At 35.2% G+C, this 72,089-nt stretch overlaps 4 protein-coding genes across 5 annotated transcripts; 3 read left to right on the forward strand and 1 right to left on the reverse strand.

The window, feature by feature from the left end:
* The first annotated feature begins 16,703 nt into the window (after positions 1-16,703).
* LOC114262069 (uncharacterized) lies at positions 16,704-18,031 on the forward strand. Its single transcript, XM_028202408.2, has 2 exons — positions 16,704-17,090; positions 17,196-18,031. The coding sequence occupies exons 1-2, from the start codon at positions 17,031-17,033 to the stop codon at positions 17,784-17,786; spliced, it is 651 nt and encodes a 216-aa protein (XP_028058209.2). The 5' UTR covers positions 16,704-17,030; the 3' UTR covers positions 17,787-18,031.
* Positions 18,032-18,670: 639 nt separating this feature from the next.
* On the reverse strand, positions 18,671-25,043 carry LOC114262043 (uncharacterized). 2 transcript variants are annotated; one of them, XM_028202382.2, is made up of 7 exons: positions 24,575-25,043; positions 21,338-21,397; positions 21,125-21,207; positions 19,707-19,771; positions 19,590-19,623; positions 19,217-19,287; positions 18,671-19,086 (listed from the first exon to the last, which is right to left on the reverse strand). In XM_028202382.2, the coding sequence occupies exons 1-7, from the start codon at positions 24,879-24,881 to the stop codon at positions 18,996-18,998; spliced, it is 711 nt and encodes a 236-aa protein (XP_028058183.1). In that variant the 5' UTR covers positions 24,882-25,043; the 3' UTR covers positions 18,671-18,995. The 2 variants fall into 2 exon arrangements, with proteins under 2 accessions (XP_028058183.1, XP_028058182.1); XM_028202381.2 differs by having other exon boundaries at positions 19,569-19,623.
* A 1,665-nt stretch (positions 25,044-26,708) lies between these two features.
* LOC114262054 (uncharacterized) lies at positions 26,709-28,628 on the forward strand. The gene is made up of 4 exons (XM_028202395.2): positions 26,709-26,903; positions 27,052-27,541; positions 27,628-28,024; positions 28,163-28,628. Exons 1-4 carry the CDS (start codon positions 26,709-26,711, stop codon positions 28,476-28,478), a joined length of 1,398 nt encoding a protein of 465 aa, XP_028058196.2. The 3' UTR covers positions 28,479-28,628.
* A 33,129-nt stretch (positions 28,629-61,757) lies between these two features.
* Positions 61,758-63,549, forward strand: LOC114262042 (IRK-interacting protein). Its single transcript, XM_028202380.2, has 2 exons — positions 61,758-61,903; positions 61,991-63,549. The coding sequence occupies exons 1-2, from the start codon at positions 61,829-61,831 to the stop codon at positions 63,290-63,292; spliced, it is 1,377 nt and encodes a 458-aa protein (XP_028058181.2). The 5' UTR covers positions 61,758-61,828; the 3' UTR covers positions 63,293-63,549.
* Positions 63,550-72,089: the final 8,540 nt, after the last annotated feature.

The following is a 72,089-nucleotide window of genomic DNA, read 5'->3' on the forward strand; positions in this document are numbered from 1 at the left end:
GATTTTAATATACTTTCATTTGTAACTAGAGGAATGTGCAACATAGATTTTCTTTAAACTATTAAATTATAAGCAAGTGATGGCTCTTGACAATGAGTTCATTTTTTTAAGTCTCAAATTGACATGTTAATTTAATCCTCAACTAATCATGATCAATGACCACATTAGATAAAAGAATGATCCAAATTTTCATTTTCATTTTTTAATCCAAACTCAGCATCTCGAGAAATGAGGGCTTACGTGTAATGGAAGCAATGAATCGAAGTGAGACAATCATAATTACAAGTGTAATTATTCTGAGTCAGATTTGGTGGGTGCAACCTTTTTTCCAGTGGTAGAATATTTTAAATCAACAATGATTCATCCTTCTTTTCTCCACTCCCTTTGGCCCCCTCTTTCTCTCATTGGTTACTTTTTTTTTCTTTTTTTTTTTTTTGCTCTCCCAATCACCACCTGCCACGTAACAAAGGGGGGTGAGGAATGACCTCAAAAGGGGTCCCAAACATTATTCATTTTAAATTAATAGCAAGGAATTTGTACTGTAATGAACGTAATGAATGACACCGACTAACCAAAGAACCAAATCAAAGACAGTGATTGACAAGATGAGTGGTTGTTTGACGCCAACGTTGGCGGTGAATGGCTCTCTCTCTCTCTCTCTCTCAAAATATGGCAAAAAACGTATATGACCTCTCAGCCTCTCGTCTTTACTGTTAACTTTGATATTGACCTCAATGGAGCCTCCTCGGCCTCACAAAACGGATGCTTTTCTTTATATATCACCTTTCATATTAAAATACATTATTAATTAGTTTATTTTTTATTATAATATTAATTTAATATAAAATAATTACAAAAAATAAAAAGTTATGATGTACATCTTACATAAGATTACCATAAAAGATAATAGTGAATATAATACACACCTCTTTTAAAGCGTTACTTAAGTATCTTCTCTCTTAAAAACTCAAAAATTTTGAAACAAAAACGAAAAACCTTTTAAGAAATAACAAAAATATACGTATTATTGAAGATTTTAATTAAACTGAATGATGGATGCATTTGACAATATTGGTTTGGAATAATGGAGTAAGGAAAAGGTTTTTCATTTTATTTTTTTTTTTCCGTTTTTGTGTACTTGTTGAGTGGTAAACCGTTTGTATTTATTCGGATACCCAGATTCAAACAATGTACTCTTGTTCGACTATCTACAACAGAACAAGTTATAATTGTTCAATTATCTATTGTCGAACATAGTCCACATGTTCGGTTAATAAGTTCTGAACTTATAGCATTTGTTCGATTTTCAACAATTGAACTTTTGAATTTAGTTCGACTATGTATTTCCAAACACCTATAACAAAAAAAAAAAAAAAAAAAAAGGTTTTTCCAAAACTATGCATCCATGAAATGCAGTAATGTTGTATTTGTTAGAAATGGGGGCCCATGTGGCATGACCATTTCAATGCTTTGAATTTATAACTGTAACTCCTGCATTAATGGGGTTTGTAACTCTTGCCTTTATTGCAGAAGTTAATGGTGCATTAATGACCAGCCATAAAAGCTGGAGGCTTTTCCTCTCTCCCCTATACATGTATAAATTGAGACTCTCCTGTCAAGTCTAAAACACACAGAAATTTCTCATATTCTGACTCTCTCCCAAAAACAACGATCAAAGCCGTTTGCACTGTGATTTGTGTGGATGATATTCACTGTTGTAATATCACCCCACTGCTGGGTTGACTGATCAGATTCAAGAAGCACGCGATTTACCCACGAGATCTTTTCTATTCAGACTCTGCAGGAAAGGTATGACCATAATTTTTATTCCGCTGCGTTATATTGCTGATTTACATTGGTATCAGAACCTAGTTGGGTATTTTCGTGTTTTCTTAATCATGTATATATATGTACACATTATATAGCATGAATTGTTTGTAAATTTACATAAAGATGCTATTGTATGGAATTTATCATGCTTTGTATATGCCTTAAGTAGTGGGAGATTGATTGATTGTTTTTTGCGCATGAAATTAAATTAAATTTTGATAATTATCACTAGAGGCACAAGAGATGATTACGAGCATAGCAAATTTTCGATCTTGAGACATGTGTAAAATTATCATTATTTAATTTAGATTCTTTTTTGCTGCAAAATAATTTTTTTTTGTGTTGCTATCATTAATATCCCCTGCGCATTTGTTTACTCTATATGTAGAAATGGCTACTAAGATAGTGGTGGCAGACTTAACTAAGGGAGAGAAATTGGATGGCGACAATTATGACATATAGCGCCGTAAGATCCAATACCTCCTCAATGAGCAAGAAGTGTTGACCACACTTGAACAAGTGATAGTTGAGCCAGAGCAGGGCAATACAGCTCAACATCGTTGTGATCTTGAAGCCTTTCAGACTTGGCGTAACAAAGATCGGTGTGCGCGCTTTACTATGTTGAGCAGCATGCACAACGACTTGATTAGTGAGTTTGAGCATTGCCCGACTATATTTGAGATGTGAGAAGCTCTCAAGCAAAAGTTTGGTATTACCTCTTTGGCAAAGCTACGTGGGCTGACTATGAAGTTTGACTCATATCATAAAAAGGCGCATCACTCGATGAAGCAGCATTTGAGGGTCATGTCAGCCATGATACGTGAGCTTGCGGCTGCTGGGCACAATTTGACTCAAGAGCAGTAAGTACAAGCTGTGATTCGCTCTCTGCCAAATTCTTAGGAGCAGATGAAGCAGAATATGATGCATAATGAGAGTGTGAAAACATTCGAAGACATATCGCGTCATTTGGAGCTAGAGGCTGAATGCCTTGAGGCGGCTAAGTCTGATGGTTCTGCTATGGTGGTTGAGTCAAGCTCACGTAGGACTTCTCAGTTCAAATGTAGAAAAGCAAAAGGTGCCCCTAAGGAGCAAGCAGCAGCTGTGCTTAAGCCCAATGGCGCTAGAAATTTCAAGCGTAGGGGCACGAGAGGTGGTAAGAAGGCAAAGGCTAAATTGACATGCTTTAACTGTAACAAAGAAGGACACTTCGCTCGGGATTGCCCTGAGCAGAAAAAGGTACTCCCTTACTTAATTTCTCACATTCAATGCTTTGTGTCTAGTCAAGCATTAATTGCTCATTCTCCTCATTTTTGGGTTGTAGACTCCGGAGCAACAGACCACATCGCGAGGGACAAAGTAGGGTTCGTTGAGTATCGCCGAGTACCTGCTAGGAGTAGAAAAGTTTACATAGGGAACTAGTCCAGTGTGGAGGTGCTTGGCATTGGCACATTCAAGCTGGAAATGCGACGAGGGCACACCTTGTATCTTCATGATGTTCTTTATGCTCCGGATATTCGGAGAAACTTAGTTTCAGTTATTTGTGGCATAAGGGCATTGGCACATTCAAACTTAGTTTCAGCCATAAGGGCATCAGTCCCATTGCAACTTATTCATTCTGATATATGTGGACCAATGAATGTGAGGGCAACACATGGAGCCCCTTATTTCATCACATTTATAGATGATTGCATAAGTTGCAATAGGACTGATGCCCTTATGGCTTTCCCAAATGGTTTCCTTGTTGCCTTACCAGCAAGACAGTGCTCACAAGTGGGCAAAGTGACTCTAGCGAGTGGGCCTAAAAGACCTTCTCTAGCCAATCTAGTCATCCTGTCTTGCCCTATGTGGCCTAATCTGGCATGCCATCTCATAGAATCATTATCACAAAAAAATGCAATATTAGAAACAGAGCCATTGGCATTTTTATTAAGACTAGAATCATCCACATCCAAAACTAAAAAACCATCTGAAAGATAACCAAAACTATAAAAAATTGTTCCCAAATAAATGCTAACACCATTATTCTCAAAACAAAAACTAAAACCAAGGCTCATCATGCTAATAACTGAAACTAAGTTTCGCCGAATATCCGGAGCATAAAGAACATCATGAAGATACAAGGTGCGCCCTCGTCGCATTTCCAATACCAAGCACCTCCACACTGGACTCGTTCCCCATGTAAACTTTTCTGCTCCCAGCAGGTACTCGGCAATACTCAACGAACCCTACTCTGTCCCTCGCGATGTGGTTTGTTGCTCCGGAGTCTACAACCCAAAAATGAGGAGAATGAGCAATTAATGCTTGACTAGACACAAAGCATTGAATGCGAGAAATTAAGTAAAGGAGTACCTTCTTCTGCTCAGGGCAATCTCGAGCGAAGTGTCATTCTTTGTTACAGTTAAAGCATGTCAATTTAGCCTTTGCCTTCTTACCACCTCTCGTGCCCCTACGCTTGAAATTTTTGGTCATGTTTATTTGATTTCTCACAAGTCAGAAGCATTGGATTGCTTTAGACGGTATGTTCATGAGGTTGAGAATCAATTAGACAGGAGCATTAAGGCTCCAAAGACTGACCGAGGACGTGAGTACCTATCTGAGCAATTTAAAGTGCTCTGTGAGGAAAAAGAAGTCATCAGGCAATTGACAATTCCTAAGACTCCGCAGCAAAATGGTGTAGCGAAGAGAAGGAATCGCACATTGCTTGACATGGTTAGATCAATGATGGCGCAAGCTAATCTTCCCATTTCTTATTGGGGAGATGCTTTATTGACTGTTGCCTACGTCCTTAACCGTGTGCCCTCCAAATCAGTTCCTTCCACCCCATATGAGATGTGGACTGGCAAAAAGCCTGATTTGGGCAATTTGCGGCCTTGGGGTTCGGCAGCTTACATACACAACGCTTCTCATAAGTTTGGGAAGTTGGGCCCTAGAGGAAAGAAGTGTATCTTCATTCGCTATAGTGAGCATTCTAAGGGCTATGTGTTTATTGGGGAGCATCCGGATGAAAGTGTGACTGAAATTGAGTCACGAGATGTGGATTTCCTAGAGGAGGATTTCCCTAGCAGATGTGAGGTAACTAGAGAAGTAGAACTCTATGAGATGAAGGATCTACTTGAAGGCGCACCTAGTAGCCTAGTAGAGAATGAGGAGATAATTCCTCAAGCTCCTAGGGACAGTGGAAGCGATCTACCTGCCCATGGATTAGATCCAATGGATGAGGATTCTCAGGATTCTCAACTACGTAGAAGCAAACGTGGAGCTATACCCCGTCATTGTTTTGAGATTGAAGGGGAAGCATTCATGATTGCTCCGAGTGATGAGATGGAGCCTAAGAATTTCAAAGAGGCTCTCTTATCCCCTGCTAGTAAAGAATGGAGTACTGCAATGGATGAACAAATAGAGTCTATGAAGAAAAATCATGTCTGGGACTTGGTTGATTTGCCGCCAGGGCGTAAGACTATTGGGAACAAATGGGTTCTCAAAATCAAGCGCAAGGCGGATGGTTCCATAGAAAGGTATAAGGCTCGCCTAGTGACGAAAGGTTACACCCAACGAGAGGGTGTGGACTTTGAGAAAACTTTTTCACCAGTTGTAAGGTTTGCCTCTATTCGCCTAATCCTGGCCATAGTAGCTTAGTTGGACTTAGAGCTATATCAGATGGACGTTAAGACTGCATTTCTCAATGGAGAATTGGATGAAGAGATCTATATGGATCAACCAGAAGACTTTGTGGCAGTAGGTCAGGAGCGCAAAGTTTGCAAGCTTCAATGATCTATTTATGGCTTAAAACAATCATCCAGACAGTGGAATCTGAGATTTCATCGAGCCATTGTTTCTAATGGGTTTACGATGATTGATGGAGATCACTGTGTATACGTTAAGCGGTCCAAGGACATTTTTGTGATATTATCATTATATGTAGATGACATATTAATGGCTGGAAATGACAAGGAGATGATTGTCGCCACTAAAAGGTGGTTGTTCTCTACATTTGAGATGAAGGACATGGGTGAGGCAAGCTATGTGCTCGGTGTTAAGATCCTTAGGGATCGCACTAGGAGACTTCTTGGTTTGTCTCAAGAGACTTACATTAAGACTATCCTAGAGCGATTCCAGATGCAGAGTTGCAAACCCATTGACACTCCTGTTGCAAAAGGCGAGAGCCTAAGCCTTGATGTGGGTCCTAAGACTCAAGAAGAGAGTGAAAAGATGGCCCATGTTCCCTATGCAAATGCTGTTGGAAGCTTGATGTATGCTATGATGTGTACGCGTCCTGATATTTGTTATGCAGTCGGATTGGTGAGTCGTTACCAATCCAACCCAGGACCAGCTTATTGGAAAGTAGTTAAGAGGATATTACAATATCTTAGAGGGACTGCAGATTACACACTTTGCTACCAGAGTTCAGATCTACATCTAGTTGGCTATTGTGATGTTGACTGAGGATGAGACTTAGATGAGTGTAAGTCTACTTCAGGATATGCTTTCATGCTTAGCGATTGTGCTATTTCTTGGAGCAGTAAGAAGCAATCCTGTATTGCCTTATCGACAATGGAGGCTGAGTTTGTGGCTTGTTCATCTGCCGTTCAAGAAGCCGTGTGGTTGAGGAGATTCCTTCAGCATTTGGATGTTGTCACACACACTTCAGACCCTGTGACTATCCATTGTGACAGCATGGCTGCACTAGCTTACGCTAAGGATCCTAAATACCACGGCAGAACCAAACACATTGATGTGAGGTTCAACTTTATCAAAGACATTTTGGCACAGAAAGAAGTGCTCCTAGAGCACGTCCCTACGAGTCGTATGGTTGCGGACCCTCTGACTAAGCCCATTGCTAGAGATGTTTATCTTACTCATGTTAGGGCTTTAGGACTATGTAGGTGGTGATATGTTTTTTTTTTATGTGTATCCAGTTGAACTCATATTTTTTGGAGATATTTATGCCATTAGTATTCATATTTGTTTCTATTACACATTTATGTTTACTACCTTTTGCAATAGCTTGTGAAATAGCATACACAAAATAATTAAATTGATGTTAGCAGGCAAGATTGGCTCTGTGACGCCCCAAATTTTTCGAACATCAAGGGAAATTAAATAAACAAAATGACTTAATAAACTAAAAATTTGACATCTTAATAGGGTAATCCAACTCTCGTACATAACCAAACGTCCAAATAACAATAGATAAAAGCTTAAAATTATCCAAATACAACATCAAATGAAATTACAAAGTCCTTAATATCTATTATATAACATAATATAATTTACTCGGCTCTACTCGGGGTTTCAGGTCAGCCAAGGCTCTACGTTAGCGTCGACTCCATTTTAGCTTCAATTATTTTCTCGCCAAGACCTGGCATAAAACGCCAGGGCAACAAAAATATATGCCATGAGTTTTGCAACACAGTAAGAAAACATAACCAACCTACCATTCCTTTTAAGAGAAAAATTAATGAGATTATAAAGATGAGATGACAATATAATTGTAAGCATAAATTACAACCATTAAAATAATTTCAATAATTTTAATAAATTAAGTGACACTCGAAATCTCACCAAAGAGATTTAACTTACCAACCACTAAGTATGGCAACGGTTAATTTGAAACCTTCCCTTGGTCAAATATTCAAGTGTTACCAACCGTAACTACCAGGGATGCCCACGTCCGGAGTTATATACCCAAGTAGTGGCATCCGTGGTCTGCCCCAAGGAAACGGTCTGCCAGGGGTACGTAACCTCCCTGTGTGCCACCAGCACATCCACCCTTATTCCAAAACCAAATACCGAAAAGGGTTCAAATAAGTCCCGTGCCATCTTAGAGTTTCGCAACACAATTTACGTGAGAATTCTCAAAACCAGGGCTCACCCTGAACAACCGGTGTTAACCGTCAACCCTTAATTCCGTACAGTCTTTAAACCAAGACTCACTCCGAACAACTGGTATTAACCGTCAATTGTTAACTTTGTATATGCCGTTAATCATTTCAGTTAATTTTGATATTACTCACAAATAATTCCAAATTTTAATCACAATTGATGTTATATCAACTCATTAAAATTCCCAACATAAAATATTGCACATGTCACACAATAATAAATAAATGTACAGCATTTAAATAAACAATTTATTTAAACCATGGTATGAAATAATAGTTTAGATACAGAGAAAATAAACCAAAGTCACACACGTGCATGGATCTTTAATTTACAAGATTAGACTACCACAATATTAAATAAACCACAATACACCCATACATGGATTACTAATTTACTATATTTGATGAATTGGACCAACACAATAACTGATTTTTATCCGAATAAATAATTAAAGTCATGATCTTAAACCTGTCTAGAAATTTTCAGGTTATACCTTAGGTAATAAAAATTATAAATAAATTATTTATACAGTTCTAAAATTCGTGAAAATGTACAGAATATTCAATAAATATGTTTGGGTCATTTTTCAGAAATAAATTCCCAAAAATAAGTTGTAAATAATTCTGTAAAATTCCCAGAAATTTTTATGACACCGATTTATCACATTTTCTTAAATTAATTCCATACTTAAATTTATAAATCAGATCCACAATCTAAAAATTTAGTATGAAATTAGACTTCTCAAATTTCATATTTTAGTTAGAAATTACCAGATTTGGCTTAATATAGAATTTTTAATAAGCTTTTAAACATATACTAAAATCTGTCTTACAGTAGCAGATTTAATTATAAATTTGTATAAATTCGTACCAGGCTCAATAATTGTTAAGAAAATTCCTGGATGAACTAGACATCATTCTCAACAACTTTGTAGAAGAAATTATTTCAAAATTTTGAGCATAAAATTGTCTAAAAATTCGTACAAGTTTCTAGCAGATTGAAGAGTTATATAATCAAACCAAATAAAATCTTTAATCATCTTTTTAATGGCACAAATTACACATGCAAGTCTAAATCCAAGATTATATCATGATTTTAAGGCTACTAATAAAGAAATGACCTTCAAATATTTAACATACCAATCACAAATTCACATACAACTATAAACAAAATTTTATCTAAAGTTTTAGCTATGTTAACATATGAACACAAATCTAAATATTTAACAATTAAAAAGAATGAGACGGTTATGAGAGTTTTCTTACTATGTTAGGTTGTTAACGATTTATCGTCCGAATTTGATTTATGATTCTGATCGTAAGATATGATTGTTCTGGCTCCATGATCGTCTTGCTAAAATTTCACATCAATCGGACGCGATCTCACCGTTGATCTGCCATTGGATTCTCTTAGAACTTTTAGTTGTTGATCATCATCTTAGACTCAGAATTTGCAAGATCTAACCCCAAAAATGGATTCTACACGTCGAAAAACCTAAGGGTGGTCATCCCCAAAGTCATAGGACCACTCGATTAACCTAAAGGTACTAGGGTGCACCGTAGCAGTATGGGCCGAGAAACACAGGATAAAATTTAAGCTCATCTTCTCCAAAGCCGTAGCATGCACGAACAGAAGAGACCCAGAAATTTGGTTTCAATGTCCCCAGTTCAAATACTTGTATCTTCTTCATCGTAACTCCGTTTTATCTTATTTTTCTGTCATTGGATTCACCTCACGGCCTAGTTTTTGGTTCACTACTCACACGCCTCGTTCCGTCTCTTTTTGCTTGCCGTCGGATCTCCAAAAGTTGATGGAAAATAAGATTATTTTCCTACCGTCTTGGACATTTTTTTCGAACCATCTTTCGGACTCCATAACTTTCTTAATTCTTAACGGTTTTACTTTATTCTTTCGCCAATCTCTTCAACTTACTCCGTACTTCATCTTACATGATCCATTTTTCTCAATTCTTCCCGGAATGGATGGTTTTGGCATGCCGAAAGTAAGCCGAAAACCAACTTTTTGAAATTCAAAGTAAACTTCTCTAACTTTGTTTCTTTCTCCTCCATCTTCCTTCTTTTTCTCTTTCTTCACCTGCAACACTTTGTGAATGGTGGTTCTAGATGATAATGGAAATAGGTGATGGTGGTGGTGGCGGTCCGACGGTGCGCCAATGGTGGTGAAGTTTGCGGGTTGGTGTTTCGGATGATGATAGTATGGGTTGAGGCCATGGCTATGGAGGTTGGGGGAGGAGGAAAAACATAGATAAAGGAGAAAGAGAGTTTTGAGAATGAGAGATGGAGGGAGAGAGAGAACCGAGAGAGAGAGATATATGAAATGGATAGACAGAGATATCAAATTAGAAGGGAAGCAAAGTGAGGAAGATGAAAAAAAATAAAATAAAAAAATGAGAAATTGAACACCTGGAGGTATGGAATGGCATGTTCACTACGTTCTCTTTTGATGTAGGAAGTGATTGCACGTGGAAGGCGGGATGTGAGAAAACATGGGGAGCAAGCCCATGGTTTTTGATTGGATTTTAGTGCAGAAAATATTAGGTTTCAGTGTAATTTGATTACAAAAAAAATATAGAGAAAAATATAATAAAAATATCATACGGTTCAGAAATTTATATTGAGTAATAATATAAAGTCAAAAATATTTTATTTTATTTTGTTTTGAATAAATTTTCAGTATAAAAATATACAGACTATTAAATTCAAAATATTGTGAATAATTATTTAAGAAAATTAAAAATATACATATTATTTTTATTATATAAAAATACGGGGTTTCACAGGCTCACTCACACGAGCAATCGCCCTTAGCGCTAGGTAGCGAGTAAGGATGAGACTAGTGGCTTATTGTATTTGGAGCAATTAGAAAAGTCAAAATTATCCACTAGCTATGTCGCCTTGGTTGGAGCCAAGATGAGGTTTTGTTAGAGACCGACCATGGATATGAGAGTACCGACTTTTCCATGATGTGCCTGTTATGGATAGCCAAATGCGAGATCTCATTTGATGCCTGAGAGGCGAGCAAATAGAGAATTCGAATTAGACGCTAGGAAGCGACTTGTGCGCTTAAAAGCGACTAGACTAAGATCTGTATAGTGTGTGAGTTTAACATCACTCTTTGGAAGAGTAACTCCACTATAACATGCATTCATACTGCATGTGCTTATCGACCCGTTAGCGAGGTGAAAGATGGATCCCTGCTTCTTCACCGTGTGAGTCCTAAAAGTCATTTTTCCCTAAATGACTTCACTTTGTGCCTTTTGTGACCTTTGACTATGTCATAAGATGAGGAGTTGATGTTCAGCTACTTTGGTATGTTGCCTGCGGTCATGTATGATTCGGCTTTAAGGGACATTACTGGGAAAACGGTCAATTGCAAATTGAATGATATAAGGGTGAAGGAAAGATCATCTAGTTCTACATCTCTGTTCTATATTCACTGTCGACAACTCACATCGCTCTTTATAGGATGCTAATTGGGTGTGAATATAATGCAGGACCTAGTAGAGTCAAACATGCTCTTTGAGGGATTAGAGATGTTTTTGGACTGATGTAGCTAGATGGGTCTGGGTACATGAGACACTATTTCTGTTTTTTTTTGGTTGATGTCTCTATGCTGACTCATATTGAGTTTCTAGTATAGAACTCCCACATGCAGGTGTTCTCAGCGGTCGCACGGTGCATTGGCTAGTATGAGACTGTTCATTTTTTGGGGAGATTGAGATAGAGATGTGGCAGTGTCATGCCAACTCATGTGCGAGTGGGAGATGTTAGAAATAGGCGCCCATGTGGCATGACCATTTCAATGCTTTGAATTTATAACTGTAACTCCTGCATTAATGGGGTTTGTAACTCCTGCATTAATGGGGTTTGTAACTCCTGCCTTTATTGCAGAAGTTAATGGTGCATTAATGACCAACCATAAAGGCTAGAGGCTTTTCCTCTCTCCCCTATACATGTATAAATTGAGACCCTCCTGTCAAGTCTAAAACATACAGAAATTTTCCATATTCTGACTCTCTCCCAAAAACAACGATCAAAGCCGTTTGCACTGTGATTTGTGTGGGTGATATTCACTGTTGTAGTATCACCCCACTACTGGGTTGACTGATCAGATTCAGGAAGTACGTGATTTACCCACGAGATCTTTTTTATTCAGACTCTGCAGGAAAGGTATGACCATAATTTTTATTCCGCTGCATTATACTGCTGATTTACAGTATTTGAGTGTCTTGTTAACTACACAAGTCAATTGGTTCCTAAACCTCTAGAATGACAATGAAACAGAGAATGGAGGGGACGTTGTGTGTTTTTGAAGTCGAGGTGTAGAATATGGAAGATTGAAGATTGTGGGTAAAGTGTATGAGTAAGTAAGGGTAAAGATAGAAGATTGTGGGTGGAATGTGTGAGTGAGGATAAAGATGGAAGATCGTGGTGTGTAATAAGTAAATTTCTTATTTATCAAATTACTAAAAATGTGCCTTAAATAGTGGTGTACCTTAAGATAAAAAGTGGTGTGCAAATAGAGGATCCTTCACAAAATATCTTCCCTTTCCTCTTTTACCCAAATGGGTGCCTATTATTTACCCAATTAGTATTTTCATCACCCCTCCTTATACTATAATTTGGGTGCCTATCATTTACTCTATTAGTATTGGAGGATTTGGTGATAGGCCCCTCATTGTCTAATTTGTCTTTCAAAAGGACAAGAATTATATAGGTACTTTGAAAACCCCCTAATATTTTAAAATTTGTTTTTTTTACTATATTACCTTCATATCTATTAGCTCTCCTATTAAGCCATCTTCACAGTGTATTTTAGAGTAAAATTTTACTTTGAATCATAGTAAACTTTACTCTGATTTAAATCAGAGTAAAGTTTACTATGATTCAAAGTAAAATTTTACATTGTTAAGCAAATCAACATGTTTTTAACCAAAGTAAAATTTTACTGTGATTCAGAGCAAAACTTTACTCTGATTCAGAGATAAAGTACAATTTTATTCTAAATCAGAGTAAAATTTTCTATAATTTAAAGTAAAATTTTATATCGTTAAGAAAATCAATATGGTTTTAACCAAAGTAAAATTTTACTTTGAATCATAGTAAACTTTACTCTGATTTAGAGTAAAATTTTACTCTGAAAGTACAATTTTACTATGATCTAAGGAGAGTATCCCCTTTGAATCACACAAAGTGTCATGTATTAATAACCTTATGTGTTTGGTTGCTGAGAAAATCACAGAAACATAACAAGAAAACCAAATATAGTTTGGTTGCTGAGAAAATCAACATGTTTTTTAACCAAAGTAAACTTTTAGAGTAAAGTTTACTATGATTCAAAGTAAAATTTTATATTTTTAAGCAAATCAACATTTTTTAACCAGAGTAAAATTTTACTCTGATTCAGAGTAAACTTTACTCTGATTAGTGAAATTTCTGTGTGAAATTCTTATTAGAGAGATTCTTATTAGAGAGAGAGAGAGAAAGAGAGAGAAATTGAATAGATCATTCATTTTAATAGATCGATCATCCATTAAACAAGCTGAGTATAAACAGATCAATTCAAAAACTAGTAAAAACACAAATCTGTATTACAAGGATATATAACCACAAAACACACAGATCGAAAACTAAACAAAAACATCAAAATATCAACATAATCATAATCTGATTGAGGTGGCCATTTTGGAGAACACATCCAAATATCTCTCTATCTTTTTGATTTCAAAGAATACACGTGTTCAACAACACTCATACACACAAATATATATATATATATATATATATGTATGTATATTCAAAACTCAGATCTATATTTAAAAAAATGTCGTGTAATATACATACATACACTCACTTACCGATTTATATATACACATGTATGTATGAGTCATATATACATACATACATGCACACACATATATATAAATACATACATACACATATACATAGGAAGAGCAAATCAGCGGAGACGTGGCGGAGCTTGGCGTGTTCGCCGAAGGGAGCAAAGGAAGAGGATTGGACGCCGGCGGCGTTGGCAAGGTCAACATAGGAGTTCCAGAGACGGTAGCTGAGCTTCCAGATCTGAAGCTTGAAGGAGTTAGAGAAGGGAGAGAGGGAGGAGAGAGACAGAGAAGGTGGGGAGAGAGTAGGTGGAGAAAGTGAAAAAATTTAGTTGAAGGTATAATAGTCTAATAAATTATTTAAATAATAAATTTTATCCTTTATGCAAGACTTTATAATTATGAGGAGGTTTAGAAAGTATAATTTTTTTCTTAATCCTTTTAACAATGAAAGGAAGGTAAAAGGAATTTATAACTAAATTTTCCATAGGTATTTTCATCACCCCTCCTTGTACTATAATTTTCCGTGTGACATGTTTATCAAAATTTCAATTCTGCTTGTACGGCCTTATAATTCTATAATTTTAATTGGACTAAATTTAAAAAGTTTTCTTTGAACGGACAGTCTTTCTATCTTTTTGAGTTGCATGTCCAAAGCAATGCCTTTTGCAGATTAAGATGGATTGATATTCGTTGTCGTACCTCTTCCTTGAACTAGTTGATGTTGCGGCAATGGCTAATTTGAATTTGCTACTGCCAGATAGCTTCGAGGTTCCCATCAATTAATTACAGATGTTTCAACCATTGAACTTGCTTATGCTCCCTTTGATTGAGTGCTATTTCTATAAAATAAAATATAAAGTAGGAAAAATTGGAATTGACTTTTATGATTCTATAATATCAGTTAGACTATACCTTTTTAATACTAGTATCTTAAGCCTCCTAAAATCTTAAAATAATTGCGATTTTAATTATAAAATTGCGACCTAATCTTACTAGATTCCAATTCTACCAAAAAAAAAAAGCAAAAAAAAAAAAAAAAAAAAAAAATCTTACTTTTCTCAAAAAAAATATGTCACGTACGGCGCACATAAAATTTCTTTCAGCCTCGTTAACGTTGAACGGACAAATCTATCACATTGCAACTTGTAAGAAGTCAATTGTGAAATTAAAATATATAGGTTAAAATAAAATTTTGATAAAAATAGCAAAGTACTAAGTACAATTAACCCAAGGATAATGACGATAATGGAAGACGTACATCATGATACTCTGCATCTAACCAACCATCTACCAAACCAAATTTCCCCTGAATAGGTGTTTCACTCACTAAAGACGAATAATGGCCCTTCCACTACTAATTTTTTCGGCCATTGTCGCAATCACATTGTGATCCTATGGAAAAATAAAATAAAATAAAATAAAATTATTGAATAGTTTAGAAACACCGTAATATGCTGATATGATACTCTTGATCAATAGCATTATATGAAATAAAATAGATAAGAATGGATTTTGGTGCTGTTTGGTAAAATTAATTATAAACTAAAAGTTAAAATAAAAAACACTCCTCATACTCGCATAACTTCTAGAAATTAATTTTTTTCAGTTTATTAAAACTATTTCTACATAATAAGTTATGAATAGACTAATTACAGCAAACAATTTAACGCAAAACTCCCACAATATATATATATATATATAGGACTGATTAAGACCCCCTCAAAACTCCCACCCCACCAACCCCACAAACACGTTGGGGTTGGGGATTGGGAGAGAAGGAAAAAAAAAGAAAAAGAAGAAAAATAGATCAATCAAAAGCAAAGGGGTTCAAAGGGTGTGGGGGAAAGAGGGTCTTAAACATTTTTGATATATATATACAAACAATTTAAATAAACTGCACCAAATAACTAAAGATGGATCAAATCAACTCTGCCTATTGTGAGACTACTACCACTACCATTACTAGTAATAAATATAATTAAAAAAAAAAGTTGTAAACTTGATAAATAAATATTTCAAAACTTTTGAATAATTCATAAAATAAATATCAACTTTTCACATCATTTTCAAAAAGAAAAGGGAAGGATTATGGAAATTTTAGTCATTTTTGTTGAATCATGGCACAGCTGAAAAATGTGGAGTTGACAAAGTCAAATATATCACCAATTCAAAGAGCAAAGCAAATGTATAAAATAGCCACCGATTAAAACACTTGGCAAATCATTCATCTATTTTAATGAGCTGCTGAGGTTTTTTTTTTTGTTTTTTGTTGTTGTTGTTGTTGTTATTTACAAGGAGAAAAAACATGAAAATTCAGTGAAGAATCAGATAAGCTTGCCATGTAGGTGATGCGTGAGGGGGTAAAAAATCTAAATTCAGAAATGTGAAACTGAAAATAATTTTTTGTTTTTGTCTAGCGTGACAATCACTACGGTGCAAGACTTTAGGCCCGTTTGGTAGAGCCGTGGGAAAGTGATTATAATTTATAATCTAATAGCTTATAGCTAATAACTGTGAACATAAGCTGATTTTTGACTTATAAATTAAGTTTCTCCTCCTCCACTTAAAGAATAAGTTATTTTTTTACTTACAAAAAATTATAAGCTGTATTGTTAAGTTGGACCAAACACATCAAAATAGCTTAAATTAAGTTAAAAGTTGGAAATAAACCCTACCAAACAGGGCCTTTGTCGTCTAGCTTGAGTTGGCTGTGAGCCAAATTATTTAAGCTCGATTTATATTCAGCTCATTTAAGAATAATTCGTTAGGTAAATAATTTAAACTTAAACATATTTAAAACTCGTTAAGTTTTTAAGACAAACTTGAACAATTTATTACTTTGCTTGACTCTACCATATACACAACAAAAATTCAAGCCACTCGTTTAGAATCTACTCAAAATGTAAACAAGTCAAATTTAATCATACTTAAACAACTTATTACACAACTCAGCTTGAATCTACTCATTTATGATCCTAATCCTGAGAATCACAAAAGTCAATATGGTTGGATGATAAGATTATGACTCGTGGTTGAATGTACATCTTATGTTAATTCCAAGTCAGACAGCTGTTATCTGAGCTCAACATGCCCACAAACAGCATATTAGGTCCTTTGGTTGGTACTTGGCAGCAATCTTGGAATAAGTTTGTACGGCTTGGGTATTCCTTAATCTGACGAAGAGGTCCTAACGAATATTATATTCCAGAACTAGAAAAACCAGGATTAGTCCATTGTAATGTAATCCCAATCCACACGTTGGATTTGCGCGGATGCATATGTCAACTATATGAAAAAGACCTCCATTTTCTCGGGGGTCACTTTCTCTATTTAAAAAGCCAATCTTTAACATACCCACCACAGCATCATCATTTTGCTTTGCAACCAAGGAAAACAAAATACAATTTGAAGAAGAAGAAGAAAGAACAGAACAGGGAAGAAAAAAGAGGAAGAGATGAAGCTAGTTTGGTCTCCAGAGACGGCTTTGAAAGCTTATATTGATACTGTCAAATCTGTAAGAAACCAACCTTCACGATGATTCACCTACATAGGTTGGTGTTTTTTGTGTTTTCTTTTCCATCTGAATTGGTTTTTGATCTGTCTCTGTATGTTTATCCAGTGTGAACGTTTCCACGAATCGGGTGTAGCAGAGCTCATTTCAGCCATGGCTGCAGGGTGGAATGCAAGATTGATTGTAGAAACATGGTCACGAGGTGGAGTTATTGCCACAAGCATTGGCCTTGCTGTTGCAAGCCGACACACGGATGGAAGACACGTATGCATAGTTCCAGATGAAGATTCGAGGTCAGCGTACATCGAAGCCATGGAAAAGGCTAGTCTGTCGCCGGAAGTTGTTGTTGGCGAACCAGAGGAAGTGATGGGAGGTTTGATAGGTATAGATTTCTTGGTGGTGGACTGTAGGAGGAATGACTTCGCAAAAATATTGAGAGTAGCAAATTTAGGTCACAGGGGCGCCGTTTTGGTGTGTAAGAATGCTAGCTCGAGAGCAGTTTCGGATTTTAGATGGCGTAGTGTTGTTGATGGCGGATCTCGTCGACTAGTGCGATCTGTGTTTCTACCCGTAGGGAAGGGATTAGACATCGCACATGTGGCAACTAGCGGGGCAAGTTCAAGTTCAGGCAAGGGTGGAAGCCGATGGTTCAAGCACATCGATCTCAAATCTGGCGAGGAGCATGTAATCAGGAAGTGAGACAAGATGTATAGCCTATCCTCTTCTAATCTAGTGGTTGAGTCAATGATCAATTTAAGTCTAGGGTTCAGGGATTGGAATTATATAGAACCATCACAAAGGGATTATACAAATCTTTTTTTGATTCAGTATGTAAATTAAAAGGTTTTCAGTTAGTAATTAGTTTTTTCCTTCTTCCTCTTGCAGACATAAGAACATGATTTGTAAAGATGATTTCTAAAGAATATGAAGTAGAAATCATGTCATATGCTCTCTCTCTCTCTCTCTCTCTCTCTCTCTCTCTCTCTCACACACACACACACACACACACACACATGCATGGTTAAGCACCATCACTCTTTTTCTGAAGATTTTCACAAATGAAAATTTGGGTTCTGATGAGTTGATAGTTTTTATAAAAAAATCAAAGGCTGTGTTTGGAACGGTTTTGGAACTTTAGTTCCACCCTATGATTTGCCTATTGTGTTTGTTTGCAGCTTTTAAAAATTAATTTTATGTTCACTTTTGAAAACTCAGTCGAAGATAGGAAAATTTAGACTAACCGGTCGTCAGGCCGGTTGACCGGCACAGTGAATCTTTTTTTTTTTTTTTTTTTTTTTTTTTGCAATTGACACGTTAATTTTTATATATTCAACAAAAAATATTTTTCGAATTTTTTAAAATTTTTTATAAGCTTTAATAGAATTTTGAGTTGTGTGTTTGGTTATAAATTGTAAGTTTTTGTATCAAATATCATGTCACATCAAAAAATTTCCACCCAATTCAAAACTTTTTCACCAAACAAATTTTCCACACTCAGAACTCACAAACTCAAAATACAACTCCTATTCTCAAATCATAATTAGAAAACTATACCAAAAGCAACCAAACACTTTACAATGAGATTTCCAACAGAACATATGTTCGAATATTTCCTTGCTAACCAAAACACATGCCCACGCACATACATCATAAACCAGCAAACGTTGAAAATACAATAGTCAAAATCAAGGGGTGAAACATTGAATAACATACATTACTTGAACTACCGGAAACTAAAAATATTCATTGTCAATGTAAACTGTCAATTCTGTACACAACTTCAAGAGAATCCCAGATGTAGCACAACGTAAGGAGACATGAGGTAGTGAAACTTACACGTGTCTACTCTGCACGAGGAAAATAGTGAAACTTACATGTGTAAGCATACAAGACCTAACAGTCTGGTGGTCAGTCCCAACTGTCTCGGCCTCTTCTGAAAGATTTCTTTTGTGAAAGAACCTTCTTGCTTTGCAGCCTTTTCTGCTCTCCAATGGCAGCCCTTTTACAAAAGAGTAATGATATGAATAATTAATTTGGCCCTCCACTACGCACAGACATAACAGGAATGTAATACAATAGAATAGCATGCAGCAAGACTCAAATTAATTTGCAAAGACAAAAGCTCTTACAACTTGGCAATTTTTTTGACTTGCTCTTCTGAAGGAGGTGGTGGGACATATGAAGCACCATCAATAATCGCCTGATTCATTCAATTCCGGAAAACTATGTCAACAAACAAGTGAGATCACCAAAACATCAACTATGAAGATTATTGACAGCACATCTGTCAATGGCCAGAACATGAATTACTAGCAGCATGAACTTATTGAAATATGAACAATTAGGATGTTGACTTGAACAATGTGCCAAAAAATTAGGTTCAACACTTCATATTATCTGTTACCATTTGAACCATATCGAAGTAGTGGATGTATATTGATATTGCATTAAAAAGTACAATACACATGCACCCATTACTACCTGTAGTTTCCTTATTTGTACCTGTAGTTTCTCCAAAGCATCTTCAATGTTACCCCTGTACAAGAAACATAAAACCAATTGGTTTGGTAATATATAATCAAAATGGGTAACAGAAAGGAGTAGTGGGCAAAAGTTAACTTTTGTGTTCTGGTCTTTGTTGAAGAAATCACAAGCTCCCCGTATTTGTTGATCCGATTCTTTTCCTGTTCAGAACAAGAAAAGTCATAAAGGATAACAACAACAATAGAAAAAGTATTCTCAAACGAAAAAATTACAGAGAAAAGGACAACATTCTTGACTGTTCCCAAACAATAAAAGGCGTAGCTAAATTGAAAAAATCTCTAGCAAGTTACGAAGCATGGCAAGGGAAAGATAAATAGGAGGAAAGAGTCTAAATATATTGGTAGTAGAGATACTGCAGCAGGTGAATTAGATCCACATTATCGAAACCAAGGACATCTTGAATTATGTTATCCTCTCAAGATGACCAATCATACAACCAGCCAAAATTATGTTGGGTCCATATTTATCTAAACAATGTGGTATATTACGTAGCAAGGAGTTTCAATTACACCATTCTTTTACAAAATAGAATAACTTATACTGTGCCATCGTTTCTCATCTGGTACAACTCAAGCTATCCCAAAATGCTCCTTTTATCTTGTGACGTATAAGGATAGGATGGTGAGTGAAATATTTCTACAGCAACTGATTGCGCCATGTCATGTGCAGCATTTGCTTAAATAGACAAAGTACAAGGGATAGGGTGGTGAATGAGGTATTTACGCAGTAACTGATTGCATCGTGTCATCTGCAGCATTTGCTTTATCTGTTAATTATGTATTTTTAAGCGTTGATATGTTGCAAATGCTCCACAAATATTGTTGAATCAGAGCTCCAATCAGAGAAAATAAGGCATTGTCAATATGAAGTAGAGCAGACCAATCCTAAGGGTGCATGACTGATTATGAAGTCAAAAAAGATTGCACTGGCAGCACCAATGTCATATATACAATGAAAGAAGTCAAAGCATCTTTAGAGGGGAAAACAGGAATTGGAAGATTTCTAAACAACCTAACAATATGGTTATAGTAAGAGCAGTGAGATGGAGAAGTTCCAAGAACTAGGTAGCAAGCATTCAACCCTAACTCTTAGATGGAATATTCATGGAAGCAGGGCCATAGTTTTATTGATGTATCAGCTTTCATCCTTGTAATTGAGGTTTATGGGTGTTTGTGGTATCCTTGTCAAAGCAGATTCTTAGTTCTTTTTTTACAAAGGGAAATGCTCCTCTTGATATTGCACATTTTTAGTTTTATTATAAAACCACAGTTACCTCCCAAAAAAGAAAGCATAGAATAAATCATTTCTGGCAGAGCAAATCTCCCATCCAAAACCCACTTAGGTTGTGTGGATCTTCTATTATGTGCCCTGAAAACCCAAGGCTAGGGCAAGGAGGATGGCTGCCAACTCCAGTTCTCACTTCTCACAAAATATTTATTATAAATCACATTGTCTAATATATAGCACATGATAAGGAGTTTTGAGTAACTAACCATTTGGATAATCCTCTCCCTGACCCTCTCACTTAACCAATAGGCATTTTTAACATTGAACCGCATGTCCACCTTGGTGTTCACTGTAATATATAAAAATTATAAACAAAAATAATCTTGAATAAATAGCAGCACAAATGGAACAGCATCACAATTAAAAGGAAAGGAAGCAGAACTTTGCTCAATTGTGAAAGACAAAAAAAATTGTCAAACCTTTATTGACATTTTGACCACCAGGCCCACCACTTCTCGCAAAGTTCACTGTAACATGGTCTGAAAGACACAAAATATAAAAGATATTGGAATATAAAACATACTGCTTTACCATAGATGTGTGGAATAATTTGAATTTCAGAAAATAAACAGTCTCCAGCAGATATTTCCAGAAATATAATATATGACTGACTGTCCTATAATCCTAAAAGAAAACTAGACATCTCTTTCAATTTTTACCAACACTTTTTTTCTCTTTCTTTGACAGTAAATCACAGAATTAAGAGAGATACATTTACTACGGAGAGAAGCAAGATCTTTATCAAGTCAAAATGGAGCCCAACATGGTGGCATTCCACCAATGCTTCATATATAAGAGTGGTTGATGGAAATGCAGGAGGCTAAACAACTACAGTTCCCATGTAAGACATTGTTTCCACTAGAAATATACAGAAAGAAGATTTCATTCTCTTCACATAGAGACCCTACTTATGCTTCCCTCTTTAACAGAAGACCTCAAATGTTCAATAAGTAATGAAAGTATAACCTTCATGAAAAGTGAATAGAATCATTACAAAAAGTGTATTAACATGAGATATCAAAATAAGTTTAAGTTACCAATCAAGAAGGGCCTCCACTCTCAAGGCTCATTTTTAGCTTCAGCACTCTGGACTCAGCTAATGTGCCATATAATGAAAGTGTTGGAGAGGGTGATGGAATGCCAATTGCAAGATATGACAAAGGTGTCAAAGAATCAATTTTGATTTATACCTGGCAGGTCAACAATGGAAGCGATCTATCTATTGAGGAGAGTAATAGAAAAATATAGAGAAAAGAAAAGAGGCATTCATATGATGTTTATCAATCTTAAGAAAACATGTGATGGAGTGCCTCGAGATATAATATGGTGGGTGTTAGAGAAAAAATGGGCGATAAAAGATTACATTGATGTGATTAGGGACATGTATGAAAGGGTGGTGACCACTATTAGATTATCTGCTGGAGAGACAAATGAATTTCCTATCACTGTAAGGTTACACCAAGGATCTACCACAAGCCCTTATCTTTTTGCTTTAGTTATGGATGAGTTGACGAGAAAGATTTAGGATGACGTGTCATGGTGTATGCTTTTTGCAGATGATATCGTGTTAGTAAATGAGACTAGAGGAGGAGTGAACACAAAATTGGAGATTTGGAGAAAAACACTTGAATCTAAAGGATTCAGGATAAGCAGAACTAAGACAGAGTATATGGAGTGCAAATTTAATAACAGTAACAATGAAAGTAAAGGAGAAGTGAAGAATGAGAACCAAGAACTACCTAAGAGTGAACATTTTCGTTATTTAGCATCGATTATCACAGCGGTAGGGGAGATTGATGCGGATGTAGCCCATAGGATTAAGGCGGGATGGCTTAAGTGGAGAAGTGCGTCTGGGATACTATGCGATAAACGAATACCCACTAGACTAAAAAGTAAGTTCTATAGAACGGTTATTAGACCAACGATGTTGTATGGGACGGATAGTTGGACAATCAAGAAACAATATGTTGATAAGATGAGCGTTGCTGAGATAAGAATACTGAGGTGAATGTGCGGCAAAACTAGACAAGACAGAATTAGGAATAAGTGTATTCGGAAATGGGTAGGAGTAGCACCGATAGAAGATAAGTTGAGAGAGAATCGATTAAGATGGTTTGGTCATATTCAACGGAGACTAATAGAGGCAATAGTGAAGAGATGCAATGCAGTGATGGTAGATAGAAGTGTTAGGGGACCGAGTAAATCTAGATTAACGTTGGTTAGTGTTGTAAATAGATATATGGATTTACTTAATTTGACTAATGAAATGGCCTTTGATAGAGCTGCGTGGAGAAGGAAAATTTATGTAACCGACCCCATTTGATGAGACTTAAGGCTTTGCATGGTTTGGTTTGGTTTGGTTGGTTTACTCTGGACTCAACAGCAGACTCACCAGAAAAAGCACGTTGTAGATACAAAAGACACTAAGGAATGCAAAGTAGCTCTTTTAAACATTTTGCCTTTCATTAGCAAAGACCAGTGATGCGATCAGGGGGTGGGGGCTCCATAACAGCTAAATTCAATTAAAATGGCATTGAGGTATACATATTCACTAAATAACCAAGTAGCCTAATATGCAACAAGCAATATGTTAATGCATGTTAAGTCCTACAAAAGTTGCCAATAAATGGTGTTGGTAGGAAGGAAATATGGGGGAAAAAAAAAAGTAAAGAGAGAAAAAGGCAGGGAAAGTAATGGAAAAGAAGGGCACCTATGAACAAGATCTTTGAAGAAGAGGAAGATCAATAGCTTATACGGAATCCAGATACATTTTCTGGAAGTAGACTTCCACTTCAAGGTATTTGTGGACAAAAAGAGATGACAATAATGGAGTAACAGAAAATGGAATAGCGTATACTCCAGTGATCATGCCACTAATTGACAACTGGTGTGCCTATGCATTTGTTAGGAGACTATTAGGGAAAAAAATTTATTGATCTAGAAGACTAGCCTATTAGCAGGATTTGTTACACTTGCATATTAAGTTGAGAAAGAAAATGAGGGTTCACATTTGAAACATGATACCAAGGTTTCCCACTTAATCTAATGTTGGAGAGCATAAAACTACATATTAATATGGTTTTGTTGTTTAGCTTAGCAGTGTTGTTTGCAGGTATGTCTTAATATTTTGTGTGGGTCCTGCACTGTTTTCATGATTAACATGTGTGTCCATGTTATGTCCATGCTTCTTAGGAGGTATGTTACTATAAATTATGATTACATCATACAGTAACGGGAAATTCTACAATGTAAAAAAAAAAAAAGTTACGATCTTTGTAGTAAAGATACGATTTTTTTTTTTTTAATTTATGTGAAAGTTATGAATGGGGGAGTTATAGTGTGCAACCTTAAGTTATAAATGGCAAAGTTATGTTTTCATAGCAGTAAAATCATTTTTATGAACCTATAATTCAGATCTAGAATCAGTTCCCATGGCTTAGCCAATAACAACATCAATTTATTCCATCATCTCCTACTCACGTTACCAAATCTTCAAAACAACACGTACCACAAAAATTGTACAAAACTCAAGAGCAACAACAAAAACAAATTGAATTCCATAATCAACATAATGCAATAAAATAAGTAATTATTAGTGTTAATTTCATACTGAAAAGTGAAAACAAGAGTCAAAGGAGTGTTTTGAAGAAACCTACCTAATTTGATTTTGGGAATCGGTTCGTTGCCGGCAGAAGCAGCTCTCTCTTCGGCATCCAGCATGAGTTGCTGAATCTGAGACAGCCGTGCCGGAGCCTTCTTGCCGCCGTCGCCGGAATCCAGGGCGGCGCAACGGACGGGGCAGGAGCCGATACTCCGGCACATGAGGCGGAGGGGCGCACTCAAGCTCGGCAGCGAGGTTCGGAACATGCGGGCAGATCCCAAGGACAGTGACAGTGATCTGAGGGAAGGACGGAAGATATCTCTGAGGATCATGTTCGTCGTCGCTCTTCTGATTGCACCCATTTTGGGGCCTGCCCACAACCAATTTCTGTTTGGGAAAATTTAAATTAGGAACATCCCTGTATGCTATTAGAGGTAGAAGATAATTTTCTCTCTTTTTTTCAAGGTAGGCTAGGGAAATTCAAATATAAAAATGCTAGAGAGCCCACAAATTTTATCAAAATTTTTAAAAAATATCTCACATAATGTGGGATTTATATTATGATCTTACATCCATATAAAATATTTGATAGAAATTTTAACAATATTTTTGTGATCTCTAACAGTATTTATTCAAATAACCTATTAAATTTTTTGCCAAACCTTATGACTGTGAGCTCATAGGTATGTGGGTTTGGATGGGTCTTACACCCATTTGAATTCTCACATGGCTGTGAAACCCATACATATGTGGATTTGTATGGATCTTACACTCATGTGAATGGTTTAAATTTGATAAATTATTTGGGTTCATAGCATTTTCTATTTTTTTTATTAGTTATGATCGCCGAAATTTTTTTGTCATTATATCGGATAAATTTTAAAATTTTTCTTTGAAATTAAATAAATCTCTTTGTGTAAATTGAAATTTTTTTTGTGTCAGGCCAAAATTTCTCTAAATTAGATGAAAATTTTTCTGAGTTGATTTTCTCTATGAAAATGTTAAAGGATCCCAACTATTATAAAAATACTATAAATCATTTATCTTATATAATCTTAATAAGAGGGCCTTTAAAAAAGAGAAAAATTACCAGAAAATCCTATTTCAGATACTTCTATACCAATCAGTCCATGTTTTTTATTTTTATTTTGTTAAATCCTAAAGTTTACACTTTTAGACCCAAAGGTACTGTTTTCAGTTTTATTATATATTTTTTTGACCATTTTACCCTTATATATATATATATATATAACTTGTTGTTTGAATATCATTTTTAGGAAGTCTACGATCTGTGTTTGGATTCTAAATTCTTTGCAATTTCTGATTTCTCTTTGCCATTTGCGATTTGCTAGTTTCTGAAGCTATAGATTGGGAGCGATTTTGCGATTATTGAAACTCTAGGTTTTGTGCGATTTCGATTTGCAATTTGCGATTTTGTCTGATTTTCAGTCGATATTCTAGAGAAGGTTAGTTTTTGTTTTAGATTGCTGTTGTGATTTGTTCTGTTCTTCATTGTTCTTCGTCGTTCTTCATCGTTTATCATCAATTGATTACGTGATGTTTATGTCATGCAATTAGTGATTGATTCGTTATTGTGATGAAATCATTGTGTTCATGTGAAATTTTGAATGATGAAGTTTTGTTGCATCAGTATTTGAACAAGCTGTTGTTAAGCATTTAGTGAACTGGAAGTTCACGCTATCAATATATGAATTTTATAATTAAAATTGTATGAATGTGTGTATACTGTGAGCTTAAAATTTGTTGTATGTGGTGTGTATGATGATAAATGTAGGACTTATGATTGTTTGTTGAGGAGGCAGTGCTTTTTTTGTATGATGTGAATATTTGAACTATTTAAAAATCCTGATACATTTCATTTTGTTAACAAATCTTCACACATATGAATGCGATTGAATATTCAAATTATTTTATGTACTATTGATGATTTTGTAGAGTGATACAAGACAAATAGATTTTTTCATGTTGTTGTGCTGCTATAGGTCAAACATGTTTGTGATAAATGTGGTTCAATCATTTTCCTTTGACTAGTTAGTGAAATGTGTGTGCAACAAATGGTGTGATTTGTCTGCTGATTCAATCACTATGTTTTACTGACTGCCCCTATGTTTTACTAACTGCCGAGGTATAAGAATTGTCATTTGGATAACAATGAGGAATTGCAAAACATGTTATTGCTTGGTAAATCAATTGGAGTTGAAAGAATTGATGTTGTTGTTGACCAAAAATTGGGCACTGATAGACATAGTAGTTTAGCAAATCCATGCATTGAAGATGAGGATCAAACAAATTTGCTTTGTAGATACTGTGCGCACAGTGAGAAGGTTTTATTGTCTTCAGTTTGGGCAAATGGTATTATGCATGTTGGTTAATGTTTTACAGGAGGAGCATTTGAGTTTCGTACTGTTTTATGCAAATATACAGTGTAATGTGGGTGAACGATTCGGAACGAATTATTGTTGTATGTTCACATAGAGATGATAGGGGATGTTTGTGGTCTATGCATGGTAGAGCCCAAAAGCAAACCAATTTTTCTACCTTAAGAGATGGACTAAGATACATAGTTGTGGTGCTGATGTTCGTACTTCAAAAAATCCAAGGCTCAGCTCTAATTTGGTGTCAAATGTTGTATCTAAGCGTGTTAGGGACAAACCACTAAAGTGCCCCACTGATGTGGCATATACTTTCAAGACAAACTATGGACTTGATATCAGCTACCATGTAGCATCGTTAGGTGTTGAGAAAGCGAGAGAGGCTATGTATGGTGATTACTTAACATCGTATGACCATGGTAATGCTGTTCAGCGTTATAATATGGGAAGTCATATCAATATTAACTATGATTTGAAGACTAGTCAGTTTAAAAGGTTTTTTGTAGCATTCGCTGTGTGCATAAATGGTTTTAAATATTGTTGCCCTTTGCTTTTTCTTGATGGAACATTTCTAAAGGGGAGATACAAAGGGCAGTTACTTGCAACAACAGCTAAAGATGGTAACCAAGGTTTGTTTAACTTTTTGATGTGAAGTTTTACATTTGTTTACTTTTTGTGTGTCAATTGTGACTGTTAACATTGGTTTTGTTTTTAGGATTGTTTCCAATAGCCTTTGCAATTGTTGATTCGGAGAGTGAATTGAATTGGTCATGGTTTCCATATGAACTGTCAAAAGTAATTGCTAATGATAGATGCATGACATATGTATCCGATCGTAACCTAGGGCCTTTGGAAGCAATGCCAAAGGCATTTCCATCAGCATATCATGGATGGTGTTTACAACACCTACAGAATAATTTTAGAGACAAGTTGAAGGGTATGAAGAATGGTTTCAAAGAACACTTAATAGGGAAGTTGGGTGATTGTGCATATGAACCTACTATGACGGGTTTTCATGCGTTACTAGAAGAGTTGAAGAGTGAGGGGAAGCAACAAGCATATAACTTATTGCTAGGGTTGGAACTTGAACATTGGGCAAATGCTTACTTTAGGTAAAGTGTGTACAATTGTGTGTTTCATGGAATATAATAATAGTTATATGTACATTGTTTATATTTTTGTGTTGTTATAACAATGTGAAATGTCATATATGGCATTAAAATGTGACAATTTTTGCTGTCATGTGTTAGGGGACAACAATATGGTGAGATGATATCCAATGCTGCTGAATCATTCAACAATTGGATCAAAAGAGCACAAAATCTTCCAATAACAAAATTGGTTGATACTGTCCGGAATCAAATAATGTGTCAAATGTCAGAGCGAAGGGAGATTGCAAACAAGTGGAATGGAATTATTCGCCTTACCTTTGAGACTAACCTCCAAGATTCATTCAATACTAATAGGTCATGGAATATGAGTAAAGCTAATGATGATGTGTTCGAGGTGCATTCGTTTCCATCAGTTACAGTTGTTATTGGACGCCGTGTTTGTTCTTGTTACTAGTAGAAGTTAAAAGGATTTCCTTGTGAACATGCTGTTGCGGCTATCCAAAGGAGTGCATATTATCTTAATGATTGTGTTGAAAAATATTTTCATGTAGAGAATTATAGGGAAGCATATGCAACAGCTATTTTCCCAATACCATCTGTGGAGAAACCAGCTTTTTCTTTTAGCGATTTTATCATATTACCTCCAATTGTAAAAACGGCCAGCTGGTAGGCCGAGAAAGAGTATAATAGCATCTCGAGGGAAAAAAGTAAGTCAAATCAGATGTGGCAGATGTGGAAAGATGGGCAAGTACAATCAGAAGTCGTGTAAAGAGCCAATACAAAGTTTTATTGGTTGATATATTGATGAACATTGTGAATTTCACATTCAGTTTTGAACATTTATAGTGTTTTTTTTTTTTTAGATAAATAAGATACCATTGTGAACGTTACATACATTTGCATTGGATACACATTTTATTAGTTAATACATTGGTGTACTTGTTTTGTATTTCGATACAATTTTTCAATAAGAAGGGATTCATTCATTCTATGCAATTTGTTACTTTGTAGTTTTTTTATTTTTTTTATTTTTTTTATTTATGAAATAGTTTGTTTATCAGTTTTAGAAAAATAAAATGTTATCTTGTTACATATATACACATTATGTGTTGATGGGTGGAATATGATATATGTTTTTGAATAGATTTGAGGTATGGTAGATGTAAAAAAATGGGCAGCTATAATTAAAGTTGTGTAAAGATCAAATATAGAGTTCTATTGGTTCGTGTGTTGGATATTGTTGTGAATATTATGTTGACTTGTGAATATTTATGGTGCACAATTTGTTTTAGATAAATAACATACTGTTGTGAATGTTACATACATTTGCATTAGTGAACAATTTAGTAGTTTATGTGTGGGTGTACTTATTAGTGCAAGCTTCTTAATGTGAATTTTCATATTTTGATACAATTTGTCAATAAAAAGGTGATTTGTTCTATGAAATTTGTAATTTTGTAGTTTCTTTACATTTTCTTTTCTTTCTTTTTTTTTGAAATAATTTGTTTTGATTTTTTGCAAAATAAAATGTAGAAAAGCTACATATATCCCCAATATGTGTTGGCAAGGTGAACATATGATATACATATGTGAACTTTCACATTGTGTTGTACTTAACAAAGACATATAATGACTAATAATACTCATACACCATGAATTAGACCAAGAAAAAACATTCATATTAAAAGTACATTTCTTAGTAGACAAAATGTATATAGCTATTCACATCAACAACTTTGTGGAATCATTGTTTACTAACTAACAATACCCAAGTTCACATGTTAGTGACTGGTATATCATATACAAAACATATTGCACTTAGACAAAACCTGATGTTAACATTGTGTCATCAATACATCAAAAGAAAATTATGGGGTATGAAAATATGAAGTTTAGTTCTCAGATACATCCTCCTTGGTGTCAATAACAAAAATTGCATGATTTATTCTTTCAAGATCATTCAGGAATGCTTCGACTAACACAACTCTCATAGCAAACCAAGCTTCCTTGTCCAGCACAAGTTCAATCGGCTCATAAAGGGCATGTTGCCTCATTATGTAGCAAAGTGCAACTCCGCAATTAAGACTACAGAAGAAAAAAAAAAAAAAAAAAGAATCAATACTTTCTTATATTCACATTGGTTGTAGCTACTATGTCAATGAGAATATTAATTGTAAATACTCACGAATTTGGATCTTGTTGAGGGCATGCAACAACTGTTTGCAATGGCTTGACATAGTCTGAGGGTGTTAATGTATCTACCATATACGATGTGAAAAGTAATTTCTGAATATGTGATTCGATATATGTTTTCTATGATTGTGAATATAATTAGATGTGTAGAATAGATAATGTTTTAACTACGTTGATGTGTAACTCAACATGCACATTTTTTCATATTATAGAATGAAATATTGAAATTGCCACTCTGCTTGCTTGAGCTAGGTGTATGTCTTCAAAACCATCTCTGGGCCTCATTGAATTGTAGTACTTCCACACTCTATCATCCATATCGCTCGCTACTATGGTCCAATGATACTTAAAGTATAGTGAAAAGTGCAGATATCAGTACTGATTTGCATGCTTGATGTGAGGATTAATGAATTTGGTTTGTAGTTCTGCGTTTTCATGTTTAATCATGCTCTGTAAACATTAACAACACTTTTTGAGAAATGAGTTTCATAAATAAGGGATCAAACTTGTTTTTAATTCAAGATAAAAAAAAGAATAAAATAACAAATTATACCAAATACAAGCTGTTGAAAAAGAATGATTTGTCAAATTATTGTGAATCTATCATCATTGATTCTTGCTTGCTTCTTAAAATTTCCGCATATGCATCTATGACCTGTATATATTCAATGTTAATGTCATTATGATGCGAATGTTAATATATATAACCTTTAATGCACAATGTACAAAGCACCATACATTGTTTGTTACAGACTTGTCTTGAATTATGGACTCAAGATCGTCATATAAAACATAAGTCTCCTTGGTGGTTCTTCTCCAAACAGTTAACTTACATTTAGAATTTCGATATAATAAGACAAGGATAAAAACATAGAAGTCGTTTGAAATATGCTTACCCGTAACTTCCATTTTTATGCATATTCCTTGTCTTTTGCTTGTCCTGTTCAGATATGATCTTCCAAACATTTTGTTGGTCAACCTAAACTTGTTATGCTTAGGATGCTTAAAGTCTCGAAGCTTGTGCAAATAGTCTTCAAAATCTGGATCTACAACTTCACATTGCTTCTCACTGTCATTTTGTTCCAAATTTTCCAACTTTTTTTTTTTTTTTTTTTTCTGTTTGTCACCTTTTTTGTCTTGATATTCAAAATCAGGCAACTTCAATTCTTTCCTTCTTTTTTTTTTTTGATTTTGATGCGCTTCACCAAAGATGTAAGAGTTTTTTGGGTCTTCTTTTTCAAATTTTGCTTTAGTTCCACATCCATAGTCTCTTGCTTTATCTGTTGTGTGACAACATGTACTACATCATCATCAATTTTATCTTCTAGCATAGTTTTCTCAAGTTGGAGTATAGTCTTCTCAATTTGGAGGTCAATTATGGAATTGTTTTGCCTTTCTATCTCAATATTCTTATTATCAATTGTAAGTTTGACGGAGGACAACTCATTCTGAGCTGTTGGATTCTCCTCCTGGTTACATATTAATGTTTCCAGCTTCAAGATGATTTTGTCTTTCATGTCATTTGCTGCCGGTAGGTTCTGGTTTTCAATTTGTAGTTTCCTGATGAGGTCTAATGTTTTTGATGGTCAGTGACCATTTTCTCTATAATGTTGTATTGAGCAACCTTTGACACAATGACTTGATGCATCCCATGCGCATGTAGATATGCAACAGTCTTTGCACCTTCCTCAATATTGGCTTCATCATGTGCATTGCTCTGAAATTGTGCTTCATTGCCAAACTCTCTATCATATGTCACATCAATATCATCCTTTAGCATGCTAGGACTCATGTCTATTTCTTCTACAATTTTAATGTGATGATCCACACTAGTCTGAAATTGTAGTTGATTGCCCAACTCTACATTGTATGTCTCATCGATGTCATCCTCTTGTATGCTCATATCCATTTCTTCCTAAATTTTAACTTCATGATGAATAATACTCTCAGGTGCATCTTTTTTATTCTCCTCATCCCGAATTATTGTATGCATCAACAGTGTGCTCTCACGGTCTGTCAGTATGAGTTTCTCTTTATAAACCTGGTAATAAAGATTATTGTTAGTTTTAGTACAATAAATAATATTATTCACATTGGATAATGTTGGTATCTAACCTCATCATCATTCATTGACGACAAAGACAAATTCTTTACATTCTTGTGAAGTTTTTTTAGATTCCATTTGAGAAATCGAGGTGCTGCATTTTGAAAAATTGGTTCCACTATTTTGGTACGCTCACACAGCCAATATTACATAAAATGTGCCAAATTGTCAACTGTATGATTAAACATTTTCAATGTAAGATGAAAATTAGACTCCAAACGTTCACAATGGGAATACTTATACTTCAAACATGAATGTCAAAACAAAACCTTGACAATGTGACTCAACATAATCAATGTAATATGGAAAATAAACTCCAAACATTCACAATTTGAAGATTCATATTTCAAACACAAATGTCAGCAATATGACAATTCACTTAATGTAATCAATGAAATGTCAAAACAAATTTCAAACACTAACAATGGTGTTTTGAGTCTATTGGAATCTCAACAATATGGCTCAACGTAATCGATATAACAATGAAACTAGACTCCAATCATTTACAATGTGAAGATTCATACTTGAAACACAAATGTCAACGACGGAATATTGATAATGTGACTCAACATAATCAATGTAACATGGATAACAAACTCTAAACATTCACAATGAGAAGATTCATACTTCAAACACAAATGTCAACAATGGAATCTTGACAATGTGACCATTCACCCAACATAATCAATGTGACGTGAAAAATAGGCTCCAAATACTAACAATGAGAAAATTTCTACTAAAAAACAATTAGGACATTATTTAAATGAAAAATGTGAATATTAAAATATTAGCTATAAGATTGAACATTTTCAATGTAAGATGAAAATTAGACTCCAAATATTCACAATGGGAAGATTTATACTTTAAACATGTATGTCAAAACAAAATCTTGACAATGTGACTCAACAAAATCAGTTAATATACATGTTGAAAAAAAATTATGATTATAAACTAATATGAATGTATAATTTCAGACGTACACATTAAAATTTATGTGAGTGAATGTAGTATTACATACCATTAAAGCCATAACACAGTCAGTCACTCGTTCTGGACGTCGATGATGAAGTTCAATGGAATTCATTAATGTGAACTTGATGGTTTTTACCCAATCATATTCATTCATCTTGTCCAAATGCTCCATGTGTTGATAATACACCCAACCAATTGTCTCGCCAGTTGTGGAATCAAAGAGCTTTAAACAAGCATACAAACTTATTAACCTAGTAACCTCCTCATTATCTGATTTCTTTCTCCCAACTAATGCCTCATCGATCAAAGATCGGATATTTTTCGATGTAAGCCTCTGTGTGTCCTTGCACTTCTTGCTGATAAGTCCAAATGTTGGCTTCAGACCATATGAAGTTTCCATTGGCACAAATCCACAGTCTACTCCAAAAATAAATTTAATGTCATGTGTAGACAATTTGAGAGATTTGGGGCCAATTTTGAAAGAATTTGATGCAGGGTTTTATGTCTCTATGATCTTTTCTATCACATCATCATATTTCATGCATGATGATAGTTCAATTTTTGTGTTTATCAATGCATCAAACATCATCCAAAATGAGTTCTGTTCAAACATTTCAGTTGTCCATCAATGAACTTCGTTGTTGACATCAACTTTACCAGGCTAGTCATGTTTGAACGGTAGTTCACTTTGTTCATATCGATATTGGGTTTTACATCAGCTGGAGTTGTCTCTTTCTCTTCCTCATGGGTTTGTTCTTTTTTTATTTTTGTCTTTGGTATTGATATAACATCTGTTAACAAAATGTTAAACAAAAATAGAGACAAGACATTAAGAGGAATGAGTAATTAACAGTGTTATTAAAATGAATATTGATGAACACCAAATTTCATAACATTACTCATAGATAATATGTGAAGAATTAGAGAATATGACAGCATCTAAAAATCACATGAATTTGTTGTTTGGAACGTTGTATATTGACAATGGGAAGATTTATAATTGATAACAATTAGAAAATTATTTCAAACGAAAATGGCAACATTGGAATCTTCTCATTGTGACCATTTACTGAACGTGAATATTGAAATCTCAACAATATGACTCAACATAATCAATGTAACATGTAAAACAAACTCCAAACATTTACAACTAGAAGACTCATACTTCAAACATGAATGTCAATAATGGAATCTTAATAATGTGACCATTGATTCAACATAATCAATGTGACGTAAAAAATAGACTCCAAATACTAATAATGAGGGACATTATTCGAATCAATAATGTGAATTTTGGAATGTCAATTCAACATAATCGATGTAATAATGAAAATAGACTCCAATCATTACAATATGAAGATTCATACTTGAAACACAAATGTCAACGATAGAATATCGATAATGTGACTCAACATAATCAATGTAACATAGGTAACAAACTCTAAACATTCACAATGAGAAAATTTATGTTTTAAACACGAATGTCAATGATGGAATCTCGACAATGTAACCATTCACTCAACATAATCAATGTGACGTGAAAAATAGACTCCAAATACTAACAATGAGAAAAATCCTACTCAAAAACAATTAGCACATTATTTTGAATGAAAAATGTGAATATTGGAATATCAACTATATGATTGAACATTTTCAATGTAAGATAAAAATTAGACTCCAAACATTCACAATGGAAAGTTTTATAATTCAAACACGAATGTCAAAACAAAACATTGACAATGTGACTCAACATAATCAATGTAACATGGAAAACAAACTCCAAACATTCACAATTTGAAGATTCATACATCAAACACAAATGTTAGCAATATGACAATTCACTCAATGTAATCAATGAAATGTCAAAACAAATTTCAAAAACTAACAAGGGTGTTTTGAGTCTATTGGAATCTCAATAATATGGCTCAACATAATCGATATAACAATGAAACTAGACTCCAATCATTTACAATGTGAAGATTCATACTTCAAACACAAATATCAACAATGGAATCTTGATAATGTGACTCAACGTAATCATTATATTATGGAAAACAGAATTCAAACATTCACAATGAGAAACAGAGCATTCATAAACATTCCAAAATGTTGAGTCCCTAAACACTAAAGCTGGAAAACAGAGCATTCATAAATATTTACAATTGGAATGTAAATATTTTGATTTACTTATACCAATGCTACATGAAAAACAAAGCATTCATAAAGAAGAAAATTCTAATCTGTAAATTTCAAAGGCTAAATGTCAAATCAATAAATATTAAACATCAAACATTGAAATGTAAATATTCAGATTTAGTGATTTTAATGAAAGAATATGAACTAGTGGATTTAATTTCAGAAAATAGTATGAAATTGAAGAAAACAACTTACTTTTGTTCACCATTGTGGATATCGATTGGAGTGATGATCGCAGTTGCAGGAATGAACAGTTATTGGCGATCTTAGTTGTCGAAATGGATTGTTCTTGGCAATCAATGTTGCTGGAATGAACAGTTCTTAGTATTTTTGTTGTTGGAATGAACAATACTTGTCGATCGTAGAGTTTTGATCGAAGAAGATTCAATGTTAGGGTTCTGATTTCGGGAAAAAACAAAATTGTAGAGTTTTTGGTTAGTGTTTCAAAGAAAAAATGTGCCTATGATATAAACATAAGAGTAATATTGTCTTTTTATCTAGGACAGGACTAACTGGAATATTAGAATAAATTTTGGACTAATTTGAACATAAGTAATTAAAGTAGGATTTATGGAAAAAGCTCCCTTAAAAAAATTCCCTTTCTCTTGTGAACGATTTTTTTTTTTTATAATAAATTACACTCATCTCATGGGATTTGAAAGAAATATAATTATTTGACTTGATATAATTATATTAATTTATTTTGATATTTTAATTTATATAATAGTTAAGTTATTTTTTATTAAGAATTCATTAATTATATATAAATGAAAAAATGTATTGTCTGCTCTTTTAAAAAGTGATGATAACAATCATGTATTTTCAATGTGAAGTAAGTATGTCAATTTTGTTTTATAGCCCTAAAGGAAAATAAAAAAAATTATTTTAGAAACAAAGAAATTTATCTCATTCAATTGAATTGAAATTGTATTATATTTTAAAAAAATAGACCTAAATATGAAATTGGATGCCTAATTTTTGCAATTGACCCTCAATTTTGTGACATTTAGTCGTCAAGTAAAAATTATACCGTCAAAATATTAGTTCATTTTGAGGAATCCAACTTCTTTTGGTAATACTATACTTATTATATTTTAAAAATATTAAAATTTCAAAACTATCATTTGATTTAAAATTAAAATAGTATATATATATATATATATATATATTTAATATCAATCGTTATAATTATACTTTTTATGTATTAATGTTAATGAATTTAAGAGAGAGAGAGAGAGAGAGAGAGAGAGAGAGAGAGATTGTGTAAGAGAAAATGTGATCATGTTTGTAGGTTAGGGAAGAAGAAAAGGAAAAATTAGAAGATAAAGGTCGATGTTGGATAATGGTGAGGAAGAGGGGTTGAGGGGGTGGAAAAGGGTTATGGAAGGACAAAAATGATTTGAGATATTGAGAGAGATCTCAAACGGGGGCTGGGAGAGAGAGATAGACAAATTACGAAAGAGAAAGGAAAGAGAAGGGATCATGTTTGTAGGTTAATATTGTGTTTGGTTAGGAGATTTGGGAAGAGATTTGGAAAGGAAAAGAGAAAATGTGTGAAATTAGATGAAATGTAAATATATTTTATTCACATTTCATTTACCATTTCACTTACCTTTTCTCTTTCAAATCCCTTTTCAAGTCTTCAAACCAAACACAACGTTAGAGAATAAGAAGAAGAAAATGAATGAGGAAGAGAAGAAGAGAAGACACCAGCAATGTCTGAGAGAGAATGAGAATAAAAGGCTGAGAGGGTGTAGAAAGGGTTGGAGAGGGGGACAATGGTTGGGAAGGGTGGTTGGAGGTGGTTATGGTGGCATAAGTTCCATTTAGTTTAATTTTAGAATCATGATTTGAGTGTAGAGTTATAATTTGAGGGTGCAGTTATGAGTTGAGTTTTGAAAAGAGAAAATTTATTTGATTATAAATTTTAAAAAGAGTTTTGAATTGAGCTTTGAGTTTTTGAATTTTGAAAAAAAATTTGAGTTTTGAAAAGAGTTTTGAGTTGTATTTTGAGTTTTGAGTTTTTAAATTTTGAATTATATTTTGAAATTTTTTGGATTCATTTTTTAAAAAAATATTTAAAATGTTTAAGGAATTTTTATTTTAACTTTTTAATTTTAAATATTTTATTTTTTTTAATATTTTAAATTTAAAACTCAATTCCACACTCAAATCATAACCAAATACATAACTCAAAATTCAATTCAAAAATTATTTTCAAAAACTCATAAATAAACACATAATTTAAAACTCAATTTAAAAATTATTTTCAAAACTCATAATCAAACTCCTTTCAAAATTCTATTCAAAAAAATATTTTTTAGTTTGTTCTTTAAAATTATTTTTTATTTTATAAAATATATTTTTTTATTATTTTATTTTTTTGATTATTTTTTTGATTTTTTAAAATATTGGCTAATTAATTTGTTACGATTTAGATATATATGGTGATCCATATTTTTTAAAATTTAAAAAAACAATTAAATAGTTAAAAAAAATTTAAAAAAAATTAAAAAATTTATAAAATAAAATGAAATATTTAAAATAAAAATTATATATTTAAAATAAAAAATAATTTTTAAAAAAAAATATAACTCAAATATTTTTTTTAAAAATATAGGGCATAATTGTATGAAATACATTGCACATTAAAAAAATATAATTCAAAACTCTTTTTAAAACTTATAACCAAACAAATCTTTTCAAAACTCAACTTAAAATCCATAACTCAAAATACAACTTCATACTAAAATTATGATTCTAAAAATAATTTTAAAAAATAAAATAAAATAATTTGAATTTAAAAAAAAAAAAGAGTTTTGAAAAAAATTTGGTTATGAGTTTTAAAAAAGGTTTTGAAAAGAGTTTTTAGTTGTCTATTTAGTTATGAATTTTAAAAATAATTTTTGAATTGAATTTTGAACATTATGTTAAGTTACGAACTTTGAAATTTTTTTATTAGAAATACAATTTGAAAGGAGAACCGGGACCGTAGTGTTTCAAATTGAAAGAAATTAGAGTACAATTGAGATTAAAGTGATAGTTCAAAGAAAAAAAATAAAAAATGGAGCGCCTATATATGCACCACAAAAATTTGTTGGACACCTCACATTTAAAAAAATAATTAAATTTAATACCATTTAAACGCCTAAATTAAGGTCTCGTTTGGGAATAAATTATTTTAGTAAATTTTTAATTTTTTGGTTAAAGTATGAGATAAAAAAATTAGTATGTTTAGAATGACTTTTTGATTTTTTTACGAAAAGATATACAAAATGTAAAGAGCAAATAAAATCTTTCATTTTTTAGTACAGATTATAGATTTTTTGATTTTTTTAATAATTTTTTAACTTTTAAACTAAAAATGTTACATGCCAAATAAGGCCGAAATTACCAAAAGAGACAAAACACTACATTTGGCCTCCCCAATCCAACCAGGCATTCCCAGTGCTCTTGCTATGTCTGATGGGTTGTTGAATACACCAAAATTAAACACAAAATTATACCAAATTCTATCAGAATAATGGTAAGTTTAGGTATCGATCCGCAAGGACAATTGTGAAATTAAACTAATTTAATTGTTAAATTCTTAAATTAATTTTGATGAAAATAATGATTGTTCATAACCTAATTTAATAACAAATAAATTAAACTAAGTAATTAAATTAATCGTTATAAATAAAATTGGATTTACTGATTTGGAGAAAAACCTAGGGCAATGAGTCCACCACTAGTTACGTAAATAGGGTTTCAAATTGAAAACAATTATGATATGGTTCAAACGGAATAATGCTTTGCAACTACAAGTTCAAAGCATTTAATAAGAAAATCATCACATTTAATATATAAGTATGAACCATCTCAAGTAGTACGAATCGTTCACTCTAAGCTAAGGTAGTGACACGACTCGTCTCTCGTAGTGTGGTTCGTCTCATACCTTGAATGTAAAAGAATAGAAAACTCTTGTATGAAAAACATTCAACAATCACAAAAAGCCGAATATTTGAAGGAGTAATGGAAAAAATATATATATATATATGAAACTTCTAAAACACCATACAATTGTTCAAACCTTTATATAATAGAAAATCAAAAAGAAAAACCTAATTATATGGTTAGGGTTTCATCAAAATCCTGGAAAAGAAGACTAGCCGCTCATGGAGGAGTGGAAAGAGGAAGAAGATGAAGAAGAAGACCCCATGGAAGTGTTCTTCAAGCTTTTTGGAGAAAATCACCTTTTGAAACCCTAGCCTCTCTTTCCTTGCAAAAACAATTTCAGAACCCTAATCCAGCCTTTGTCTTGCCTATTTATACTTCTGCTCTCTTTCAAACAGGTTTAAAACATTGGGCACATTTTCCTAGAAAAGTCAACGCACGTGCGGAAAAGTCAACACACGTGTGGACAAAGTCAACGCATGTGTGGGAATCTGTTTTCTCTCCAAATTCTGTCTTTTTACCCATTTTATGCTCCGACTATGTGCAACCTGGTTGACATTAAACACACATAAAGTATACAATTTGATAAGCAAGCAAAATTAAGAGATCCTAATTAACGGCCTCAATGTTGTGTAATTCAGCCTTAATCACATCCCCTAACTTATAACTTGCTAGTCCTTAAGCAAGTAATAAAAATTAAATTAAATTAAACAAAATCTAACTATTTCCTCTTTTGTGAGGAATCGGTTGCATTTAGCATATGCAACAAGCCTTTAAACTACAAAGTTACCCCAAGTGGACGAGTAATGTCTCGTGAGGGTTTTAGAAATGATACCTACAAACATTAACATACTCATATATGCCCAACAATTAACCACACCACTCCACCTAACAATCAGCTTATGTGCCACTACAGTGTGATATTAAAACATAATGAGTCATTAAAGGCATAGTGGACAAACATGAAGGAATCTATTGAGTCAAAACCACAATTCAGTTAATACAAAAGTAAAGTCCCTTGTACTTGTGCATGCTAGTAGACAAATCATCAGTACCCTCGGTGTAAAGTGCAATCTCCATATTAGTTAACTGTCCACTATAATAGCCCAGTGTAACTCATAATAACACCCAACATATACAGAAAAACTAACCTGTTGCAGCTAAGATTCTCAAAAGTTTTTTTTTTTTTTAGATGACTGTGCAATTGTAATAACCCCGGCCTGTAATTAGCTACTAATCAATGATTAAAGATACTAATTGAGTGGATCAAGTGAATTATGGGATTAATATGTAAATTGCATGATATTTGGCCTTCTATCTGTTACTTATGGAAATATCTGTTTGGAATTCCACTTTAATATGTAAATTGAAAGCCTTATCGGCATCCGAAACCGAAATTGACTACACCGATATGTTATTTGGAATTTTTAGAACCATATGGAAAGTTTTATTAAAAATCAATTCAGTCTGATTCGTTAAGTTGCGTTTGGCAAGCCTTATGTTCTAATTAAAGTATTTTTAACACCATAACTATACATGTAACCCATAAGCTCATTTGAGCTCATTTCTTTCATCTCCCTTAGTGGAAAAATCTGAGGTTTTCATTTTGGAGAGAGAGTGTGTGCAATTCTAGAGAGAGAGAGAGGAAGGAATTGAAGGAGAATTGAAGACCTTGGCTTAGATTCATCAAAACTAAGCTAGGGCTAGATTAATTCAAGACTATAGGTATAAATTCAACCCCTAAATTATGAATCTAAGTTATCAACATGAAGATTATGTGTTTAAGGGTGTGTATTGAGCTTAGAAGGAAGATTTGAGTGGCAATTCATGCATGCATGTGCATTTTCTTACCAATTGAGCATGATTTCCATGAATTCTCTCTTGCATGTTTGAAATTCATCTTCATTTGGGGAAATCATCAAGTTTCAAGTTGTTTTGTGGTGTTTGATCATGTTTTGAGAAGTTTGATACAAGAAAAATCCATGCATGTTGTGTTCATAAACAATCTTGAAGTTTAAGTTGAAATTGAGAACTTTTGGCAAACCCTTGGGCCATGATTTTATGAAATGATCCTAAATTCTTCATGTTTTACAAGTTTATTATGTTATCTCAAGTTTTGGGACCCAAGAGATGTGTTTTGAAGGTTGGAATTCGAATTTTGAGCTTGAAGGTGCAATATGGAAATTCCAGAATTTGCATCTACGCTCGAGCGTGGGAGTTCACGCTCAAGCGACCACTCTGAGTTTGTGCACTCCGCTCGAGCGACCCAAAGTCCGCTCGAGTGTGAATTACAAGCTCCCAGAAGTTTCATGTCTTTTATAGATTGCTCGAGCGAAGGAATGTGCGCTCGAGCGACCATTCACATTTTGCATGTTCGCTCGAGCGAGGAAATCTGCGCTCAAGCGTAGACCTTATTTTCAGAAATTTAACTAAGTGTTCCAAGGCATGTTTTGGCATCCTCATTGCATCTTAGGCATTCCTAAGCCTTAATTAAGCCATTGTAATGAGGTTATGGATTAGAAACACACTAAGGAAATAATGTACTAAGTTATGAGATTCAAGAGTGTGTTTTGAGCAATGTATTAAGGAAGAACAAGAATCAATATGATGTAAGCTAAGCCGTGTTGGCCACATGAATGTGTAATGATAAGACATGCTTGTGTTATGTATTTTGTGATTGCAGGTCAAGACTCGAGGATTGATTGACCACTTACTGGAACCACTGTGAGTAACATTTCTGTAAAGATATGTTGATATGAATTATGTTCCAAATGAAATGTGATAAGCTATGATTTCTGAAATGATATCTGTTTACGTGAACGAACATCCCAAGTTTGAAATCTATTATGGCATCCATAGATAGTCCCAAGTCATGGCGGACGGCATGAAAATGCGGGTCCATGACATACAAGTAATTACGAGGTCTCGTTAGCCACTTCATTGTGGTGATATGTATTTAATCGGTATCCGGAACCGATTACTCTAGTCGAAAGACGTTCTGTGATGTGTTCTATGGGATGTGCCATTATTATGTTCTGATATGAGAATGATTATGGCCTGGTCTGTTTTCTGCTTATGATATATTCGGATTTCGTTTATTAACCCCTTTACCTTAATGTTATTCACTGGGCTTTAGCTCACTGTATGTATATATATGTAGGTGGGCATTCTGGAGTTCGAGCCTGAAGGCTTTTGTTCGGATCTGTGTTCTGTTATCAGCCAACCATTGTGCCTCACGTGGAGGTTCCCGAAGAGTCCTGTGTTTAAGTTCCGTTATTTCTGTACATATAAGACTTGGTAGTTTTGTTGGCTGTACTTAAGATACTTTAATGTATGTGGGTATAATGTATGAATGACTATTGCATACTTATATAAAGTTTTAGATATTCTGTTCATATAAGTCAACACAGCTCATTGGACAACTATATTTATGTATTTGCTTCCGCTAGCCCCTTAATCTTGTTAATCTGTTCAAAGGCCTTCGGTAGTCCAAGTATAACTGGCCGGTTACGATGCTAAACCTATAGGGGCGTGTTTGGGTCGTGACAGCAATGTCCTGATTCATTAAGTTTTCTAATCAACCCATGTAACAAGCATTGGGCCAATGACTCCCAAACCAGACGGTTTTAGGGGACTAGGTGTAAAGACACCCTTACAGGCTTAATAACTCGAGTTGAAAAGGTTACGAATCCGAACAAGTCATTCTCCTTATTTTTCCTTAATTGTGCAATGTCTAAGTCCCTTAAGCTTTCTAATTAACCCATGTAGCAAGTATTGGGTCAATGACTCCCAAACCAAACGGTTTTAGGACACTAGGTATAAAGACACCCCTAAGGGCTTAATAACTTGAGTTAAGAAGGCTACAAACCCAAACAAGTCAAGTGTTTTTTTTTTTTTTTTTTTAAATCTTGGTTCCTCATTTATTCTTTTCTGCAATCCTAGCCATTATCAATGATGTACACTAGGGATTATAATAAAGAGGTCACCGCTATGATAGTGTGTTCATGTGAATTAAGGCACACTCATGACAAGTGTACTAATACCACAAACATAGACAACTCTCCTAGTGCAAACATCACATGCAAGTATCTACCCAATAAACCCTTTTCATACAAGTCTACTATGCTCCCCAATTAACATATGCAAATATCATCACCCTACTAGTAACAAGTCACATCAAGTGAAGTAATGCAATCAAGTGAAACAGGTATAAGTATGAATTATTGAGCCCAATAGAAATGCACAAAAGAAAATACAACCCTCATCCCCTAACTTGAATATGACATTGTCCTCAATGGAAAAGTAAAGAGAAATGAGAGAATATTACTAGATTATAGGTGCACATCCAGGTAGGCATATAGCAAAACACACACACACACTTCATAATTTTTTTTTTTTTTTTTGAAAAGATAATAACTAAAAAGAAAAATAAAAATGAAAGAGACGAAGCATAATATAGGTCGGTACTAGAGAGAATCCGATGGTAGTGGTGGCAGAAAATTCTGGGCAAACAAGGCGTTCATCAAAGCGCGCGTCTCAAAGGCTTTATCCTAAACTCGTTGGCTGAGCTGATCAAAACGTTGCTGGCTCGACTCCTGATATATATAAAAGTCAGTTTGCAGTGATGCAACTGACTGTTGAATGTCGAGCCGGCGGGCGTGTAGCTGGTCAAAGGCCGCCTGAGAATAGTCTCGATATGCCTGAAAATCCGTACGCAACCCCATGAGACTCTGGTGGTGATCACGAAGAGTGCTGTGGACCTGATCCACAGAGTGCTGAAATTGTAGGTACTCCTCATGAGTCATGTAGAATGGGTCCCCTCAGGGAGGCACAAGGGAAGCAGGATGAGGTCGTTGGTCGTAGACAGGGTCCTGGGCCTCATCAACCGGGGCACCAACTTGTTGCGGGATGCGAGATATGCTATGCTGCCATTCCTGCTGGCCGAAAGTCGGATAAGCTCTATCAATCTCCTCATTTGAATCCATGGGAAGGTCGTTCAGCTCGAAGACAAGTGTCAGCGAGTTGGCAAATGGTAGCGGCCAAGTCAGGTTCTGCATAAGTTGAGGCTGAACTGCCTCCCGTAGACATTTTCGCATATGGTTCATGATGATGTGCGCAAGCGGAACCTGATAGCCATGCTGATAACCGTGTAAAACCCGAACAAACTCCAAGCGACATTCAGCTTTATGCCCAAGTGGAAGAGCATTCTTATGGACCACGGAATCAATGAATAGCAAGCGGCCAGGCAACTTCCTTCGCCGCAAGCATGTGAAATTGGTGTCACCGTGGGCCCCCGGGAAGTATTGCTGGATGAGGCTATGTATGGGTTGTTGATCCTTAACTTCCGGGAAGGGCTAGTATTCCGACTTGGGAAAGAATGCTAACGCGTCAGCAATCATGGATTCGGTGATGCTGACGAGATGGCCATCAATGGTGGACAGTAGCCCGGGCTCGGTGAGTGACTCATACAGGTTCTGGTAAAAGAGCCATACCAGACGAGGATAAGTTGGCGCTGTCACAGTGCAAAGGCCCAACTGTTGTCGGAGTTGGAGCTGCTCAACGGCCTAAGAAGTGGTCGGGTCACGCTGAAAATATGAAATGTTGAACTGCGTGAGCTTGTGAAGCGGGCCTGAAGCCCACTCCGACCGTGGCAAGTCACCCGGTGGTGGTGGCGAGAATGGTGGTGACGGTGGCAGTGGTGGCGCCGAGGAGGTGGAACCTCTGGCCTTTTTGGAGGCCCGAGCGGAAATACGTCAACTCATGTCCTGCACACACCAACAATAGACACATATACTCGTGAAACCAGCATGAGAATCAAATAAAATATTAAAGCACAAGTCTACCCACTGATGTTCCACATGCAATTCTCATCATTTTTTTTTTTGGACTACAAAATGAAATAGAATAATTTAAAATTACATATTAACATTTTAATAGGTATTAAATTAAACTAACAAGTAATACTAACATAATAAACTACATCTAAACAACTAAATAAATAGACAGAAAATACAATGAATTAGAAAAGCTAGGAATTAATTAATTAATTAATTTATTTATTTATTTTTTATTTTTACAATATATGAAACCTAAAATAAAATCAACTAGACACGTGAGCATTTATGTAAATAACCACTGATTAAATAAATGAAAACAAACTATACTAACAAGTAAGGAATTAAACTAACAAAGAATAAAGAATTAATAAAAATAAAAATAAATAAATAACTAGATAAACAAACAACTAAATAGCTAAATAAATAAATGGACAACCTAGGAACTAAAATAAATTAGAGAAAAAAAAAACACTTGACTTGTTTGGGTTCGTAGCCTTCTTAACTCGAGTTATTAAGCCCGTAGGGGTGTCTTTACACCTAGTGCCCTAAAACCGTCTGGTTTGGGAGTCATTGGCCCAATACTTGCTACATGGGTTAATTAGAAAGCTTAAGGGACTTAGACATTGCACAGTTAAAGAAAAATAAGGAGAATGACTTGTTCGGATTCATAGCATTTTCAACTCGAGTTATTAAGCCCATAGGGGTGTCTTCACACCTAGTGCCCTAAAACCATCTGGTTTGGGAGTCATTGGCCCAATACTTGTTACATGCGTTGATTAGAAAGCTTAATGGATCAAGACATTGCACAGTCATCTAAAAAAAAAACTTTTGAGAATCTTGGCTACAACAAGTTAGTTTTTCTGTATATGTTGGGTGTTATTATGAGTTCCACTGGGCTATTATAATGGACAACTAACTAATATGGAGATTGCACTTTACACTGAGGGTTCTGGTGATTTGTCTACTAGCATGCACAAGTACAGGGAACTTTACTTTTGTATTAATTGAATTGTGGTTTTGACTCAACAGATTCCTTCATGCTTGTCCACTATGCCTTTAATGACTCATTATGTTTTAATATCACACTGTAGTGGCACATAAGTGTTAGGTGGAGCAGTGTGGTTAATTGTTGGGCATATATGAGTATGTTAATGTTTGTGGGTATCATTTCTGGAAACCCTCACGAGACTTTACTCGTCCACTTGGGGTAACTTTGTGATTTAAAGGCTTGTTGCATATGCTAAATACAACTGTTTCCCCACAAAAGAGGAACTAGCTAGATTTTGTTTAATTTAATTTTATTTTTAGTACTTGCTTGAGGACTAGCACGTTGTAAGTTGGGGGATGTGACTAAGGCCGAATTGTACAACATTGAGGCCGTTAATTAGGATCTCTTAATTTTACTTGCTTGTCAAATTGTATACTTTATGTGTGTTTAATGTCAATCAGGTTGCACATAGTCGGAGCATAAAATGGGCAAAAAGATAGAATTTGGAGAGAAAACAGATTCCCTCACGTGCGTTGACTTTTCTGGGAAAATGTGTCTGATGTTTTAAACCTGTTTGAAAGAGAGCAGAAGTATAAATAGGCAAGACAAAGGCTGGATTAGGGTTCTGAAATTGTTTTTGCAATGAAAGAGAGGCTAGGGTTTCAAGAGGTGATTTTCTCCAAAAAGCTTGAAGAACACTTCCATGGGGTCTTCTTCTTCATCTTATTCCTCATCTTCTTCCTCTTTCCACTCCTCCATGAGTGGCTAGTCTTCTTTTCTAGGGTTTTGATGAAACCCTAGCCATATAATTAGGTTTTTCTTTTTGATTTTCAATTATGTAAAGGTTTAAACAATTGTATGGTGTTTTAGAAGTTTCATATATATTTTTTTCCATTACTCCTTCAAATATTCGGCATTCTGTGATTGTTGAATGTTTTCCATACAAGAGTTTTCTATTCTTTCACATTCAAGGTATGAGACGAACCAAACTACGAGAGACGAGTCGTGTCACCATCTTAGTTTAGAGTGAACGATTCGTACTACTTGAGATGGTTCGTGCTCGTACATTGAACGTGATGATTTTCTTGTTAAATGCTTTGAACTTGTAGTTGCAAAACATTATTCCGTTCGAACCATATCATAATTGTTTTCAATTTGAAACCCTATTTACGTAACTAGTGGTGGACTTATTGCCTTAGGTTTTTCCCCAAATCAGTAAATCCAATTTTGTTTATAATTGTTAATTTAATTACTTAGTTTAATTTATTTGTTATTAAATTAGGTTATGAACAATCAATATTTTCATCAAAATTAATTTAGGAATTTAACAATTAAATTAGTTTAATTTCACAATTGTCCCCGTGGATCGATACCTGGACTTGCCATTATTCTGATAGAATTTGGTATAGTTTTGTGTTTAATTTTGGTGTGTTCAACAACCCATCAAAGTTTGGCACCATTGCCGGGGAATTTTGGCGAAATTAGTTAATTTAAAGTTACATTCTTATTTTAATTTTTAGTTTAGGATTTTACGCTTTCGTGTTGCTAAGTGTGCAGAGCGGTTGAAAGTGAAGTTATCACCGAAGTGCAAGCGGAGCGCAACCGAGCTTTAAAAAAAATAAAATCGCAACACTAAAGTGCTTAAACAGAAGCAAACACTCGCAAGCAAAGCACCAAAGTGATAAAAAGAAAGACAAAGCTCAATTAGATGTTGGAGACAACGTCTACACGTCAAACACCTGCAGGACGAGTAAAGCGTTATCGTTAAACCACTGTGAGTATTTCTCCCTTTGGTATTTTGCTTTCGTAACTTAGTGCACAGAGTCGGAACTTTTTGTATGTGTGTGAGTAGTGTATAAACGGGTGCCGCTCTTGTCGCCCTGAATTGTGGAGTTTGGACCTTGAACTAGAAAGGACTCTTAGGAGACTTAGAGCCTCTGCCCGTGTTCCTAGGCTTGAATATTCACATTCATACATTGAGCCATTAGAGATGGAAAATCCAAATGCCCCGAATGGGCCCAACCGGACCCTTAAGGATTACTTTACACCCACTGCATACACATCACCATCATGCATCCAATTACCCGACACCACTGCTGCTCGTTACGAGATTAAGTCCAGCACCATACAAATGCTCCCATCATTCCATGGATTAGCTCATGATGATCCTTATAAACGTTTGAATGAATTTCTGGAAATTTGCTCTACAGTGAGGATCCAAAATTTCACAAATGAGGCCTTAATGTTACGATTGTTCTTATTCTCATTAACGGACAAAGCCAAACACTATAAACTCCTTACCTACTAGTTCAATCACAACTTGGGACCAATTACAGCAACAATTTTTGAAGAAGTACTTTCACATAGGTAAAACCAACCAACTTAGGCAAGCCATCACTAATTTTGCTCAAATTGATGGCGAGCAATTCCATGAGATGTGGGAAAGACTTCGTGACCTTCTCCAGCAGTGTCCCCACCACCAAGTGCCTGATTGACAACTTGTGTAGACTTTTTATTATAGCTTGGCTGAGCCACACCGCCAAATGGTGGATTCATCTTGTGATGGGACATTCAAGTCCAAAAATGATGCCGAGACATGGTAATTGTTTGAGAACCTAAGTGATAATTCCCTTCACCATGCCTCTGTAGCCTGGCAAGTCCGGCAACTAGTAGTTGGAGCCCCGAAAAGAGGGGGCATTTATGAGGTCGGGCAAAACCTAGAGTTAACCCAACAAGTAGAGGCACTGTCCCACAAAATGGACCAATTATTAGCTGCGAGACGTACCCCTACACAGCAAGATCAGCCTCAATTTCACGAGGCATGTGCTCTATGTGCGAGCCCTGCTCATGACTTGAGTGAGTGCCCTTCGGCATCACAATTTCCGGAGTTAGTCCAAGAGCATGTGAATGCGGCTCAAAGATTCTCCAACCCGGGTAATGACCCATATTCCAATACCTACAACCCCGGATGGAGAAATCATCCCAATTTTTCATGGAGACCTCCTTCAAAAGACACTTCTTATAATCCTCCACCACCAAGGTAGAATTTTAATAATTTTGCCAAATAATCATCTTACCGACCACCGCAACCTTATCGACCCCCACAACCGTACCGGTAACCACAACCCCCGTCTGTTCCTCAGGACAACTCTGCCTTTGAGACTCAGGTGTTGGAAGTTCTCTCAGAACTTAAGGGGTTAGCACTGATAGTTCACTCCCATACTCACTCTATTGCCAAGCTAGAGGCCCAATTGGGTCAAATGGCTAACAACATGAATCGGAGAGTGGAGGGAAAATTACCAAGTCAAACTGTGGCCAACCCTATAGGACAATACGGGGCAGAGAGTTCGAGTGGGAATGGAAAGCACCATAAGCAGGTGCAAGCGGTGATTACTTTGAGAAGTGAGAGGGGGTTAGAGCCTCAGCCAGTTGTGTCTGATGCAACTAGAGCTAAGAAGAGTGACCACGGTGGTACACCTAATGAGAACAAGGGTGAGGGGGAAACACTTAAGAGGGATGACTTAATCCATAGCACTTCACATGAGCCCAAGGCACCATATGTGCCTGAGGCACCCTTTCCCCAATGCCTTGAAACACTGTCCCTTTTTAATAAGAAGGCGACATCTATGAAAGCAATGATTGAGGTATTTAAATAGGTAAAAATCATCCTCCCCCTGTTGGAGGCGATTAAGTAAGTACCCTCTTATGCTAAATTTCTGAAGGACCTTTGTACGCAAAAGCGTAAATCTAGGACATACGTGTCCCAAAAGGTCATCCTCACGAAGCAAGTAAGCTCTATCTTGTTGAATGACACACCTCCTAAGCTTAAGGACCCGGGTGCCCCAATCATTGCATGCATTATAGGGGACCATTTCATTGATAGAGCCTTATTAGATTTAGGAGCTAGTGTCAATTTGTTGCCGTACTCTGTGTATGAGGAATTTGGGCTTGGCGAGTTGAAGCCCACTACTGTTATTCTCCAGTTGGCTGACCGGTCCCTCAAAGTGCCACGCGGCATGATTGAGGATGTGCTAGTAAAGGTTGATAGGTTTTACTTCCCTGTTGACTTTTTGGTGTTAGATATGGAACCGGTAGCCAGTTCTAGGGAACAAATCCCGATGATTTTGGTCAACATTTCTTGGCTACGGCCAATGCATGCATTAATTGTTGTACTGGGGTGATAGAAGTTTCATTTGGTAACATGCAAGTGAAACTTAATGTTTTCCAAGCATCCCAACAACCCTATGAGAGAGAAGAGTGCTTATTTGTGAATGAGGTTGTGGAGGAAGTTTTACCCTCCATTATTGTAAAGGACCCTTTAGAGGCTTGTCTAGCTCATTTTGGGTTTGAAAATTTTGATATTGACGAGTCGGTTGAGGAGGTGAATGTCTTGCTTAATGCTTCTTCTACACCGGATTTTCCTCCGTGGAAAGCCCGGTTTGAGTTACTTCTTCCTCTGTCGAGAGAGCCCGCCATACCATCTTTGGTCACACCACCTACAATTGAGTTGAAGCCACTCCCGGCCACACTCAGGTAAGCATTTTTAGGGCCCCAGGATACTTTACCAATCATCATTGTATCTGACTTGACTGCAGAGCAAGAGAGTTAGTTAATGAGTGTTCTCGTGGCACATTGGAGTGCTATAGAGTGGTCAGTGGCTGATTTGAAAGGGATAGATCCCTCCATGTGCATGCATTATATACATCTAGAGGAGGACACCAAACCTTCTCGTGAAATGTAACGGAGACTTAATCCTAATATGAAAGAGGTGGTGAAAAATGAGGTATTGAAATTGTTGGATACGGGTATTAAATACCCCATCTCGGATAGCAAGTGGGTGAGTCCTATACAAATGGTGCCCAAGAAATCGAGCATCACTGTTGTTAAGAATAAGAGAGGAGAGTTAGTCCCCATACGAACCACTACTGAGTGACGAGTGTGCATTGATTATACGAGACTGAATTCCTCGACTAGGGAGGATCATTTTCCCTTACCTTTCATTGTCCAGATCCTATAGCGGTTAGCGAGGCAGGGTTTCTACTGTTTTCTTGATGGCTATTTGGGATATAATCAAGTCCCGGTGTACCCCGCTGACCAGGAAAAGACCACATTCACATGCCCTTTTGACACTTTTGCTTACAGGCGCATGCCCTTTGGGCTTTGTAATGTACCGGCGACTTTTCAATAGTGTATGATGGCCATTTTCTCCGATACGGTGGAGAAATTATTAGAGGTTTTTATGGATGATTTTTCTGTGTTTGGGCCGTCTTTTGAGGAATGCCTTAGGAACTTGACTAGAGTGTTGGAACGATGTACTGAGGCAAACCTAATCTTGAGTTGGGAAAAGAGCCATTTTATGGTTCGTGAGGGTATAGTGTTGGGACACATTGTGTCCCCTCGAGGTATAGAGGTAGACAAGGCTAAGGTTGACCTTATTGCAGGCCTTCTTCCACCCAATTTCGTGCGTCAAATTAGGTCTTTCCTAGGGCATGTAGATTTTTACCGGAGGTTCATCAAAGACTTTAGTAAAATATCTCGTCCTTTGTGTAGTTTACTGGTTAAGGATGCGCCTTTTATCTTTGATGAGGCATGCTTAAAGGCATTTGAAACACTAAGAATGGCCCTGACCACCGCCCCAATCATGAAATCACCAGATTGGTCGTTTCCACTTGAAATCATGTGTGATGCCTTCGATTATGCTGTCAGGGCTGTGTTGGGCCAAAGGGTCAATAAGGCACCATTTGCTATATACTATGCTAGTCGCACTCTCTCGGATGCACAATTGAACTATACTACCACCGAGAAAGAGTTGCTAGCTGTGATCTTTGCCTTAGATAAATTTCGGTCCTATCTCCTAAGTTCTAAGGTCATAGTCTTCACTGATCATGCCGCTTTGCGTTATTTACTATCAAAGAAATAGACCAAACCTAGGTTAATTAGATGGATTTTGTTGCTTCAGGAATTTGACTTCGAGATCCGAGATAAGAAAGGATCTAAGAATGTGGTGACGAATCACCTCTCCTGAATCCTCGTTGAGTATACTAGTGACCCTCTTATTTTGCATGATTCATTTCCAGACGAACAACTCCTTGAGCTGTCACGAGCGAGCCCCCCGTGGTTTGCACATATTGTAAATTACTTGGCCATTGGGAAAATTCCGCAAAATTGGTCTAAGCAAGACAAAGATCGAATCTTTTAGCAGGTCAGGTACTATTTTTGAGAGGATCCGGAGTTATTTAAATATTGTTTCGACCTACAGTGTGTGCCGGAGAGTAAGGTGCATAGCATTCTTACATTTTGTTATTCTTCTGCATGTGGCGGTCATTTTAGTGGGCATAAAACGACCGCCAAGATTTTACAAAGCAGGTTTTATTGGCCCATAATTTTTAAAGATGCCCATCAATTTTGTAGAACTTATTTGCGCTGTCAGCAAATGGGTTTGATATCTCGGCATGACATAATGCCAATGTCCCCTATTCTTGTGGTAGAGATATTTGATGTTTGGGGGATTGATTTTATGGGACCTTTCCCGTTGTCATTCTGGTTTGGGTATATTCTCTTGGCAGTAGATTATTTGTCTAAGTGGGTAGAGGCGATAACTACCTGAACAAACGATCATAGAGTGGTAATCAAATTTTTGCATGAAAACATATTTAGTCGTTTTGGGTTTCCTAGAGCCATAATAAGTGATCAGGGTACGCATTTTTGTAGCCGGTTCTTTGAGTCGGTAGTCAAGAAATACTCTATCACTCATAAAGTTGGCACTCCATACCACCCTCAAACTAGTGGCCAAGTGGAAGTCTCAAATAGGGAGGTAAAACACATAATAGAGAAAATGGTGAGGCTAGATAGAAAAGATTGATCACAACGGTTGATTGATGCATTATGGGCCTACCGCACTGCTTATAAGACACCCATTGGGATGTCACCGTATAGGGCAGTGTTTGGCAAAGCTTGCCATCTTCTGGTTGAACTTGAGCACCGAGCATTGTGGGCCATAAAGAAGTTTAACTTCGATATGGCCGCAGCTGGGCTCAACCGGAAATTGCAACTCAACGAGTTGGAGGAAATCCAAAATAACGCATATGAGAATTTGAGAATTTTTAAAGCTCGGACTAAAGAATTCTATGACAAACACATTAATAGAAAATCCATTGAACTCGGCCAAAAAGTGTGATTTTTTAACTCAATATTGAGACTCTTTCTGGGTAAGCTTAGATCAAAATGGGCTGGTCCCTTTATGGTTGTTGAGGCATTTATTCATGGCGTCGTTGAGGTGCAAGATCCAAAGAATGGTCACACTTTCAAAGTAAATGGCCAAAGACTGAAGCCATATATAGAGGGGATTGGGAATGGGGAAATGACTGAGTCCATTGCTTTGATGGACCCTTTTTATTATGATTGATAGATTGATTTCTTGTTCTTTTTTTCTTTCCCTTCTATTCTATTATGTTTTTCTTTGTTCTTGTTGTGCTTTATTTGCGTCTAGGAGACTTTAAATCCTCTAAAGGTGTAATTCTTTTGGTGTTAGTCATGCCCATACGGCATCTGACGGTCTGGTATAGCCACCTAACTGTGTTTGTAGTAAGTTCCTAGGAAACCAACTGAGACTGTGGAAACTAGAGTTCGAATGGCAAAGCCTAGAATACAAAGGTTTGGAATTTCTGAGACTAGAGTCTGGTTTAAATACCTAGGGGTGTGGAGATTGTTTCAAAATCACCACAGCTTGAACTCTGTATGGCAGCCCCATAGGTCGAGTTAGCTTTATGTGCCTCGATTCTAGATACCGAATCAACCTAGTCTGTCACCCTGTTAGAGAATAGAGAAAGTTACACACACTGTTAGGGAGAAAAGTAGTACCCGTGTTTTTCGCATGAAGATTATACCCTTGTTAGGCATTCTGATATTTTCTAAAGTGCTATATTTATTTCGGATGTCAAATGAAGGTAGAAATGGTTAACTATGCTTTGGGTTGTACTTGGTTTTTTTTTACTTTTCATTAATCTTTAAAAAATATATTTATATATATATAGTTATACTAAAAAATGTTGTTTTTGGTATAAGTTGGGTTGAAAAAAAAAAAAAATCCCGCACGTGTGGGAATACCCACCGCACGTGCGAAAAAATCATCACCCTAGCTTGTGCACACTGCTTTAAATGTAGGTGCGGTGAAAGAGTGCAGCTTGCACACCGCACGTGCGGCCTGGGCCCCGCACGTGCGGAACGTCGTTCTTTCCAAAAAAAAAAAACGAGAGAGGAAATCACCGCATGTGTGGGAAATTTTGTGAATCTACCATCCGCACACTGTTTTATATGCAGGTGCGTGGCCTTGATGCTGGACATTTCCGCACGTGCGGCATATTCCCCGGCAACGGCGCCAAAATTTGATGGGTTTTTGAACACACCAAAATTAAACACAAAATTATACCAAATTCTATCAGAATAATGGCAAGTCCAGGTATCGATCCACAGGGACAATTGTGAAATTAAACTAATTTAATTGTTAAACTTCTAAATTAATTTTGATGAAAAGATTGATTGTTCATAACCTAATTTAATAACAAATAAATTAAACTAAGTAATTAAATTAACAATTATAAATAAAATTGGATTTACTAATTTTGGGAAAAACCTAGGACAATGAGTCCACCACTGGTTACGTAAATAGGGTTTCAAATTGAAAACAATTATGATATGGTTCGAACGGAATGCTTTGCAACTACAAGTTCAAAGCATTTAACAAGAAAATTATCACGTTCAATGTACGAGTACGAACCATCTCAAGTAGTACGAATTGTTCACTCTAAACTAAGGTAGTGACACGACTCGTCTCTCGTAGTATGGTTCGTCTTATACCTTGAATGTAAAAGAATAGAAAATTCTTGTATGGAAAACATTCAACAATCACAGAAAGCCGAATATTTGAAGGAGTAATGGAAAAAATATATATATATGAAACTTTTAAAACACCATACAATTGTTCAAACATTTACATAATTGAAAATAAAAAAGAAAAACCTAATTACATGGCCAGAGTTTCATCAAAACCCTAGAAAAGAAGACTAGCCACTCATGGAGGTGTGGGAAGAGGAAAAGATGAGGAAGAAGACCCTATAGAAGTGTTCTTCAAGCTTTTTGGAGAAAATCATCTCTTGAAACCGTAGCCTCTCTTTCCTTGCAAAAATAATTTCAGAACCCTACTCCAGCCTTTGTCTTGCCTATTTATACTTCTGTTCTCTTTCAAACAGGTTTAAAACATCGGGCACATTTTTCCAGAAAAGTCAACGCACGTGCGAACAAAGTCAATGCACGTGCGGGAATCTGTATTATTTCTAAATTCTGTCTTTTTGTCCATTTTATGCTCCGACTATGTACAACCTGATTGACATTAAACACACATAAAGTATACAATTTGACAAGCAAGTAAAATTAAGAGATCCTAATTAACGGCCTCAATGTTATACAATTCAGCTTTAATCAATGCCACACTCCTCACCTTCCGATGCCACTCCTATCATTTTCCTACCCTTCTGTGTCACCCCTAACCCCTCATCACATTCTCCCTCATTGCTATCCACTTCTCCCATTTCTTTTTCTTTTTCTTATTCTCCTCTCTCTCTCCACTATTGCGGTTGGTGATGGGGTTAGGTTAGTGCTTGAAAGAGATGGAAGGAGAAGGGTAATGGTGGTCAAATATGGAAAGGGGTGGGGATAGGAATGTTGAAAATAAAATGGTGAAACTAGTAAACCGATAAAAATATGAAATGTGAAGTCAACAACTTCTAAACAACTTAACTATATTAATTATTGTTAGTTTGTTTGTTAATATAAATATAAATATATATATATATATATATCATATTTTTTGTTATATATAAAATTTTTAAAATTGTAAAACTGAACTGAATTGACCCAAATCAATTTATATAATTTAATTTTGATCTAGTTATATAAGTTTTAACTATTCAATTATAATTTTAATTTTTTTAGAGTTGTAAAGACTGATTCGATTTTTGATTTATTTTAAAATCAAATCAATTCCATACCATGGAGAGAGTGAGAAGGCACCGTTACATTGAATTTTTACTCGTTGGGAGGAGACGGGCTGAGACATCAAAAAATCATTCTATTGCGATTTAACAATGATTCATCCCACTAAAAACATCACAACTAATAGCACTAATGCATTAAAAAAATAAAAAAAATACAACTCCAAGACCAAAACATCACATTATTAATGACGAAACACACTGCCACCTAATTAGTGAGAGCACTAATTAGTGCTCCCAAGCATTTTTCATTGCGATTAGTCTCAGTTATTGACTTCACACCCGTACTCACTATTTCTGTCTGGTGGTGGGCTAGTTGTTTCACATGGAGTTCAGTCACCGCATCAGGGAATTTAATAAGGGGTGGTTGGGGCTCTGAGTTTGGGGCTCCATCATATTATAATGCCATGAATGCTGCAACTTCCCTTACCACCACCAACTTCATAAATTCTGAGAATGATAAACAATAAAAAACAAAGGAATGGAAACGGAACAGGGTCGGTTTTGTAGAATCCATCCTACCCTGAATCATATCCGGAATGGGATAAATTAGAATTTTTTTTTTTTTTTTTACACTTTTGCTTTTTCTCTATTGGCTTGTTGTGATGATTTACTCATTTGGGTTGTGGGTTAGCTTTTTGACGTTTTAACTTTTTGGATATTTTAGCCTGTTTGGAATAGACTTTTTGATTTTTTTTATTTTTGTGAAAGAAAAAATAAAATAATTAACGGTTGAATGTGATATTTTATTTTTTTGGCTAAAATAACCTATTTTGTCTTGGTTATTTTAGCCTAAATATTCTTCCCAAACAAGCTCTTATTTTTTGATTTTTTACGAAAATATGTACAAAGTAATAGAAAGATGATATAATTTAAATAAAAAATGATATAACCCAAATAAAATAAAAAGATAAAAAAAATAAATTAAAGGAGATTATGCCAAAAAATATGTACAAAGCCTACATCACTTCATGTTGCTATTTTAAGAATGCCATTCTCACCCCCCACAATTTAAATGTCACTTGTAGTTTTAACTTTTTATTTTTCATTATGACTTCGTTTGGAAAGTGGGTTGACTTTTTAATTTTTTGACTTTTTTTTACTATTTTAGCATGGGCTAAAAAACTAGGCTAAAAAACTTGATTTGGGAAGGACTTTTTGACTTTTTGATTTTTTTAACTTTTTTGTGAGAAAAGAGAGTAATGATTATGGGTTGGATGTGATGTTTTATTTTTTGTGACTAAAATAGTTTATTTTATCTTTTGTGGCTAAAATAACCACAAACCCTCTTGCCAAACATACCCATTTTTTTGGGCATGGAGATGTAGGTTCGTTGTTTGTTCAAATAAAAAATACATTGACTTTTTTTAACAAAAAGAATATATAAAATTTGATTTATTTCATTTTAAAAAATTCTACTTGTTTTTAATTCTTACATGACATATCTAAATAAATAGATAAAAATTGACTTAAGATTTTAAAATTTTATTAAAAATAAAAATAAGGTAATATATAAACTGAACCAAAGATTTGCTGTGGTATGTACCAATCAACTTTACCTACTATATTAATAGCCTTTATTACAGATTGAGTTATTCGGATGATGCAAATTAAATCCCTAAGAATAGAATATGTCCATTTACTAGGTTGTTAATGTATTCAATTTATCTTGTAATTGAGTATTTGTACATGATTTAAATTATTTATTTTATATTAGGGTTTTTTTTTAAAGGTCCATTGTATTAAGATTTTATAGGATAAATGACATCTAATATTTTCATAATGTCTAAGGTCCCTCAAGTTGATCCAGAGAAAATTGGTCTAGAAAAAATTCACGTCACAGAGAAAATTAGTCTAGAGAAATTCTGTTTCTTTGGACTTTCCAGAGAAATTTTCTCCAGACAACGTAGCAACCCTTTCTTCAAGCAACCATTGCTCTTGCTGGAAATCCAGAGAAAGTTGGAAAAGAAGAGGCTGCACTCGTTGGAGGAAGAGATGGTGGAGATGGCTAAAGAAATGGGTCGGCCAATAACTTTCCAGATTATTCAAAACTCATCCAGCTCCGTAATCAAACCCAACAATTAGAGACAGAGAGAGACAGAGAGAGAGTATGTATAAGCAGTTCAATTTTGACTGTTGGAAGCAAAGAAACCCATCATCAGTTGGAAGCAAAGAAATTCTGGACTTCCAAAGAATTTCTCTGGGTTAAATTCAAATTTCTCTGGAACTATAAAACTCTGATTTGATCAATTTGTCTTTGGTTCTGCTGCTGCTGATTCAATCACAATTTCCTGCACAAACAAATTAATAGTTCTTCTATGAGTTTGTGATAGATTTTCTTTAAACTTAATGCTATGAATTTCTCTGGGTTCAACCCAGAGAAAATTCAAATTTCTCTGGTCTAGAATTTCTCTGGAATTATAAAACTCTGATTTGATCAATTTGTCTTTAGTTCTGCTACTGCTGATTCAATCATAGTTTGAATGAAGGTGTTGACAACCCTTCATTCCTGTTCTGTCGATCTCAAGCTAAACCACGTCAACAATTTGAGCCTGAATTCGAGTTTCATGTGACCTTCGCATTCAAGCCACCGAATGACCCCCTTCGATGACCCCCTTCCTTCCCCAATCAACATCGCAGCTCCATCTGCCTTTCCATACCCCCTGCGGCCTCTATCTGCCACCACTGTTTTGTTGTAGTGAAAGAAAAAGAGAATAAAGAAACGCACATGAGTGTGCAAAAGAGAGAGAGAGAGAGAGAGAGAGAGATCTGGGTTTTCCAGATATAGGAGAAAAAGAATAGAGAGATTTGGGCGGCCGTGATGGTGCAACGATGGTGATGTTGGCGCAGTGTTGATGCGAGCCTGCGATGGGGAGAAGAGATATAGGTTTTCCAGATCTAGATTGTGGTGATGGTGATGCAGGGACGACAGAGCAACGAGGATGACAGGGGGTAGGTCACCTAAGCTGGGGATGGCGAAGGAGCTGCAGTCGAAGCGGGTAATGGTTACGGTGAGAAGAAGAGAGGGGTGGTGGTTGGTGGTTGGTGGTTGACGGATCGATTCTTCTCGATATCATGAGAAACAGCAACGTCATTATCTTCATCCCTAGAGGATTTAAAAGGAGAGGTTAGCTCTTCGTTTAGATCGGGCACGGAAGGAGAGACAAAGAGGGGATATGTTTAGGGACCTTAGACACCAAAAAATAATTTTGTGGATCTCTTCCATTACGAAAAGTGGGAGAGGGACTCTAGACTAATTTTCCCTTTATATTATCATTGAGCATATTACTATAAAAAATTTATTTATTTTTATTTTTTTAAATGATTATATATCATTTATTTTTCTTTATCATTTTATCCTATTGAGTATATAGTATCATAAAATTTGCTTTCATTATTTTCTGAATAATAGTTTTTAAACTTAAATTAATCATAAATATTCACGTGATGATATAAAATAGTAACAAAACACAGGTAAGAGGTAAAATTTGTTTTTTGTTTTCGTTTTTGTCTTTTTTTTTTAGAATGCCTTCTACATGCAATAGCTGCCTTCTACATGCAGTAGCTATTCATTTTTTTTTTATTTATTTATCAAAGAGTCTCGCTAGGTAGCTTGAAAAATTAGAGGCTTGAATGGTCTAAAATCCCAAAACGATGTTGTTTTGACTTCTTCTTCTTCTTCTTCATTTTATTTTTTTTTTTCCATAACTCGCAGAAGAAGAAGAAAAAAAAAAGAAGAGAAGAGGAGATCTGGAAAATATATACAGATCTGGAAAATCCATGAAACACACAAATCAAACCCCCCCTACACAAAGATCTGGAAAATCAAAAGCCACCCACAAATTAAACCCCCCCCACATACATATACAAATTTGGAAGTCAAATCCATGAAACACACGCACACACAGTGGTGGTTGCAGCAGTGGTGGCGATAGTGGTAATCGCAATAGTGACGGAAGAGGAAGAGACAATGGCGGCGGCGGCGGCGACGGCGATAATGTGAGAAGATTGGCTCTCCTTCCCTCTTCTCTCTTCTCTCTTCTCTCTCTTTCTCCCTCTCTCTGTTTCGTTCCACAGATAAAAGAGGGAAAAAAAAAATTCAAAACGACGTCGTTTTGAATTTGGACCACTCGAGCCTAAGGACTTTCGAGCTCTCAAGCATTTCTCTTTATCAAATCATCCTACACTGTTAAACAAAATTTTCTCAAATTACTAAATAAAAAATTACAATGCATTTGCATCTAGACTAATATCATATTGATTAAGGAGAATTTTATTATACATACTCCTCATTATATGCACTCTTAATTACATCATTTTACCCATTCAAAAAAAAATTACATCATTTTCTTCTTTAATTATAACCATTTTTTTTTTCTTTAGTTATGATATTATTTTGAAATATTTGGTTATAATTTTTTTTTTTTTTATGTTTGGTTATAAATTTTAGTTTTGACTCAAAAAATATGGATAAGATACATGTAACGTCCCAACCCTTCACATGTCATCAATATTGTTCATTTTGGGTCACGTCCGCACAGATTTATTCTTCCCAGTGAGTCACCCATTTCCAACCCTTCACATGTCATCAATATTGTTCGCTTTGGGTTACGCTCGCGCGGATTTGTTCTTCCTAGTGTGTCACCTATCTCAGAACTACTCTAACTTAAGCACGCTTAACTGGGGAGTTCTGCTAGAAATTTCACTACTCGGGAAAAGACCTCAATGTTATATAAAGATCTAGGTTTTTACTTTTATAGCCAGGAACTCTCCTCCATTTTCGATGTGGGACACTGGGACCTTACAATCCACTCCTCTTAGGGCAACACATCTCGTGCAGTACCCTGCTAGCTCACAAGCTCGCCCACATGTACCGAGAGATGTTAGGGGCCCATACTCTGTACTCCGGAGAGTCAGTTCTGGTACCATTTGTAATACCTCAACCCTTCACACGCCATCGATATTGTCCACTTTGAGCCACGCGCTGCACAGATTTGTTTTTTCCAGTAGGTCATCCATCCCAAAACTACTCCAGCCTAAACACGCTTAGGCCCCGTTTGGGGACTTACCTTTTTAGTCAAAAAGCCAAAAAGTTACCTTTTTAGCCAAAAAGCCAACAACTCATACAAAAAAGTCAAAGATTCTCTTTTCTCTCTACTTTTTGCACATCTTTTCGTAATTAGCCAAAAAGTCATCCCAAACATATAAGTTTTTTTTACCTACTTTTTTAGCCAAATAACCAAAAAATTACTAAATTAACATGTTCCCAAACGAGGCCTTAGCTGAGGAATTCTACTAGAAATCTCACCACATAAGAAAAGGTTTGTATAAGGTTGTAAATTTTTACTTTTATAATTCAATAACTCTCATTCCATTTCCAATATAGGACATTCAGACCTTACAATACCTATCGTACACACTCTAATAATATTTTTCATCCACTAATGATTCATCTACTGAATTTACTTTATTATATATATATATATATATATATATATATAAAATCTATAAACAATTTGGTAAGAGATAATGAACACCATGACCACCTCTTCTTCCTCCAAACTCCCTCTCTCCCCTCCTCACCACCTTCCCCACTTCACCCCTGTAAGTACTACCATCAACACATACATTTATATCTCTGTATATACAAATACATATCTACATTGATAATAGTTTTTATCGTGGGTGCAGATTCAAGAATGCGAGGATGAAGAATTCGAAGAATGTAGCGATTTCAAAGCACCTTCAAGTAGGTATACGAACAAAGCTGAGGCGGAATCGAAGCACCACCCAACTCCGCTCCACCAACCCTCCAGCCGGAGACGGCGGCAGGAATTCTCCCACGGCGGCGACGATGGGGTCTCCTGCTACAAGTGCCGGCCGAGCCACCGCGAGAAGATCTCGGTGGTTCCTCTGGACAACAATGGCGTCACAAGGCGGCACTCAAGTTCGAGCCCTAACGGCCTATTCAAATCCATTCTCTGTTCTCTGACGAAGAAGAGCCCTAGGATTCCGCCGCCGGAGGAGGAGCAGTGGAAGAGTGCTGCGGCGGAGCTTTCGCAGAAGCTCATTCAAGCGACGAGAAAGCGAGACGAAGCTCTTTTAGAAGCTTCGAGACTCAAGTCTTCCATGGCCGAACTCGAGGAGAAGCTAAACAATCTCAAGATCTACTGTCATAATTTGAATTCTGGACTCGAAATGTGCACAAACAACCATACGAATCGTGAAAATTTGATCCAACACTTCATGGATTCGGTCTCCGAAGCTCAGTCTCGCGTTCGACTCTTGAGTCGTTCGCTCACGATTCATCTGCGACAAATGCGCACTACCAAAGTCCTCGATCGAATCTCATTACTCCTCCAACCTTACGATATCAATCTCTCTCTCTCCAAAAACCCAAGAGCTTTGATTCTCTACCTCGAAGCTCTGCTCAACAAAGCTTTCTACGAAGATTTCGAGTCTATTGGGTTTCAGAAAAGTGTCCCTAGTCAAATTCTGAATCCGATAGAACGTTGCGAAGCCAATTTCGCATCGTTCAATCGGTTGCAGGGTCTGACATGGGATGGAGTTTTGAGCAAAGGCACTAGACATTTCAGTGAAGAGTTCAGTATGTTTTGTGACCGGAAGATGAGTGAGATTGTGGCTATGTTGGGTTGGGACCATGTGTGGCCTGAGCAGCTGTTGAGGGACTTTTTCGGTGCAGCCAAGGGTGTGTGGTTGGTGCACCACTTGGCTAACTCGGTTCACCCGAGCTTGACCATCTTTAGAGTGGACAAGGGTGTGATTTTTGATGAGGTTTACATGGAAGACATGAATGGTAGTGGCGGCGGTAATGATAAAGCTCCGAAATTGGTCCCAATCATGGTTCAAATCATGGTCACACCGGGATTTTATCTCTATGGCAATGTGCTCAAGTCCAAGATGCTTTGCAAGTATAACAACAATAACAATAATGATGGTGGTGAAAAGGGTTTAAACTCATTCCCCGTTTAAAAATATGGTAACAATTTTATTCGTTTAGTAGTTTTTTTTTTTTTTTTTTTTTGTTGAACGAGTTATTCTATTAGTAATTGTTATCTATGATTTGCTTAGATGGGTATGTTTAGCATCGGATTGAGGATATTTGCTGTCAATGTAAAGTCTAGGCCGTTCCTTGTTGTTTCAAAACTTGTGGCTTTGGGTATGGTAGCCAAAACAAATTAATAAGGATGATCATATCGTGTAATGAGAAGTGGTAGTTCTAGTTATAAGTATTTTATCAAAGTATACGACAATTAAGATAAAATTCAATAATAAATATAATTACTTTGTATGATAAATAAAATTAATTTTTAGTGATAAAGCACAACAAAACTTATTTCATTTTTTTCGAGTACATTTCTTAATTAGTGGGCCTTTTTTAACTTCTTTATTTATTTATTTTTATTTTTTAGAATAACTGACCACATTATTCTTATCAAATATGCAGCCCTTACCAAAAGGGCGGTCCTTTTTGAGGCTAAAATGATCCATGTATTCTTCAAAAGTTATTTTATTGATTAGATGTGGTTATTTTAAGCAAACCAAACCAAAAAAAAAAAAAAAATCGAGTTTGACATAATTAGTTAAAAAAATAATATTTTTCTTTTTTTTTTAATAAATAGTCAAACATGAAAATTTATTTCTTATTTGAACCTAATAACTACATTTTTTTTTTTTATAAAAAATATTATACTCAAAAATCACACTTTTTTGGGTCATAAAAAAATTCTTGTTGGTGGGATGACAGATTCGATTCATAACACATTTGTTCATAGAATCTTCACATGGATACTGAATAAGGCAACTACTTGTATCTAACTTATAGAGCTGACTACTTTTTTAAAAAAAATTACACATTAGTGTGTTTTCAAAAAAATATTTACACAATTATAAAAAAGTTTATGATTTAATATTTTAATACTTATAATAAAGTTTACCATTGATATGTAATTATTTTTTCAACTTTGACTGAATTGGTATTTCCCCTTTTTATTACTTGATTGTGTGTGTGTGTTTTTGGCACTAAAGATAAAAAAAGGATTGTTGGTTTTTCGTTTTATTGGATGGTTGGTTATGGTGAGGTGGGCACACCACCCTTGTGGCCGAGATTCATCCTCAGCCTCTAGTGGGATCCGGCAGATTGTCTCTTGTAGAATAGACCCAATTGAAGTCCAACTCATACACATTCGGCCTCATTCTCATGGGTAACATCATCATCCAACATTGTTCTGCTTTTTTTAACACATTGTCAACTAAATTAAAGTGAAAAATATTTAAGATTTTACGTTAATACATATATATTTTTTAATTTTTGATAAAACATTAAAATAAAAATAAATGTAAGAAATTTAAGATATGAAATTTGTTATAAATTAATAGTTATAAATATAAAAATATTATATAAAATTAATTTGTGTTATATATATGAAAAATATTATACAAATTAGTATTATATATTATGTAAATACTTGATAATTGATTAAAATATTGTTCAATCTGTCAATCCGTTTAAAATCTCTCAAACCGTGATTTGCCAATTCGCTTATTCATCAATCCACATTCGGTTTATAATTTTACTTTCAAACCATTCAAATTGTACCGCACACACACGTAAGTACAAATGTTGTTGATGATTCGATTTGTTGTTGAGTAATGCTAAAAATTCTTAAAATATTATTTCTAAATTTATTAAATTGATGTATCACGAGTTGAGTTTAGTTGGTTCTCTTTGTAACAATGAAAAACTTTCATGAAAAGTATTTTCAAAAACATGTGAAACTAATGACATTACTGCTAAATTTACCCACAATAGGAGTGTGTTTCAGTTGGTTGATTTTTAATGCTAAGTTGCAGTTAAAATAGGAGGGATTATAGTAAAATTTAATAAAAATTTACGAGTAAAAGGTATAATTTCAATATAGATATTTGTCCCTTCAAAATTGATGTAAATAGATTCAGCTATTTCTTTGTTGAGTAATGCCAATGACTTTTTAAATATCACCTCTAAATTTATTTACATTGACATATCTGGTCTTGGTTCTTAATTGGTTAATTCCTAACTCTTTGTTTATTTTGATAAAAACAAAAAAAATACAAGAAAATATTTTTTAAAAAGTGCTTCTTAAGTTTAGTTGCAATCATGAAACTAATATATTAATTATTGTATTAGTGGTGGAATGGAAGTGGCGGGGTAAATAAAAGTAGAGGTGGTAGAAGGGGGTGGGTAGAGGTAGGAGTGTAAAAATGACTTGCGGTCCGTGAGTGGCCCAAAATTCACTCGTGGCTCGAATTGGGCCTAGCCCTGGTAGGTCTAGTTAGGCCTAGGCCCAACCCGAGACTTTGGGCCTAATCCTGGGTCTGTGTCGTTATTTTGAAGCCTGACTTGGCCCGTGGGTCCGGTCTGCCTAGGCCGTCTCGTGACCCAACCCATCGGCCTGCTCAAGATCCACTCAAAACTCGACCTGAGGCTCGATCTGCTCGAGGCCTAGTATTATTTTTAATAGAAAACAATAAAATTTTGGTAAAAAAACAAAAAAAAAAAACAAAAAAATGTTCAGGCCGACCCAAGCTTGAGCCCAGGCCCACCGCCCCTTCCAAAACTCGAATACCTCCTGGACCTGGGCCTAATTTTCTAACCCATGGACCGGCTTGGCTCAGCCCCGAATTTTGGCTGGAGCCCGCAGTGCCCGACATGGGCTGGCCTGAGCCCGAGTCCAGGTGCGCCTGGCCTGGCCGGGCCAAGTTTTTACCAGGCAATAGTAAAAACGTTTTCTATCCAAATAAACTTATTGTTGTTGATTACGAAAAATATTTTTTATTGTATCAAATATCAAAAGATGTAAATTTTTTTAAAAAAAAAAAAAAAAAGCTTCCGCCCAAACAAATAGAAAATAAACAATTCAAAAGTAATATTTTAAGAGTTTTAATCATTTACCTTCTTTGTATTTTTTATTTTATTTTATTAATATCCTTCTTTGTTAATCATTCAACTTCAATTTAGGGGCTAAGTTTCTTAATGAATTTGTTCACATACTGTGTGAAACAAAATACATTCTCTTATTAGCTAAATCAATGGAGATGGTTCCACAAAAAATATAAAATTCACTAATGAGAGAGTATGTTTTGTTTACACTACGTGAACAAATTCACATAAGACTTATCCATCCAAAATTTTCTCAGTGAGTGATTATGTAATGGAGATTAAATTTATATAATGTAGAGTCTATATGTAAAATAAATTTAAATTACAAGTTAATTCTAGATAATTTCTAGATTGATGTGTTTGAGTTTATAGTATTACTGAATTCACATTGATTTCTCAACTATTAGTCCAATAAACAAAGGTTTTAAGTTTTCTTATTGTCTTGCCAATAAATAAAGTTGTAAGAGGAATCAAATCACTTAATTTGATTTGTTTAAAATTGACTTATTATGTAAATAAATTAAACTTATAAATATACACATTTTAAAAATCATTAATTTTTAACCCTTCACAAACTCAATAAATTTATACGACTTCAAAACTGTGTAGAAAAAATCAAAACATAAACTCAGTTTATAATAATGAAACTCGTTAAGCTTCTTAAACAAAATTTTAATAAACTGGTATTTTACTGGACACAATTAAGTTAATATTTTTGTGAGAGTGTATGCGAGCAACTAAATTAATCAAGTCGTCCTCTTTGTGTTGCTTTGTTGCATCGAACAAACCAACAAGAAAACAACAAACAAAGACAACGTTGTTTTCGTTTTTTCACTGTACCAACCAGCCTAACAAGTCGTTTTCACTCATTTTCAAATTACTCGTATTGGTAATTTGGTTTTTACCTTTTCTCAAAACATGTATGATTTTTTATTCATAAAAGTAACTAGCTGTTTTTGCATTTCTCAATTTTCTTACATTTTTTTGGTCTCAAAAATTACAACTTAAACATATAAATAAATAAATAAATTTTCATTTCTTTCACTTCGCTTTATAACATTTTTACGTGTTATTATATCTTTCACTCCAATTAAATGAAACTCAAAGGAAGAACATATGAAATTACATATAAATGAATAATAAAAAATTAACATAGTTTTCTATGAAATTAATTATATATTTTAAGTATTTTTTGGATAAAGTTAATGTCATACACAAAATTTTTGGTGCCCCGTTTCTTTATACAGATAGTTATAGAGGGAATTGCAAATGGATTAAAAAAAAAAAAGAGTAAAAGTTATTAACACCAAAATACATAACCACATGCACTTCAATGTTTTTCTATTTATTTTTCTTTGCCTCTAAACGCACTCCAAATGTTATTGAACACCTCATTCTTAATTTTGAATTTTATTATTTTTGTTTGAACACGTTAAGTTTGGCTACCCTAAATAAGTACATACTTTTTATCTTTTTATCTTTTTTCCATCATATCATCTCTCTACTTTTCTGTACATTTTTTCATAAAAAGATAAAAAGTGCACTTATTTAAGTCATCCCAAACAATCCCTTGATTGATGGAGCTTTACTGTTAACCACCATTTGCCACCTTTACCAGCCTTGGCATTGACTTCTCTTCTCTATCTAATCCTACCACCCACTCAAAGATGGAATTAGAATTTTACTCCTGGTGGCCTCCACCACAGCCATGAAGATTATGAGCTAGAACTGTCGGGGTTGGGTCACCCCTGACAAGTGATAGAGCCAAGAAATTAAATCAGAAGGAGTATTTATTAATTATAATATTAAAAAATTTTACAAAAATATTTTATAAAATTTTTTACGATTGGCTTCAAGAAAGATAAATATATATGTATATATATTATTTGTAATTAGTACATCATGGACAATATAAAAAAAAAGAAGTCATGGACATAAGTTTTAAAATAAATTATATAACAATAAAGTAATTTTTTATACAAAATTACAATAAAATTTCAATATAATAGTAATATCACGTCATTATTGACATATAATATCACCAACTAATAGTAAAGAAACATAGAGGATGAACCTCACATGTCAAATGTACCTAACAATTCAATAAATTCTAAATTTTTATTAAGATTAATTATAATTGCATGTCAATAATGATAGATATCACGATTACATTGAAATTTTCATCGATAATAATATAACTTATCGTAATATCTTTATTTTCAATAAAAAAAAAACATTATGATTCTCATAATTTTAAAAATATCATTGATATTTTACTCTAAATAATATTTTATAATTTTTTTATTTAAAAATTTTCTTTATATTTACACAAAAAAAAAAAATTATTCCAAAATTCAGGGGCACGTGACCCCCCAGTCTAGCTGTGGCTTCGCCACTGCCCCTGACAGTTCAAATAGCTAGACAATTGACCTAGATTTATAAGTCAGATTTTATTTTTGTGATGGAAATGAAGGTATCGTGTTGTGCACTTGAGAGGTTACATTGTTGTTTTGGGATGTCAAAATGGTGTGGAGTAGATAGTCATGGTCTTAGTGGCGGGTTATGGGTGGCTCGGTCATAAGGACTTGGGATTTCAATCGTTCATCGGCATCCATGATTTATTCAGTTTCGAGTGGAGGATCCGATCAAGGGGGTATGGTTTGGTTTCTAGTTTTATTTTATGGGCATCCGAGACTAGCAAGCATGAAGGAAGTTTGGCAATTGATGGCTGGTGTTTTGAATAATTTACATGCTCCTTTTGTAGTCCTCGGAGATTTTAATCAAATTCGAGGTAGTTTGGAAAGATGGGGTAAGGGCATTTCATTGGTACGAGGTATTGCAGATTTCAATGATTTTATTTTTGGTAATAATTTGATTGATCTGCCCCCTAAAGGTGTGTATTTTACTTGGTGTAATAACTGTTTGGGCAACGAGATCATTTACAAAAGGTTAGACAGATGTTTGGTATCATTTGACGGGTTCGATACATTTCTAATTGTGGTTCTTACAGTGTTACCTATTCAGTGGTCAGATCACAGTCCAATTCTATTAGACAATATCTTCCAAAGGGTACCAGTACATCGGTTACATCGGTTTGAAGTTGTCTAGTTAATGGAGGCTAATATTACTCATATTGTTAAAAAAAACATGGATGATGCAAGCTCAAGGATCTAGTCAGCATGAAGTTGTTCAAAAGTAGAAGTATGTTATGAATCACTTGCGAAATTGGAGTAGTGTATCGTCCCAAAGTGTGTAAGGGCAAATTGTGGATATACGGAAAAAGCTTCAATGTATTCAATAGCATTTATGAGTGGAGGTGTAGAGGGTCAAAAATTAAAGTCAAAATTAAGTATGGACCTAAGTGTGGAGGTTGTCTCTGTTAGGCGACCAAGAATGATTAAAGAAGCATGGGCCAAAGCCTAAGGGAAGTGGGTCAATAGTGGGTCGGAGCAGGTCTGATCCGCCAAGGGTCCGAACAAACTTCATGAAGAAAAATGTCTAAGTCAAGTTGCGGAGACAACACTTGCAGCGATCAAGTTGCTGAGGTATTTCGTCTCAGCACCGCCATTCCTACTATTGCCGGTGTTGCCATCTCAAGTATTTGAAGTTGCTGAGGGAAAGAGAAAATCGGAGCAACAAAGTTGCAGAGGCAGCACTTGCAACGGCCAAGTTGCGGAGGTACTCTATCAGCACCACCATCTCTAGTATTGTCGGCGCCGCCATCTGAACTTACCACGGGAAACAGCCATCGCAGCAATTATAATCGCTACAACTAACTTGTAGAGGGAACACCCCACCAAGGTGATAACAGCCTTGGGGAGAAGCTTCCCCTCCACAAGTAGAGGCTAATGCTTGTAACTGATAGCAAGTTCCAAGGCATTACTAGCCTATGGCTGATAGCAAGCCCCCAAAGTCATCATTAGTTCAACATTGATAGCAGGTCCCGAAGCTCATTAACTAGGGGTTGATAGCAGACCCTAAAGCTTATTGGTTGGAGTTGATAGCATGCCCGAAAATACCAGTATACCGTGGTGACCCCGCGAAGAGTCTCAAGAAGGGTTGGTTAAGACACCTAAAACAGCTCCATAGTGCACGAAAGATAGGCCTAAGCCACAACAGGAGGTACTTACTGAGGTCAACCTCAGTGACTTACCAGGGCAGAGCAAGCTTGTGTTTATCAGCAATACAATGGTTCCAGCAGCTAAGGCAGAGTTAGTAGCACTGATAAAGCAATATAGTGATGTCTTCGCTTGGACATTTAATGAGATGCCTGGACTTGAACCATCTCTTGCCGCCCATCACCTTGACACATTTCCTAACTCCAAACCAGTAAAGTAGCATGCTAGAAAATACCATCCTGATCATGAAACAAAGATTAAGAAAGACATAGAGAAGTTACAGAAGGCTAAGTTCATTGAGCCCATATAATACCCAACTTGGTTAGCAAATATTGTCCTTGTGAAAAAGAAGAACATCCAACTACTCATTCTCTAACTTTGCCAGATCTTTGTCGACTCATTTCTCCAACCATTCCAACTTTGTTGGATCATTAACATAGTTTTGCCTCTCTAATCACTCTCTTTATCACTGTTCACCTCGAACTTGCCCTACATGAGGGAGACATACAATCTGATTGGGAATTAAGGGGAAAGTTAGATGATTTGTTACAAAAACAAGAATTGTATTAGACTTAAAGGCCGAAATAGCGATGGCTAGTAAATGGAGATAGAAATAATAAATTTTTCCATAGGATGGCAACATGGCAGAAGCAACGAAATAAAATTGCTTGTTTACAACTAGAAGATGGATCTATCATAACAACTTAGGAACAAATTCAGCAACAATTCGTACAACATTTTTTATCAATTTGTTTCAAGCTAGTAATGCATCAACATTAGCTGCAGACCAATGCTCTGATTCAAGTGATGTTAATTTTGATGTGTTGAATGTTGTTAGCTATCATTTTTCTGCTAACCGCAAATCTTTGCTTGATAAACCTTTTCTTGGTTCAGAGGTCACAAAAGCACTTTTTCAAATGGGTAAATCAAAGGCCCCAATCCCTGATGGGTTTATTGCTGGATTTTATCAAAAGTTTTGGAAAGTAGTGAGAGGAAAGGTGATTGAGGTTGTTCTTACTTTTTTAAATTCTAGGTTTCTTTTAAAAGAATTTAATCAAACTGTTATATGTCTCGTCCCTAAAAAGAAAAACCCGCTAACGGTAAATGATTTTCGACTGATTAGTCTTTGCAATGTGATTTACAAACTTGGGACAAAAGTGCTAGCTAATTGTTTGTGTGAGGTGTTGTCTAATTTGATTTCACCACATCAAAATGCTTTTGTGAGGGGTCATCTTATTGCAGATAATGTGTTTTTAGCACATGAACACATTGAATTTATTCAACAATAGAAAAAAGTCAAAAAGACTTTTTTTTTATCTGAAGTTGGATACGAATAAGGCATATTGTCATGACCCAACCTGCTCCTAAAATCACTCAATTAAACATGCAATTTCACATTGTTAGGTTTTATTATTGGCAATCCCGTTTGACAAGTATTTCTTTAAGAAGTTGACTTTCTTCCAAAACTAGGATTACTTTTGGATTCCTCTAAGTAATTGGATTTCTTCCAAAACTAGGATTACTTTTGGATTTTCTATAAATAGTTGGTTTTCTCCCAAAACTATTTAATTCCTCCAGATCTTCTTTTTGGTTCTTAAGGTTTATATCTGGGGATATTTTGTTAGTTTTCTTTGATGTTTTATTGAGTATTCAACTCATGGTTTAAAGAGAGTACATCAAAGGTTTTGTTTGTTATACACAAGAGAGAGAGTTGTTCTTCGGTGGATTC

This window comes from Camellia sinensis, chromosome 13 (genome assembly GCF_055761805.1).
Source record: "Camellia sinensis isolate YWXY chromosome 13, ASM5576180v1, whole genome shotgun sequence".
Lineage (NCBI taxonomy): Eukaryota > Viridiplantae > Streptophyta > Magnoliopsida > Ericales > Theaceae > Camellia > Camellia sinensis.

Excerpts from the sequence above, each read along its gene's own strand:
- LOC114262069 (XM_028202408.2), top strand. The coding sequence starts at position 17,031 with ATGAAGCTAGTTTGGTCTCCAGAGACGGCTTTGAAAGCTTATATTGAT. Across the intron at positions 17,091-17,195 it reads ATATTGATACTGTCAAATCT|TGTGAACGTTTCCACGAATC; the intron begins GTAAGAAACCAA and ends ATGTTTATCCAG.
- LOC114262043 (XM_028202381.2), bottom strand. The coding sequence starts at position 24,881 with ATGGGTGCAATCAGAAGAGCGACGACGAACATGATCCTCAGAGATATC. Across the intron at positions 19,624-19,706 it reads ACAAAGACCAGAACACAAAA|GGGTAACATTGAAGATGCTT; the intron begins GTTAACTTTTGC and ends TTTCTTGTACAG. Across the intron at positions 19,087-19,216 it reads GTCAAAAAAATTGCCAAGTT|GGCTGCCATTGGAGAGCAGA; the intron begins GTAAGAGCTTTT and ends CTTTTGTAAAAG.
- LOC114262054 (XM_028202395.2), top strand. The coding sequence starts at position 26,709 with ATGTTATTGCTTGGTAAATCAATTGGAGTTGAAAGAATTGATGTTGTT. Across the intron at positions 26,904-27,051 it reads GGGCAAATGGTATTATGCAT|AGCCCAAAAGCAAACCAATT; the intron begins GTTGGTTAATGT and ends TATGCATGGTAG. Across the intron at positions 28,025-28,162 it reads TGGGCAAATGCTTACTTTAG|GGGACAACAATATGGTGAGA; the intron begins GTAAAGTGTGTA and ends GTCATGTGTTAG.
- LOC114262042 (XM_028202380.2), top strand. The coding sequence starts at position 61,829 with ATGAACACCATGACCACCTCTTCTTCCTCCAAACTCCCTCTCTCCCCT. Across the intron at positions 61,904-61,990 it reads ACCTTCCCCACTTCACCCCT|ATTCAAGAATGCGAGGATGA; the intron begins GTAAGTACTACC and ends TCGTGGGTGCAG.